General features: G+C 36.3%; 2 protein-coding genes across 3 annotated transcripts in view; one reads left to right on the forward strand and one right to left on the reverse strand.

The window, feature by feature from the left end:
• The window catches only part of LOC137388433 (uncharacterized), a 13254-nt gene extending 13205 nt beyond the window's left edge, over positions 1–49 (reverse strand). The window contains exon 1 of the mRNA XM_068074919.1: positions 1–49. This exon is cut by the window's left edge and continues 83 nt beyond it. The gene's annotated coding sequence lies outside the window, so the exon portion shown is untranslated.
• A 37709-nt stretch (positions 50–37758) lies between these two features.
• Positions 37759–60266, forward strand: LOC137387121 (membrane-spanning 4-domains subfamily A member 8-like). Of its 2 annotated transcripts, XM_068073429.1 has the most exons (8): positions 37759–37808; positions 49124–49298; positions 49813–49942; positions 51365–51421; positions 51885–52022; positions 52828–53003; positions 56999–57025; positions 60062–60266. In XM_068073429.1, the coding sequence occupies exons 2-7, from the start codon at positions 49132–49134 to the stop codon at positions 57021–57023; spliced, it is 693 nt and encodes a 230-aa protein (XP_067929530.1). In that variant the 5' UTR covers positions 37759–37808; positions 49124–49131; the 3' UTR covers positions 57024–57025; positions 60062–60266. The 2 variants fall into 2 exon arrangements, with proteins under 2 accessions (XP_067929530.1, XP_067929529.1); XM_068073428.1 differs by lacking the exon at positions 56999–57025.
• Positions 60267–69490: the final 9224 nt, after the last annotated feature.

Consider the following 69490-nt stretch of genomic DNA (forward strand, 5'->3'; position numbering starts at 1 on the left):
GAAATGTAAGTTTCCTTGAGAGCAGAAAATAAATGATGCTAGTACACGCAGTCACTATCACTTGAATTACTGTGACTAGTTATATTAGTGGCAGTATCACTGAATGGCGACTTCCTTCATAAGCACCCAGATTGTTTCCAGTTGTGGTTTCCCTCAACAGGTTTTTCAATTACTGTCACTTGTTACAATATTTCACAACAATTTTTAAACTGGAAATCTAAGCCATAGAGCTATACAAGAGCAGCTGAATGAATTAACTGCAGGTGACCTTTGGGTGACCAAAAAATAAGGAAGATGATATTATTTTCATGTACTTTCCTTGCTATTAAAAATTGTTTTTTATCTTATAGAAAGGCATGGCAGTGTTTTCTACTAAGCAATAGCGCGCAATCTTAACACCAACAGTTTTTTGTTTAGCAAATGCTGTTGCAGTAATAGAGTTAATCCTGTGCGAGTGAAGGTTACTAGCAGAAGACAACTCCGAATTTATAAACTCTTATTGCCTCAATTGCTTATTGTCTATCCACCACTAGTATTTAATATTGTTTTTATTCATAGTATTTCAATCATACTTTAGAGAATATACATATACGAACTATAATTATGCATTTGTAAACTGTTATTACCTTTATCTAATGTAGTTAGCTACATGTAGTTGGTTCATTTCTGCTCAATTTTATTTACACACAAAAAGTTTGAGCCTATCAGCTACTTGTCCCAATAAGATGCTTTTGGAGAAGTACTGTAACTGATTTAGTCTAAACTTAGACAGTTGAGGCACGTGTTACCAAGTTAAGAAGTATTGCATTCAAGTGATGACACTTTATTTTGGCCCAGTTTAAATTATTGGATAACCTTTAAAACATATATTGCATTTTAAAATGTTATTGTGTTACTTTTTTAACCTAATTTTAAACTAGCCTGAACTAGATAGTGTTAGCCCTGATGAAAAAACTTGACGTTAAGACGGAATGTCAGCCTTTATGTCTAGTACAGCAGGAAAAATCACTGCATGCTTTAAACTTACAAAAAGCAAACTTCAAGTAAGAAGCATTCCACAACCCTCACCTCTAACTTTTTAACTCTTTTTTTGAGATTTTTACATTTGAAAACATATTTATTTTTTGGCAAAATAGCTAAGGAAACTCCACATTTTTTTTGGCCTTTTATCTATTTTAACGTCAAAGAAATGAACAACTACACTTTATATAAGCCGGCCTATAACTAGCTAGTATATACAGCTCTATTAGTAAGATGGTATCAACTTGACAGATCACTCACTTCTCAGTAGAAAAGAAATGCAAAGATGGTTTGTGAATCACGCAATACTAAACGCATGATCTAATCCTAATGAGCCCTGCGTTTGTACTGTTTTTTATGCTTGACTGCACAAGTTAAATATCATTATGAAAAAAAAACAAGTTGTTTTGTTAGAGTTATGCTCATACTCAAAATTACAGCTGATATTTTATCGAATGGATAGCCTTGCTAGAATCAACCAAATGGGGATGTTTTAGTAAGCCCTAAAATTGTTTTGGTAAAAAGAGCCACAACTCCAGAAAATATAGTTTCTTAGCTGCTTATTATGATAACCTACTCTAATGTCCAAAATTGTCATCTGTAGCTCTACCTATAGAAAATATTTTGCATTTAGTAAACTCAAAAGTGGTAGTCAATTTTTACATAAAATATAAATTGTAATAATTAACTACAAGTTACTGAATTATATTACAAAAGAAAACTTTTTTTTGGTCGAGATAAAGCTTTTCCAAAAGCCGATCTTTCCCAAAGCTTAGGTTTATTAATTGTTAAAACTATCAGTATATACAGACAGATAGTTTATCAATGATCACATATCTTGCTACGAGGAATTAAATACAGAAATTAAAAGGTACAAGTTATTGGTAAATCTAATTATTTTGTTTCACATAAAGTCTTCCTTCCCAAAGTCATAAAATTAGATACAAATTTATCTGTGCAAACATTTGATCGCGCTTTACAAACCTGCTTGTTCTGTTTTGTAACCAATATTTATGTTAAAACATAATCATTCAGCTGCTTGATTCTGAGTGTACAACTAACAGATAAGATTAAACTTTTGGTTGCTTAGAGATTCAACTATGATTTATTGAACTAAAAAAGTTACCCATGATGCTTTTCAGTGTTTTGTTACTAGTTGAATGTTTGTGGAAATCAAAAATTCTAATATGACAAATTCATTGCGAACACTTAGCCCTGATTTTAAGAAATGGTAATAACCAGGCACAATTTTAGGTCAACAATCATATTGGAATATAATGCTTTTAAATTTTTGCAGTAATAAAGCACCAACTTTAATAATTATCAGTCAAAGCATTTAAGTTTATGACAATAACCATACAATAACATGGAATGTTTACTTAAAGATTGTCGTGTTTTAAATTGAAACCAAAGGGCACATTATTTTTGTATGTGTTACGACTTTTCATGGCCTAACACAAAATTAATACTTAGTGGTTTTAGTTTTTACTACTTACCTACTACAATTTACAGTTTAACACTTAGAGAGAAATTTACATGCAATAGATCAATGGAGTTGCTTTTAAAGCAGCTCACAGCAAATGCAAGAGAATAGCTGTGTATTTATAATTTGTAGCATATCCAGTAGGCCGTTATGAGAAAGAGTCATCAAAATACTTAACTATTGAATAAATCAGTCTGTCACTGAATCAGAAACTATGCTGATCACTACATTTTGCTAAAAGTTTTATGATCTCTTGAAAGTTGGTTTGACAAGCATTGTGTTTCTCTCCGTTTTCATCTTATACGCACCTTGACATGGCTGTAATTACTAAAGTGACACCTCATTTTAGTTTAGCACAACCATATTTCCTTATTGGTTGGAGTGTGTTTTATCGGGTGTACTTGTGACTGCTCCTTCTTTATCCTTTAAAAAAGTTCAGATCTGTCTTAAGGGTGTTTATTGATACTTACTGAATCTCATGCTCAAAAAAAGCATACTTGTCAGAGGGGGACATCATTAAAAACAAGGATTATAAATAATTAACACACAACTTCATGCGTAGTTAGAGCTACATGTAAATATCCTACCGGAGGTTTACAGTGCTATTTTAAAATTATCCACAATAAATCCAACATGCGATGTTTGGTATTTCGGTCATTATATTCACTTACGGTTTTTTGTTTTACTTACACCGTACCTAGTACTGCAAATGTTAGAGAACTCAGTTTTTATTAACAGGAGTTGTCAAGGTAATTTCAGATTGTACATGTACAATGCTTTTAACAAAACAATGAAGGTGGACTTGCAACAAAATTCACATTACAGTTATTTGGTATCAAAAGGTTCACCATGTCTTACTCTGTTGTGTTGTAGGCGCAAAATACGCAGAAATGTTATTAAAAGCTCTTAAATCCTCAAAAACAAACAGTTAATTGCAGCCATCACAAACACGCCGTAAGTTAGAATCCCTTATTTTGATGACGTATTCAACTCGACGAGGTTATTGTTTTGACATGTGATGTTATCACGTTAAATGAAAGGCCAATAAAAAGCTCAATATAAAACATTTTGTAGCACTAGTTTATGACAAATACTTTCAGTTCTGCCAAAATGTCGTTATCAAATATAGATGCTTGCAACTTTACAATTCTGGTGCACCTTGGTCTAATCATCTAGTCGTAATCCGATCATGTGACCCATACTTCCTGTCAATTAGGGTGAACAACTTCTGCAGCATTTTTTGACTATTAAAGGTGATCAACAGGCTACTCATTTGTACCAGAAGATGTTATGCACTCCTTCAGGCTAAGGTTAAGAAAGAAACTCATTTTTAGGCTAAGTTATGATATATCAGTGTTCAAAGTGACAACATTACAATGATGATGAAATAGACCCATAAGGACAATATACATGGTATTTTTGAATCTGTGAGGTATATTTGTGAAAGTGTTTTAACTAATGAGGTTGCATGAAAGTTTAAAAAGAATCACATCATGTGGAACTCTGTCCCATTTGAGCCATTTTGGGGAGGGATTCCAACCTACAGCGTTTTCGTGATGGCTGCAATTAACTGTTCAATTTTTAGCTTTTAAGAGCTTATAATTACATTTCCACATATTTTGCTCCTACAACACAACAGAGTAAGACATGGTAAATCTTGTGATATCAAATAATTGTGCTGTGAGCTTTGTTGTGAGTCAAACTTTAAAAATATATATACATATATATATATATATATATATATATATATATATATATATATATTGTAGCATATATATTTTTCATATTGTAGCATATATTCACTTACCCTACATTATATAGAAAATATTTAACATATATTTTAACAAAGTGGTTTAAAAGAAAACAAGCCAACAGTAATATTTTAATGCAAATGCCTTATGCATTGGTTGGATATTGCCTAGTTATGCTAAATGAGTAAGCAACTACTATACCATTTATAAAGCTTTTGGCATTAGGAAACAGTAAGAAGTTGTGTGTTCATTGAAATTTAGCAAACATTGATATCAGGGTAACCCTAAATGTCATCTATTTGTAATCATTGGCCAATTCTAAAAAAGAATCGAGAAAAGATGTTTTTATTTAGCTGAGAATGATTATATAAGAGAGATTATAATATATGCATAACAATAAGGATTTCTTACAAGTAAACAAAATCATGTACGCACAGATTGAGATTCAGTGACAATGTTTCTTATTATGGTTAGTATTTGACTATATGGGAATTGAACATGGCTCTATCTTGCTAAACCAATTATTTGGGCTTGCTAGGGTAGGTTGCAGGTTGGAAATTTGGATGAGGATTTGTCTGTCCAATATTATGATACGCCGAGGGGGTTGCTGCTACTGAGCGCTATAACCAACAGATGGCTGCTGATGGACCAGTGTAGGAGCTAAAACAAAATAATAGTCTGAAATTATTAAAGATATATTTTAAATGATTTTATTTTCTATATTACATGTGTTTTATATAGATCAATATATTTTTATACTACAGACAGTTCTTGCAAGAAACAGGTTACTGTTGCAGCAGAAGCCATTAAAACTTTGAATACAACCATACTTGTACAAATGCAAAAGTGAGATAGCGAACAGTCTTTGCCTATTACTTTGTGTTACTGAACGGAGAGAGAATTTAGAGGCTCTTCCTAATCCTAATAATACAATTGTGCTCTTAAAAAGTATGTAGTTTTTACAGATTTCCTAATCGAAATTTAGGAAAAATCTAAAATAGAAGTCTAAGCGTACATTTAAAGTTAAAATAACACATTTGAACATAACAAAAACAAAATTGGATATGGTAGCATAAAAAATAGGTTTTAAAAATAATCTCAAATAAACAAAAAATGCAAAAGGTAATGTTAATTATTAATAGTAAGCGCATATTTATGGTGTGCAATCGTAAAAAGGATACAGAAATGTATATAGTAAGAGCAAATAGAATGATAAAAGTGGTTTAGCCGTGTGGTTAGATGCGTTCTTTTACAAACATACCGTTGCGGTTTTTGAGAGTTCTAAACCAATACGAAGCATATTTTCAAAATTATAGATATTAATCCCTATAGCTGAACACACACCAAAGTACAACAAACAACATCAAAATTTTAAATATAATTATATATATTTATATATTTTACATTCTAACTGTTTAGTTGCAAAGCTTGCCCAAACCTTCATTTAAAACATTTACCTGTTGGAACCGAACCAGCTGCAGTGAATTGGGAGCCACCCAAGTTGATACGCTGCGTTGGCACAGTTCTAGGATAAACCACATCCTGCTGTTGAGTTTGGAAAGCAGTAGCAGTATACTGCATTTCATGGTTTGGGTGGATTGGGAGGCAGCAACTACAGATAGCTTCACAGCAGAGCACAGCACTCCATATCGTGATCACCAACTCAGCAACAGCGATCAGAACCAGCACGATGTTCAAGTACAAAGCAGCGTTCATTGCCTGCATACAAGTTGAGAGTGTTGTACGTTTTAGAGACTGTCATCTATATTGCTAACACATTGGTGCAAATACCAGCCAACATTTTATGGTTCATCTAAAAAGCATCGAACTATTTTTATTAGAGCTGCACAACGATTATAAAAATTAATCGCCATTAATAACTGGTCTTAACCAGTTAATCTTCGATTAATCTTAGAATTAATCTAGCAATAGCCTGTCTATTTGAAAACAGGTAATACAGCTATATATAAATTAATTATATTTGAGACAATTATTGTTAACAAGATTACATGTTATGTAATGTAGCAAAATCTATACGTGTAATTAATCTAGCACAAAACCTGCTTATTCAAAAACAAATAATACAGCTATATACAAATTAATTATATTTGAGACAATTATTGTTAACATAATTACAGGCCATTACATGTTATGCACAATGTACCTAAGTTACAATGTAATAACTATTGTGAGTATGAAAATAGTCTATGAAAGTCTATAATTAGGCCAGCCAAGAGTTGAGGCAGCACAATTTAGCCTATTTACATTATCCGAATGAAGAGATGCCCTCTGCGTACATACAGTAGTAGTAGTTATTGTCTGCAACAGCTGGTAATTGTTTCTGAGTGGTAGGATGAGAATTAGTTAAATGATATCTTAATGATGATGTGCTGTGATGGTAGGCAAATTCTTTCTGGCATATATTGCACTTCCCTTTCTTGTTATGCTTCCAACGACATATGAAAATGCTCTACCTAGTACGGAAGACACTTTTCTGCTTTCATATTCCTTTAAAGTGTCAATTTTATATTACTATCATTCTAAAGCTGAAATTGGGATTTTTTTTTAAATGAAGATACATATATAAATAATTTTGAAAAGTTTTTAAATATAAAGAAAAAATAGGCTGTAAAACATTAAATAATACTGAAATCACTTTTGTTGCTATTACCTAGAAACGTGTGCAAACCACTAACAACATGGCCGCTTATAACTAGACCGACACGGCGCTCGCGTTTTTGTATTGTATAAACAAGTTTTATGTTAGTGACTCACTTCATATTTTCATAGCTGAGTCCAAAATAATTATGGTTGTCTCTAATTGGTACAAAAGTGTTGCTTGTCATAGTATTTATTTGTTAGTAAATTTGATGGTAGTAACCTGCTATGTTAATATTATATTGTGGCGGATGCTGGGCCACAAATTTATTTCTTATATTTTATATACACGCATATAATTACTTTTATATATTGCATGTTGTGTCTGTTTTTATTATGTGTTTTACTTGCATATAATTACTCTTATATATATTTTGCATATTGTGGTTGTCTTTATTATGTGTCTTATCGCTAATACTACGTTAGTTTGGCCATAATTAAGCCAACGTGTTAGCGAGTCTATTAATCATTTATTCTTTTACGGTTTCTTACCTGGTTCCATTAGACAGTTCGGGGAAAATATATGTACATAGACGAGACAGAGAGACAGAGAGACAGAGAGACAGAGAGACAGAGAGACAGAGAGACAGAGAGACAGAGAGACAGAGAGACAGAGAGACAGAGAGACAGAGAGACAGAGAGACAGAGAGACAGAGAGACAGAGAGACAGAGAGACAGAGAGACAGAGAGACAGAGAGACAGAGAGACAGAGAGACAGAGAGACAGAGAGACAGAGAGACAGAGAGACAGAGAGACAGAGAGACAGAGAGACAGAGAGACAGAGAGACAGAGAGACAGAGAGACAGAGAGACAGAGAGACAGAGAGAGAGACAGAGACAGAGAGAGAGAGAGAGAGATCTTGCAAAGAGAGCAGAGTAGTCACAGCTCCACAACTAATAGAAATTGCTTCGGAATAAAACGAAAAGAAAACCATACTAACTTTGCTTACAATTCATGCAATATTATTGCAATCTAGATCATGCCTGAGTGAAGGCCGGCAATTTCCTTTACAATATATTAAACAATACAAATGAATCACATCATGGTCATCACCTCGGTAGCATTTTATTTGAAGATTAATTGGCTCAACTCTTTTATGCAGATATAATATATCTGCATAAATATTTCCTATATATAATTTATATTATAAATAATGTATAGGTCACCATGCTTAATTGATAAAAAATGTGTAGTCGGCATAGCAAATTGCGCTGTCTTAAAAGTCAGAGTTTGTTCTTGTATGGGTGCTGACCTCAGCTAGTTGTATTTTAATGATTCATAGATAAACATGGTTTAGATTTTACTGTTATTTATTTAATCAAGAAGTGAACGGCAAACACTGGATAAGAAAAATAACTACTCTCTGAAAGAGTCTGCATTTACATTTATGTGTTTGATTCTTTATCTTAGCCTACTAGAGCATGCGCAAACACTCTAATGTCTGCTGCAGCGATAACTTTAGATTGTGTAATTTTTACTGTTTTTCACTTTTGTTGTCAATTTTTGTAAGTTACAAATTATGTCAGTAACTCACATTACCATATATATTTTTAGTCAATACAGTTGTTTTTTGTGTAAATAATACAAGCAAAGTCACTCAAAAGGAATTTATAACAATTGCAAATACAATGGGTTCAATAAAGTCAACCTTTACAATGTCGCAGCGCTTTGGTTGTTTATCTTGAACTTTTAGATCACGTAATTGTTATGAGTTTTAAAAAAGAATTTCACTATATATATCTGGTAGTACCACAATTAAATGCTTACAATGCACATTGTGTTGACCACAGAAGTTTATTATTGTTGGCAACACCCTGCTGTTTTGTGTAAGTTTTAAATATTGCTTGACTGAGTCTGGAGAATGAATAGTAGCGTTCATCAAACACTTATCACCGCAATATACATTGCAGACATTTTAGAACACCTCAAATTGTTGGTTATGGATACATAGTGCTCAATAATATCGATTGGCTTATTTAAAAAAAAGCATATGAATCGTACTTTTAGTGGAAAAATAAACACTTACTGAACAAGAACCGTAGTAGCCCGGAAAGTCTCCACATATGCCAGACGCATTGTTAGCCAGACCTATGGAGGCCAATGAAACCAATGGCAAAAAGAATAGAGTTGAGATGAAGATGTTAAGAATCATAGTAGCTGTGATCTACAACAATAATTTTATTTATATGTAAAAACACTAAATATTATTACTATGTTTAATTACCGTTAATGTAGAGTGTCAAAAAAAACTAAAATAGCAAATGCTCCAAACCAAATAGACAAACTGTATAATTGCTGTTTGATTTTGCTGTCTACAGTCCTAGAGAGAAAGAGAGAGAAAGAAAATGTAGCTAGCATAATTAGACTTAAAAAATCTTATGTGAGTAGTTTGCTCAAGCTTTCACTGAAATCATACCATACCTTCAGTATAATGTATGATATTGATTTTTTTTCTCTAGTTGAGCCTAGGTCAGATTCTATATAAAAATAATGTAGCCTATCTGTATCAACTATCACAGTCTGAAATTTCTATCTGAATGATATTAGACAGGTGCCATATAGGTTCACATGGCTCAATCCTATTGAACATAATAATTGTTATAAAGTGACATTATATCCACATTACTATTAATGTACCCTACTTACCCAACCACCAGTATTATGCTTGACAGCACCAAGTCCAATTCCTCCAACAATAACAAACTGTAAATAAAGAAAAGTTTAGAAAATGCGTTTTTTCTGTTTTTAACTTACAGCTTCAAAACTTTGCAAAACTTAAAAGCCCTACTGCTAGTTAAAGTTTTGCATAGTAGATAAATGTTTTCAGCCTTGAAACCGAAATATAACTTTGTGGAATTACTTGTTAGAACATTTGTAAAAATTAAATTTAAAAATAAACCTCTATGCAATGATTAGTTTTTGCCACAATAATTTGGTAGAAATTAACACAGCAGTAGAACAAAGAGACCAGAACAGATACTTACCGTATTACATCACCAACAGGCTGGTGTGTCACATATGTAAAAATTCTAAAGGACAGTCATGTGTAGTACATGGCTAAAGAAAAACTATTTTAACACAAGTTCATACCGCTACAAAAGTCACTGCTATATTTTTGGTAAACACCAAGTCACATGGAGACTATGCAACATGGTAGACTGTGTGACATGGTAGTTCTTGTGATATTGTGGACTATGTGATATGTTAGTCTATGTGATATGGTAAACTATGTGATATGGTAGACTATGTAATATGGTAGACTATGTGACATGGTAGACTATGTGACATGATAGACTAAGTGACATGGTAGACTATGTGACATGGTAGACTATGTGATACGGTAGACTATGTGATACGGTAGACTAAGTGATATGGTAGACTGTGTAATATGGTAGACTGTGTGATAAGGTAGACTATGTAATATGGTGGACTATGTGATAGGGTAAACTATGTGATATGGTAGACTATGTAATATGGTAGACTATGTGATATGGTAGTCTATGTGATATGGTAAACTATGTGATATGATGAACTATGTGATATGGTAGACTATGTGATATGGTAGACTATGTGATATGGTGGACTATGTGATAGGGTAAACTATGTGATATGGTAGACTATGTAATATGGTAGACTATGTGATATGGTAGTCTATGTGATATGGTAAACTATGTGATATGATGAACTATGTGATATGGTAGACTATGTGATATGGTAGACTATGTGATATGGTGGACTATGTGATAGGGTAAACTATGTGATATGGTAGACTATGTAATATGGTAGACTATGTGATATGGTAGTCTATGTGATATGGTAAACTATGTGATATGATGAACTATGTGATATGGTAGACTATGTGATATGGTAGACTATGTGATATGGTAGACTATGTGACATGGTAGACTGTGTGACATGGTAGTTCTTGTGATATTGTGGACTATGTGATATGTTAGTCTATGTGATATGGTAAACTATGTGATATGGTAGACTATGTAATATGGTAGACTATGTGACATGGTAGACTATGTGACATGATAGACTAAGTGACATGGTAGACTATGTGACATGGTAGACTATGTGATACGGTAGACTATGTGATACGGTAGACTAAGTGATATGGTAGACTGTGTAATATGGTAGACTGTGTGATAAGGTAGACTATGTGATATGGTGGACTATGTGATAGGGTAAACTATGTGATATGGTAGACTATGTAATATGGTAGACTATGTGATATGGTGGTCTATGTGATATGGTAAACTATGTGATATGATGAACTATGTGATATGGTAGACTATGTGATATGGTAGACTATGTGATATGGTGGACTATGTGATAGGGTAAACTATGTGATATGGTAGACTATGTAATATGGTAGACTATGTGATATGGTAGTCTATGTGATATGGTAAACTATGTGATATGATGAACTATGTGATATGGTAGACTATGTGATATGGTAGACTATGTGATATGGTAGACTATGTGATAAGGTAGACTATGTGATATGGTGGGCAATGTGATAAGGTAAACTATGTGAAATGTTAGTCTATGTGACATGTTAGACTATGTGATGTGGTAGACTAAGTGACATTGTAGACTATGTGATATAGTAAACTATGTGATATGGTAGACTATACGCTGTGGTAGACTATGTGACATGGTGAACTACATGTATGTGATATCGCTAATTTTGTGACATTAATTGCTGACTAGGCTTAAAATGACATCATATTAGACTATGAGGCATGATCTTATTGATAGCATTGACTACCTATCTTTGTTTGTGCTGTTCATGCTGTCTTTGATTTATGTTGCCCTTTTTGTACCTACAGACTCATAAATGTTTACAGTAACTAAACTTTAGCCTTAAGCCAGCCAGCTCGTTCAAAAAAGATTTGCTTTGCAAAATTCAAATGATGAAATTTATAGCAAACATAAAAGACTGCTATGACTAATAACAGTAAACGTAATAATAATAATAATAACAGTAAGCATAATAATAATAATAACCGTAAACGTAATAATAATAATAACCGTAAACGTAATAATAATAAATGTAAAATATCATTATGTCACGTTTTCATTATTTCATTATTAATGCAGATCACTTTTATTATAACACATTACTAGCTGTACTAACTGGCATTGCCCGAGTAATAAAAAAGTATTTGCATAGAAAATTGCTTTGTGTTTAACATATAACAACATTTGCGATTCTAACTTTTAAACTACATATCATGAGAAAAGTTTATTGTGCAGTTAAAATAATTTAAAAGAAACTAAAAACAATTGTAAGAGTTTTCAAACTTTGTCAAACAATTGTAACCTTCTAACTTCATACTAAGTCAAATAAGTTTTAAAAAATAAAACAATTACAAAAGAGGTTAGATTTAGCTGTGAGATAATTAGCAAGTAATAGCTAAGTTGAGTCGGCTTTGCTACAAATGCAATAAAACGATTCGGTTATGATACAATTAATAAAAAGTGAGCAAACTAAATAAAAATCCTTAATATATTGAATTAATAATAACAATTCTTGCATAGAAATGTGTGTGTATAAAAAAGGTTACTGTTCCATAAGTGGCTATCTATCAAAACTTTAAATACAACGATACTGGTACCTCTCGATACTGGTGTATAATCGTGTTTTGAGGTCTTATGTAGCCTGACAATGTCTAAGGCAATGGTGAGAGGCTAGTACTAGAAGTCAAGGTAAGGGATGCTTTCACCATGGTATTAAAGCTATCAAAGCTAACAGTATAGGATTCACGGCTTTATTGGCTTCTCGTGCTATGACATATAAGCTATACGACAACTCATGGAGGAGCTCATTCTACAGTGTTGTTTCAAGGTATGTACCTGCACGTTATTCAACAGATACTGTTACAAATGTAAAAATTAGATATCTTACTGTGTTTGTCCAACTGAATGGAAAAAAATTGTCAAAGCTTTTCCTATAGTTGTCTGTGTGAGAAGAATTGGCCTTGACTTAAGATATAGTAATGGAACCTTACAAAAGCAGTTCTTAACAGGGGCATCAAAACGTGTGAGCACAATGTCAATCATTAGCATGTACATACATTAATGCTATACAACGTAAATTATATACGGGCTTAGATCATTACGTCTTGCGCGGCTCATTAGTAGAGCGTCTGGATTTTAAACTTTTGGTAGCAGTCTCCATCAGTTCAAATCCATCAAATTGCGCATTCTTTGTGCCAATATTTAATAGCTTTAGCTAGACATATACAACGATGACAAGCTTTGAGAAATATATACAAGTATATAGATTAGGCGTTTGCCCATACATACACATACAATTGTATATGTAAAATACTGCAGATTGTTATGTAGAATGTTGTGTTAGCTACAAGTTCTCTAGGCTGCTATTTTAGGAAGGAAATGCATACCATTTCAAATATTTGATTTTTTCATGTTAACAGAAAGCGAACCAATACAGATAGCAATCACTACATTTTGGTTCGCATTCCTAGCAAAAATTACACATAAAATACTACAAACTGAAGATTTTGCTTTAAATAGAAGAAGGAAATGCATTTGGATAGTTTCGAAAGATATGGTAAGAGTAACATTTAGTTCAGGTCTATTTTGCTAACATAACATATAAACATTTTCTATATATGAAGTTCTGGCAAACATAGAAAGGTGTTTTTAACTTATTTTTAATAGATGCTATTGAGTGCCAGCATGAACTGATATAATCCTCTAATCAGATATCAAAGTTAGTCAGGTTCTAACTTCGGTTGTTTGATAAAACGTTTAGGATTAATTATTCTCATAAAACTCAATCTAAGAAGTTTTGGAATTGCACATGGTAAAATGGGAAAAATATTTAATTTTTTCTGAAAACTTTGGTTTTCTGTAAAGGTATGTGAAAGCTCAGAAAATAGCTCGGAACTGTTTATAAAGTGACTCGGATACTTTTGCACTACTATTACACTAATAAAATTCACCAGTGTAACAACAAGAAATATTTCAGACAATTTTTTTATTTCGCCATTTTGTCGGATGTATAAATACACTAGCGGAATGCATGGCGCTTTATGGGTAATAAAAGTCTCTGCACAGTAATTTTATCTTTATTTAACATATAACAACAGTTATGACTCTAGCTTTCTAACTTATATAAAAAAGGGTTTTGTGTCGTTTAAATAAATTAGCACGAAATAAAACAATTGTATAGGTTTTCACACTTTATCAAACAACCAACTTCTAAACTTCATATCAAGAAAAAAATGTTTTGTGCAGGTCAAATGAATTAAAAAACAAAATTATAAAAAATAATAGTGTATAAATGTGGAATAATTACGTGTAGCAAGTAATAGCTGAATCAAGTCGGTTTTGCTACAATTACAAAACAAGCCGATTTGGTAAGGATTTGGTAAGGATACGATTAATACGAACTGAGAAAATAAAGTTTAAAATTCTGAATATTTTGTGTTACTAATAACAATTTTTGCATAGAAGCTTTGGTATAAAAAAGTTACTGTTCCATCAAAAGCTATTCATCAAAACTTTGAATATGGCAATACTGGTACCTCTTGACAGCGGTGCAAACGTAAACATGTGATATCGGACTGTCTTTGTCTAATCGAACAGAGAGAGAATGTAAAAGCCATTTTTACTGAAGATAATACAATTGTTTACATGAAAAGTATTGATCTTGATTGCGATGTAGCGATTGACCTTCACAAAAAACTGGACATACAAGTTCATGAAAACATGAAAAGCATCACTTTTCATAAAGTTCATAGATTTATTAGAATTTCAATGAATACGTCATTTAGCACATTCAATCGCGAAAAATATGTATAGAGTCAAAGTTATGAACAGTAGGCTTTCCTAGTCTCATGGTTAGAGAATTGCACTGCAAATCTGTAGTTTCAATCTTCCTGAGTTAAAATTCAGCAGATTGCAAAATTTTAATATCTAAAGCTTTATTATCCAAGATTTTAATAGTCATAGCCGGACAGACAAACGGATATCCAAACAGACAAATGAACAAACTTAGAAAAATAGATATATAGATGTGCAGCAAATGCTCCTATATTGTAAATTCCGGATAGCGTAAGAAAAATTGTATGAAATTTTAGTTTCTTGCTGTGTAAAAAATTCTATACAACGTCAAGTGGCAAGTTGGGCAAGTTTTCAAATTCTATTTGAATGTTAATCTATTTTGTCTCCCTTGCAAGAAAAAAAAATGAATGCATTATGGCGTTGTATTTATTATATAATGTATAATAAATATGTAAATATAAACACTTGTATATGATACAAGTGTTGAGGCAGAGCGCTATGACCAGGGTCAAAGGGACTGACTTCCTGGTCACTGTGGTCACCAGACCAAGCTTTCCTTCCTTCAGAGAAGACTCGGTTACCGATGAGAAAACTTGGATGCCGAGTAACAAAAAACCAATCATAAATAAAAAGGAAAGTGGACCGAGCCTAATAAAAAAGATTTAATAAGAAAATAATAATAATAGAAAATAAAAAATAATAATAAAAAAGCAAGACGCTATTGTTTTATGGTTTATGGCTTGACATTCATGTATATTTATAGACATTATAGAAATATACATATATATTGGTGGCTAACACTCGGTGTGTTTATTGCTTGACTGCCTTGTCTCCAAAGAGAACTGACAGTTTTTTTACATATCTCTATGACAATCTAGTTTGTGGTGATAGATTGTCAGATGTGTTGACAAAACAAAGTTTTATAATTGTTTACAAATACTTTAAGGCAATTGATTGGTACAGGCATTACAGTTCAGTCCACCAATTTGAATATCACGAATTTGAGTATTGTCGAAAGTTTGCTTTTTTCTTAACTTTGACTCCTAGATAGATGGCGGTCCGTTAGTACCACTTTTTATTGTGAAAATATTTTGTTTTTTATTATAGATATATAACGTATTTGTTATTAGTTTTACTTTGCAGAGTAGACTTTGCTGTTTAAAAACATAGACAAATTGCTGCAAATGAATGGCAAAGATGTGGACTCTTTATTAAATTATTGTAAAAATACCACAATCATGGTCTATAAAACCAGTGTGAAGTTGATCAGAAAGAGGAGAAAAGTTGTCAAAGCAAACCGATGATACTGCAGTTACGGTACACCACCAAAAGCTAAAAAAGTTATGTCAAGTTTTTTTTGCATGGCCCAAGGGATGAGTTTAAAAAGATCTTGGAACGAATCAGGCAATTTGCATGTTTTTTACTGTTCTTATAATATAAATTCCTTACACTGTAAACATTACTGGAACGAATTATTTACATTGTAGGAGCGGCTATTGTAGCCTACATGTTTATATATATGAAAAAAATATATTTTCTTTTTAAATTTTCAAATTTTTATTACTGGTATCAGTTGTTTCATCTTTAACATGCAGAGAAAAGAGACGGTTAAAGTGGAAATGTTAAGGTCTGGATGCAAAATCATAATAATATTGCCAGGGTAAAGGTATACGTGTTTTCACATTTTGTTGTCTTCTTTTGCAAAGTAACTCACTTTCGATATGTATACCAGACATAATTGTGTTGCTTTTATATTTGGTGTTATGAGAAAACAAATTATGCAAAAATAAAACTTTGAATCATTATTATAGTTCATAATGACTCACATAAACTCCACTTCAAACTCCATAGCCAGTGATGGAGATCCAGGAATAATACGTGCTGAGTTCGACAGGTATGAGAGTAACTCCAAGCAGAATGCAAAGTACTCCCATTACTATTTGAGTGACCGAAAACCTTTAACAGAACCACCTCTCTTTAGATTTTCAACATATAACCATCTGAAATTTTTGACCATTTCAAGGTGTCTATCATCTATAGTTTTTTAAGTATGAACAAAACTAACATTTTCTAAAGCCATTTAAAATTTTCTTGAAAAGACAAATTTTTTTAGAAAATGTATAAAATATGTGATAGAAAAATACCAATTAAAAAGTTTGATGAACATTTTGGAGTATAGTTATTAGGTGTATGACTCCAAACTAAAAATTTTGCTCGTGTGCAAGGCAAATGTCTCTATTTGATCATCAACATGTTCCTTTTTTACTATTTTTGCGCATTTTTCTAAGTTATTTTGTGTACCTTCCTTCATTTTTTTATGTTTAAACATAAAATAAGTGAAGGAGCAGTTCATACTATCTGCATTGTGATGCCATTGTCCTGCAAAACAATATATAACACTTTGTAAATGTTTGGTTGAGGATATGGTGTTTACTTTCAACTTATTTTTTGAATGGCTAAAAAGTGAACAGCCAGTGTCTAAATGAAGACGATTTATCTTTTTGATAATTTAGTGATGAGTTGATAAACAATTTTATTACTAAATAAATGTGTAGCCGCTTGAGTAGAACAGCTTGTTTTGTTGCGTTTGAATGTTTAAGGCTTTACCAGTCGTCTGTTAACCCAGTTAGTCTGCAAGTTTGTATCATTCACAAGATTGAACCGGCAGAAACCATCGAGTCAAGCAAATTTGGCCAAATGTTTTCATCTTACAAAAAACAGACACGGCACCTTAAAACGATGTGCGATAAAAGGCAAAGCAAGCTATTCCATTTTAAACATTTTTTGTGCTTTAGTTGTTTATATTTCAAAAGCATGCTGCCAGTGATCCGAAAATGGGTCGCTATTACATCTGTTATAGAAGTCCTCATCAGTTGTAACAAATTACCTGTGGTAATCTGCAAAACGCTATTTCCATTCACCTTTTATCGCATGGTAGCAATTAACATGCACACAATTTTAAATGTACATCATCCGCCCAGTAGAAACAAAGTGTATAGCAAATCTGAGAGCCGATATGATAATATTGTAAATTCCAAACACAACAATAACCCTTTTTAGTGACTTTCACATTAGGAGCCCAGAAAATATTGTTAATTCCACAGAGGATTTGTGTGCCTGTCTACTATAGCAGTAAATGTGTTCAAGATAATTTACTTATAACATTAAAACTCTGTGTAATTAAGTCAGCTAAATGATCTACTCACCTTTTCATTTGGGTCAGGGCTGTTGCCTTTAGTTTATAACCTTGTCCTGGAGGATTCTGTGTTACAACTGTAACACCAGGCTGTGTAGCGGACTGTTGCTGTGGTGGTTGGTGTAGCAGTTGCTGTAGTAGTTGTTGTGATGGATGCTGTGGTGGCTGTTGTGGTGGTTGCTGTGGTGGTTGTTGTGGTGGTTGTTGTGACTGCAGCATTTGCGGTTGATATTCCATCGTGATGTTAGAGACTCAGAAGTAAAACTCGCTCTAAAAATCGAATAAACTTGATATCATGCTTTCCAGTTTAATACTATAATGGTATGCAACAAAATTTGATTTGTCTTTTTCGTAGTGCAGTAAGATAAAGTTTTAGTAAGTTGAATGACATGGTGTAGATAAGAAGTTTATTTGAACTGAATTGCTAGAAGGCAACTATCTCCATTCTGCCTAAAGTTTAGAAAAGCAGACTAGTAATTTGCTAATGGAAGGTCAGGTCAAACTCATTCTAAGTAAGATGATTAAGCTATTTTGGTATTTGAATAAGATTTTAATGAATGGTAAATCACAAATGTCTGGCTCTGTGTATTCATAAATGTAAATTTGTAAACACATAAAAAAATGTTTCCTCATTCCTGTTAACCCAAGTTATTGTAATATCTACTGAACCTCGGGTTTCTAGCCAGAGACCTTGAAGCTTTAGCATCAACCTCAAGATATTAGTCGTTCTTAATAATATTTTTTGTGAATCAGTTGTGTTGTTTCCTGCCGGTATTTTCGCAAGGCACATTTAACATGACATGGTATTGCGCTCAATGTTTCATTGCCTACTAGAATTGCATTTGTTGTTATACGCTAGCACTTTTCAATCATGTCTACGATCAGGAGATATTGGTCGTTAGAAGGAGATCTGTGCTGAAATATACATCACCACTTACTTGGGTTGAAAAAGGTGAGAAAGCAATTATTTATATATAATTTGTTATTCTAATGTAACAGACAAAGTATAACAATTAACTTTTGATAACAATTTAGATACGCTATCAAAATTGTTATGTCATCTTGTATGAGGAAACACCATCTTAAATTGTTACCCTATTTTGGTATTTAAATACGCTATATTGTATGTTACAGCATTTTGCATTTAGATACACTATCTTGTCTTAATGCATTTATTTTGAAAGTAAAACACTACTTTGTCTTGCTACCTCATCTTGCATTTGAATAATTTATCTTGACTTGTTCACGTGTTTTGTTTTAAAAAACACCATTTTCAAAGCATTGAAGCAAAGAGCTTGATTAGTCATATTCACTAACACCCAGTTTATTTAGTGTCAGTAATTGATTCTATAATTGTTACCTCATTTTGTATATGGGTACACTATCATGTTTTGTTTACTAGTCTTCTATTGGGATACACTATCCTCTAAGTATTGATGACTTTTTAATGCAAGAAACAGGGTTGTATCTGAACACATGTCTCAAGATGGCCCATTTTCTTTTCATTCGGTGCAATGCAAGGGAAGGGCTATTTCATCATGAAACAGCCAATGAATCAAAACAACTCAAATATCTATACTTGTTGTTTGCAGCTTTACAAGTTGAGCTGTTTAAGCGTTGGAGAGCTAGTAAATATATAATGATTGTACAGTAAATACCTTTTCACCTCGCCTAGATTACTTGTTTGTCGGCTATCTTGTACATTTAGTGTAATACCGAAGCCTGGGCAAAGAATGAGAGGCTTTGTTTCATGAGCCATTTACATATCTGGCAAATTTATAGATTTTTTTCAAAAGCCAATAATCGCCAGATAAATTATCAAAATAAGGATTTAGCCTAGGTAACTGATGTTGTACAAAAAAAAAATTAATGATATGATATAGCAATAATATAGTATAGCAAGAACTTACTAGACCAAAGGTAGACTTGACTACAGTTTATTTAGCTGTAAATCACTTTTTACTCTCAGAACTTAATCATAGCATATTGTATTGGCAGTAAATCAAACCATTAATGTATAAGCACTGTTTGTAAGTAATCAATAATCAAAACTCTTCTGTGAGCATTGCTAAATATCTTATTATTTATCTGCCCTTTATTGTAATATAATAACTTTGGTATTGTGCTATGTTCAATAGGTTTACATTCTCTAGAGCACACTGTGCTAGGAGTAAGTCGGTATTCAGCAAGCCTAATAGTTTTTACTGAACTAACTTTCTATCACTGCTTTTACTTGTAACATATATATTTTAACCTACCTGTCTCACTGCTTATACTTGTAACATATATATTGTAACCTACCTGTCTCACTGCTTATACTTGTAACAGATATATTGTAACCTCCGTACTTGTATTATCTTATCAACTTGCCATCTCGATGTTTAGCTTTACATATCACGAGCTGTACTCTGACAGCTAAACCCGTTGCTTTTAATCTTCTGCTAGGTAATGTAGTAACATGGCAAAATTAATTTTTGACCTGAAACAAACAGAAAATTGCAAAGACTTAATGATTAAACCTATTCAATTCTCACCTATCACTTCAACGTACACTACCTCATCTTTAAACAACCATTACTTGCTAATATTAATTCTACATATTTGCCTCTATGATTAGTTTAAAACATGTATTTGTTTTTCTAAATGTGTTCAAAATTCCGTCAAAATATGTCTGACTGTTTTGTTATCACTAAAATATTATTATTCACACTAGTGTTTATTATATCTTTAGCATTAGTTTTTAATAGTTGCACCCATTCTTCCCTCTCGGCAAAGAAAACACTGAAATGCCAATCTAAGCTCATTGTCCGTTAGATAATGAACCAAAAAAATCATTTGAACGTTGAGTAGATGCAACAGCCACTCTACTTCGGCTGCTGTCAGCCAAAGATTTATAAAAAAGAGCTCATGACTTATTAAGTCAACTTTAAATAAATCCAGAAATTCAACTTTCATTTTTATCCGCTAAGGTGAACTTACAGTTTTTAAAATGAATTTTGAAATTATGCAACAGAATAATCTTTAAACTCTAAGAGCTCAGTTAAAATAAATGCTTTTTAACTTATAGAATTTTGTCATATTTAATCTTTGCTTTATGCCAATTAAAACTGTCATATTGAGACCAGTTTTATCAGTAGAACTCATGTATTTTTTTCTAACTAAAAAAATGGGTGTGAGTTTCCTTGAGAGCAGGAGTCAAGTGAGACTTGTACCAACAATCAACATCACCTAAAGTAATTATTATTAGTTATAATAGCATGAGAATGATTGATTGGCTACTTGCTAAACAATACTCATAGTACTTCAAGTTTCCTTTTCCCTTAATAAGCTTTCAATTGCTGGCACTTGATAAAAAAGGTTTACAACAACTTATGAACCTTAAAACAGAGTATTGAGCTGTACGATGTCATATAAACAAATTAACAAGAGACAAAAAGACAAAGAGAACTGAAATTTCTGAGGGCACGTATTGATAAACGTTTGACAATTCTTCTATTTTTAAGTTTATTGTGAATGTCCGAGCATTACATGCATAGGTGGCATGACAAACCTATTCAAAGTCATTATTCATGCAAAAAGTAATATTACCGTTATATAATGGAACAAGCTACATGTGGTAGGTTTATTTCCGCTTAATTTGATCAACCATGCAAAAAGGTTTAAACTAACGTCTGTCAGCTATTTGACCAGTTAGGATGCTTTTAGAATGCTATTTGGTTTAGCTTGAGTGCAGGGGATAGTGACTCTTGTTAGCTTGTTAAGGTGAGTTTTATGCAGGTGATGATACTGATTAGGGACCAGTCTAAACTACTGGATGATCTGTTAAACATATATTGGATTTCAAAAGACTACAACTGTACCTTTTTAACCTAATTTTGAACTAGCGTAAACTAGTTAGTGTTAGCTGTGATGAAAAAATCTGGACATTAAGATAGAAAGTCAGCCTTTATGTCTAGTACAGCCAGTAAAATCAATTGATGTTTTAGATTTATAAGAAGCAAACTTTAAGTATAGAAGCAACACCTAATCTTCACTTGCTACTTTTCAACTCACTTTTCAAGAGTGCCACAATTAAAATTATTTCATGTTATGTAAAATGGCTGAGAAAACTCCACACCCTCTTTGGCTTTTGATATATTTTACCATCAGAAAAATGTACATCTTAACTTTACATAGGTCAGCTTATAACTAACTAGTATATACAGCCCTATTAGTAAGCTGGTATCGAGTTGACAGGCAACTCACCTCTCTTGGCTGTACTTGTATTTTGCTATGGCTGAGTATTAACAAATGCAAGGATGGGTTTTGAATTAATCAATACTCAACCAGTGATCTAATCCTCATGAGCTCTGCATACGAACTGTTTTTCATGCTTGACTCCACGAGTTGTAAAGCATTATGGAAAAACAACTTGATTTGTTGGAGCCTTATTTGTACTAGCGCTTTGACAAGTGTTATTACTGGTGGTGATATAAATTAGAGATGACCTTTTATGGAATAGAGAACCTTGCTAGTTATATGGAGATGTTTTAGTGAATTCTAAAAGTGTTTTGGTGAAAAGAGCCAAAACTTCTGAAAATATAGTTTGTCAGCAGCTTATTATGGTAACTTGTTCTAATTTTTACCATTGTCATCTGTAGCTCTACCTATAGAAAATATTTTTTATTTAGTAAACTCAAATGTAGTAGTCAACTTTTACATAAATTATATACCGTTATAATTTACATCGAGTTTCAGTACAAAGAAAAACTTTGAAGTGGTCGCATTTAAGCTTTAACAAAAGTAGATGTAGCCCAGGCTCACATTTCCTAATTGATCAAAATATCATTATGTACACAGACGGATAGTTTATCAATAGTCAGATATTCTGATATGAAGAATTAAATACAGTTATTAAAGAGTACCAGTCATTGCTAAGTCTAATTGTTTTTGAACATAAATTCATTTCCTACAAACTCATAAGATTAGATAAAAACTCACAAACATTCGATCATTCTTTACAAAAATGCTTGTTCTGTTTTGTAATATAATAGTATTCATGCTAAAGTATTATCATTCAGCTGCATGATGCTGAGTGTACAATTAACAGGTAAGATTAAATTTTTTGTGGTTTAGAAACTTAGCTAGAATTCATTAAAACAATTAATTATTCATGATACTCTTGGGTTTTTTCTACTAGTTGAATTTTCCTGGAAACGGAACATTTTAATATGAAAAAACTCATTGCGACGACTCCGCCCTGGTTTGAAGAAATGGCAATAGCCAAACAGAAGTTTAGGTCAAGCAACATATTGTAATATGCCGGCTTTAAATTGTTGCAGTCACGAAGCACAAACTTTAATAATTTTTTAGTCAAAGCATTCAAGTTTATGACAATAGCCACACACTAACTTAAGATATTCACTTAAAATTGTTGTTTCCTAAATTAAAACCAAAGGGCACATTAATTTTGTATGTGTTACCACATTTCATGGTCTAACACAAAATTAATACTTAGTGGTTTTAATTTTTATTACTTACCTACTACAGTTCATATTCTATAACTTTGAGAAATACTTACGTTTAGTATGTTAATATGTTTGTTTTTAAAGCAGCTTACAGCAAATGGAAATGAATGGCAGCGTATATATCATTTGTAGCATATCCAATAAGACGTCATGAGAAAGAGTCATCGATATGCAATTATAGGTTTTACATGTAGTTAAAATTGAGCTGTTACCTTTTGCTACAAACCAAACAATTAGGAATTGTTTTCTCTTAAACTTCAGAAATAAACTTCAGAAAAAAGCAGACAATTTACATTTAGCAAAGCTTAAACTGGTTCATACCACAATTGCTTGCCGAGGCTAATAATTATTAACTTATGTTGATTTGCTTTACCAATTGTTCTGCTTTCCTGAAAGTATTTTCAATAGTTTTGCTAAAAACTTTCAACAGTGATCTAGTAATAGCAAAAAAATTTTATTATTGAAATACATGTATTCCCTAATAAATTTGAAGGTTTTATTATGTATTTGTATAAAAGAGAATAAGAATTTATAGAAAACTGTCTGAAAGTGCCTCCTAGTCAAAGATTAAGAAGTATCTTTGCTATAGCTTTCTTTTGCTATAGCTTTCTTTTGCTATAGCTTTCTTTTGCTATAGCTTTCTTTTGCTAAACTCATTATGCTTTGTTAACAGAGCAATTATTGTCTCAATCACGTTTTGATATTGTGTATGGAAAGCAACTCCAAGTTTATGCGTTCGCTTAAACACTGGCTAGAAAAGAGTACACAGTTTGTACACTCTTTTACTATAAAAGACTTCAAAATCAAGGGCCAGTATGCCTAATCACTCATTGATTCAGAGACTGCACATTTTAACATAATTACATAAATAATTGTTATTACATATTATATCATTTATATATTATAGTAATAGTAACTTGAAATTTTAAACCTGATTAGTTATTGGCATAATATATAATTATAATAATATATTATATATAATAATTATTATAATATTCTTATAAAAAGTAATATCAGATCATTTGTGGAGTGAGTAGTATCAAATTACAGAGCACAAAGTCAGTACTTCAAAATCGAATAAATAAGTATGTCACATGATCAAAGACCATTGTTGATAAGTAAATTTTGTTAAAGGTTTTGTGATCTCATGAAAGTTGTTTGACATTCATTGGGCTTCCCTCCATTGTCACCTCAATTTCACCTTGACATGTCTGTAATTACTAACTGTAATGACTAAATACTGTATTTCAGCTCGGCATAAATGTGTTTCCTTGTTTGTTGAGTGCGCGCCTTCCTTCTCTTTTCAAAACAATGTCAAGATCAGTCTTTTAGTGTTGCTTATTGTGACTTATGCATTAAATACGGCATTCATTTTTTCAGAAGTGAACATCGTTAAAAACAAAGTTTAAAATTAACCTACATTTTCAGGAATAATTAGAGCTACATGTAAATTTTCTATTTGAGGTCTAAAGTGTTATTTTGAAAATAACCACGATTACTTCAACTCGCAATGTTGTCAGCTCCTGTCATTAAAATATTTTAAAAATTTGATCTTGGTTTTAATTGCATTGATTCTAGTGTATCACAGATTTTGAAACTCATTTTTATTAATAAGAGTTTTTAGAGGGATTTCAGGTTGTACATGTATTTTTTATTAAACATTAAAAATAATATATATCATGAAATCCGAGTATGTTACACAGTAAGCATTCACATACTTTAAACAATGCTGTTTTCTCTAAAATGTGACACTTTGTGTGCTTCTCTCAGAGTCACCATAAAAAATTAATACAAATAGAACGATTTTTTAAAAGAGCAACAGCCTGCCAGCATAATTTTCTCTGTAGATGACCATAACATGTGTAGACTTTAATCCAGAGTTATAAATTTTTGTTCGGTATTTTGATGCAAAATTTAAGTTTCTGTATTTAATAGCATTATAATTAGTATTATGAAATTATGAGCTAATCAAAGCAACATATTACATTCAAGGCTTTTAACTCCCTAAAAAGCTTTTGAAATTTTTGAAAGAAAATACAGCATAGGGGGTCCTCCCATGTTTTGTGACGATTCTGACGACCCGACGACAGGGATACTTAAAAAGTGACAGACGAGACGACTATTTATCAATGTAGGTGACGATGATCGTGTAAGTAGGATTACTAAAGGTACGGTTACACGTAACGAATTTTTCGTTGGTTCGAAGTTCTGGCCGAAATCACGAAAAACGCAGAATTAATCGGTCGAAGTTCACAAAATTATTTGAGCTGTGCATGCCCACCGAGTTCGTCGACGAAACGCTTTCAGCAGATTAAACAAATTATTAGCGAGCAGGATTCTAGCAGCTTTAGCAATTAGTCTAGGCCAAGACATGTATCGCGACACACAATAAAAGTACGAAACCAATTTAACATAAAACACACAATGTAACTGTTTAAGTTGAGCTATTGTTGGTGGGCGAGCATGACTCTAGCAAATTTTAAGATATATGTAGTCCGAGAACATAATGCGACACGCAAAATATATTAAAAAAATTTACCATAGTAAATACGATGCAACCACCTTGATTGCGCTAAAGATTTTTTACCACAAAACTTTTGCTGCTTAGAAGGAAGTACAATTAAAAAATAAACAATTTGCAGCTATAGCGTTTAAACAATAAATACAGACAATAACGCAATCTAAGCAGTTGCATCATGCGTACTATGTTGAATTGCACTTATACTTTTGTGTGTCATTATACGTCTCTTGGACTATACTAATTGCAAAAACTGCTAGAATCGTTCTCGCTAGCACGATTCTAGCAGCGCAGAATAATTCTGTGTGTTTCAATCATTTCGTGATTTCGGTTTTGAACCAACGAAAAAATTTGTTACGTGTAGCCGTACCTTTACTAACTTATTATTTGTCCATAAATCAACATGTTCAACCGAAACTTCACTAGTTTTGGTTTGAAGCATCTGGCCCAGCATTTATAGACTGCCAAATAATTAAAGTAAACAGCAATGTAATGCCACGACATTGACAGCAAATCTGTTTCCAAGTCTGTGACTGACAGTGATTATTAAAGACAATCTCGGTCTATTTTCAGCACAAGAAATGTAGCCCTAAAACCCTAAGACGGCTGTCACTCTTCGCGGAGTAATCAGCAACGCTCCCAAACATCACTAATAAGTTTGTGAAGGTCGCTGGTTGAGCCATGCTTTTGGTTAGCAGAAGTTCAAACTGAGCAAGTTTCAGGTTTTAACGCAACCCAGTGCCACCAGAATGGATATTTGTATTAAAGTAACAAATGTGAAGGAAGAGGTTGTTTTGGTTACCAACTTGAAAAAGGTGACAGTGATTTTAAAAGTGATGACAGTGATTTTAAAAGTGACGACAGCGATTTTAAAAGTGACTATTCTGACAACAACTTTGTGTGGTAGGACCCCCAACATAAACACATTGTAACTATTATGTGGGATAGTAAGAGATGTTTGCATTTAAAATTTTGATGATTCTTTATATAACCAATTATGAAAACGAGGGTTTTATTTCAAAATATTTTTGCTGATTTGTGATAGTTATCATAGCTGAATAAGACCTTCAACATGCAACTAACTGTATAAAGTGTAATTATTCAAAAAGTTGTAACTAATATTGTGTAACTGTTTGATCATCATTGACACACTTTGAAACTTGAATAAGGGCGAGACAACTACTACTTTCATCATTTGTTTTCATTAAAATATCCTATTCTTTTGTTTTAGCTTTAAAGCTAGTGCACCAACAGCCACTGGTTGGTTATAGTGCACATTCGCAGCAACAATTTTCGTACTGTGATATTGAACAAATAGCTCTTAACACATGTTTGCAACCTGCTACTTAAGTAAATTTTAATTAGCAGGCTAAGGGAAGTTGTCTGATCCCTAAACCGTTGTTCGCAAAGATCATAATTCTATACTTGCTACCGACTTTTGAACGAGAAATACCACTTCTTCTCGGTAGTAATAAGTAGAAATGGCCAGAGAGATCCAGTTGTTCTGCTGGTGCGCTGAGACGCTGGTGCAATTTAGGAGATTGCTAACCTAATTCCATACATGTATTGATGATGAAGTTTTTTGATGCACTGTGTTGCTACAGCACTGTAATGCAGGTGCAATTTGAGATGCTGGTAAAGTCTGAGAGATTGCCAGCCTAGTTGTTTATTGACGATGATGTTTGCTAGTGTACTGTAGTGCTGGTGTAATGTAGGAGATATCCAAACAAATTACTTACATGTATTGATGATGTGTTTGCTGGTGCACTGTGTTGCTGGTGTAAGTTCCAGCTAGTTCATGATTGTAGAAATATTTATCAAAAGTTGTAGTATGTCTTGTATTGTGCACAATAATTAATATAACCATACATGCAAAAGTACAGACAAACTCGGATAACTTGCCCTCGAATAGCTCGAACACATGGTCAGCTCGAATGGATTTGTTTGGTCCGTTCCCAGGAAATGATGAACTGCTTTAAATAACTCGACCTCAACATCATTAACTTGAACAGTTTTTTTGCCCAACGGTTACCGAAACGGTTGTTATCACTTTAGAATATCATTTTATTCCAAGCCACAGAAATAAACATCAACTTTTAGTATTTCTCAGGCGTTGTTATTACCATCATTCCACAACCAAACTTGAGTGAAGCGATTGTTTGGGAGATTTATGATAAAAGCATATGAGCACACAACTCACAAAAATTATTCATCAACACTATCGCAAACCCTTGTACTGAAATCTCATCAACAAATTTAATCTTTTTTCAATATAGTAGTCTAAGTATAATAACGATGCAAAACACATATAAACCTATTTAAATATGTTACCAAGTTTTCGAAAATTGTAGACATTATCTTTAACCTTACCCATCTAATCGAAAAATACATAACTGGACAGATTAATTTGGCCTTAAATCGCTAATCAAATCTGACGAGTTTTTTTAATCAAAATTAAGACCGGCCAATGAAAGGCCAATGAAGCCATCCGACAGAGAGTAAAATCATTAAGTCGTCTGAATTTCACGAGAAAAAGTGCACATTTCACCAGTCTATGGCATTGTCCAATTTTCGAAAGTTTCTAACACTTTTTTGCTTTAATATCTTGCAAAAATATTTAATTATAGGAATAATTATTTGATTTTATAAAATTATTATAAGATTTAATAATGAAAACAATTGTTCGAATTTATTTATCCGAAGGTTTCTGTAATAAACGTAGACCGTTTGAGGCGTAGACCGATTTACAAATACGAAATTGTGGTACACAGTTAATCAGCCTACATTTTTTTGTCCAATTTCCGAAAATTTAATTAAATTATTTAGAATGTTACCCAAACTTCTTTACATCTTATGTACAAGGTAGGGCCAAACTACAATGCCCCTTTATGACGAGAACATTTTTTTATTTTGCTCCAGTTTGAAGAAAACTTCCAGACGCATGAATGCTGATACTCGCTTTCTGTTACAGATCGCTATCAAAACCATTCTACATTCAACACAACCAACTTTCAAACTGTGTTTATTACACAGCAGCTGGACAAGAGTCAAGGTCTTACCATGGCTAAGGCTGTCATTGATATAGGACACCACAAAATGACCGCTGGAATATCATGTGTTGCTCTCTATCAAGTTCGAGACATTAATGACTTACTTGTTAACAATTTCGCTAGGGAGTGCATTACTCGATTAGCTATCAATGACCAAATCTTGCAACGTAAAAAAGAAGAGACTAGATTGCGCGACCTTTAACAGAACATGGCACTTATCTAACTTATCTATATTTGTTGAAAGTGTTAGTTGCACCTTTTAGAAGTCGTGCTCCTCAAATTTATTATAGTTATATCATCTCGAACAACTTTCATTTACGCCATACTCTGTCAATTCCTGCTGACAACTACTTTTTCAACAACTAGCAGTACCCTTTCTTTTTTCCATTATCACTTTTGTCGTGGGCTGTATGACAGGGGAATTTCTATCGACAAAATATTTTTGTTAACGACATTTCTAAAGTTTACAAAAATAAAATTTCACCAAACATTCGCCTTGCAATGGCAATTCGAAATCAAGGAAAAGCGAGGAAACCTTAGATAAACTTGAAGTAAAATTTGCAAATTGATATCGGTTAAAGCGCTTAGGATAAAAATATGTCATTTTTATGAGCTTTTTAACAGCAATCAAGTTTTGCCAATTTCAATCTGAAAACGTCCTGGCAGTCACATCACTTAAAGCAGGAAACAAATTTCAAGTGATAGAAAAATATTTATACTTTTTGATAACATTTTTTGAAACTTCACATGAGAGGCTCTTTAACTTGCAACAGGCAATCTATGCTTTTGACTTTTACGTAGTTTGTATATGTCCATGTATCTACTGATAAATACATGTACTTGTGAGAGTGATTTAATAATTCGAACACTTTTGGTCGGTCCCGTGTAGTTTGAGTTATCCGAGTTTCACTGTCATTATATCTTAAAGGGCAGGCCTTAACAAGTTCAGTAGGGTAAAAAGAATGATTAGTTATTAAAACATCACAAGGAAAGCAAGTCTCACCCTCAGCACATGATTACATAATGACTACTCATAATATACACATATTATAATTACACACATCAAAAAAGAATAATTAGGGATATGTATAGTTTACTGTTTGTATCGGTTCACATCATGCTTACCCTAAAAACCTTAACTATACAAATAAGATATCGTTATTTTTATAGGCTATAGTAAACTTCATATTTCTAAATTTTAGCGATAACAAGATACGCTTTCGTTGAATCTTAACCAGTATTCTCATCACTTGTTCTTCTTGTATGGTATTTTTATTTGTACACATATTTTTAAACTAACCTTATATATAAGGTTAGTTTAAAAATATACAAGTATATATATATAAAAATTGTTGCCTCACACCGGTTAATCTGTTTGGGTAGTAATTTTTGCTCTAACTCGGATCTCTTATTAGAGACCTGGGAGTTCGAGCACTCAACCAGTTTGAACCAGTAGCCCATTTGTCACTGCCTTGCCCTGATTCAGCTACAGGCAGTGCAGGCCTTGTTTGGTCAGGCGACATCCAAGCCAGCATGGCTTTGGTTATTGCACTCTTCATAGAGGCTGTAGACAATATACAGGCAAGGGTCTTGTCTAAGGACCCACCAGAAGGATGCAGTTGTTGGGGTTTGAACCTAGGACCCAATGATCACTGTCCCAATACCTTACCAACGGCGCCATCTGTCCCGTAGATATATATATATATATATATATATACATACATATATATATACATATATATATATATATATATATATATATATATATATATATATATATATATATATATATATACTCATGCTACAGACAGTACTGTTTCGGCTATTGAAGCCTCATCAGTGCAGCTCAGAGCTTAGGCAAGGGACACAAATCCCATTACCAATGAGAGTTGACTTCCTGCCACGAAACAACTAAGTTGCCTCGCAGACTTTAAGAAAGTCAATGTGCTGGGACCAGAGTGCTCAAATCACAAAAGTGATGAGCTTTGCACAAAGGCTAATAGTGCCGCACCTCTCACAGAGTGCTCAACCAAACCGAAGTAAGGGAGCATATACTCATGCTACAGACAGTACTGTTTCGGCTATTGAAGCCTCATCAGTGCAGCTCAGAGCTTAGGCAAGGGACACAAATCCCATTACCAATGAGAGTTGACTTCCTGCCACGAAACAACTAAGTTGCCTCGCAGACTTTAAGAAAGTCAATGTGCTGGGACCAGAGTGCTCAAATCACAAAAGTGATGAGCTTTGCACAAAGGCTAATAGTGCCGCACCTCTCACAGAGTGCTCAACCAAACCGAAGTAAGGGAGCATATACTCATGCTACAGACAGTACTGTTTCGGCTATTGAAGCCTCATCAGTGCAGCTCAGAGCTTAGGCAAGGGACACAAATCCCATTACCAATGAGAGTTGACTTCCTGCCACGAAACAACTAAGTTGCCTCGCAGACTTTAAGAAAGTCAATGTGCTGGCACCAGAGTGCTCAAATCACAAAAGTGATGAGCTTTGCACAAAGGCTAATAGTGCCGCACCTCTCACAGAGTGCTCAACCAAACCGAAGTAAGGGAGCATATACTCATGCTACAGACAGTACTGTTTCGGCTATTGAAGCCTCATCAGTGCAGCTCAGAGCTTAGGCAAGGGACACAAATCCCATTACCAATGAGAGTTGACTTCCTGCCACGAAACAACTAAGTTGCCTCGCAGACTTTAAGAAAGTCAATGTGCTGGCACCAGAGTGCTCAAATCACAAAAGTGATGAGCTTTGCACATCACTTCACATCACATCACATCACATATATATATATATATATATATATATATATATGTATATGTACACTTCTTTCTCTTCCAAAAAATGTATGATTGTAAAAAAAATTTTGTATAGCATAGTCAATTGATTACAAATACATAACTTGTTACTGTATAATAAATGTTTGTTAACTTTTTCATGAACAGTTGATTTCAACTAACCTCTTACTCTAATACGAATGCAAACAAACTACAAAACTGTATAAGAGTTGCGTGCTCACTCTGCATGGTCAGACAACTTCTGACTATTATGTAATGTTTTTGTTTGAATGATCCATCATTCAAATTCATTCATGTTTTGTTTTCTCTCAAGACATTCAAATAGAAATGTTCTAAACCTTTTCTATAGAATGTGTTCAATGTGCTGCAGCCAAATATAATTATGATACAATTTAAAAAGATGAAGACTGTCGAAGAAGACAACAAACATTTGAGCATCTTTATTCTAGTTGATCTTGTATTCAGTGTTAGTAAGAGTTCTGCTCTACAACCAATATTGACAAAACGCTAACTTTTCTTGCTCCCAATTCCAGAAATATTGATTTTAGAATACATGTAGATGCTAAAGTAATAATTATTTGATTAAGTTACTGTTATTTGCTATATAACAGAGTCGGTGATGAGGTTTTATAGATGAAGTCAAACATAATTTCATTATATTATATAGTAATGTCTAGCAGATAATAAATTAGAAATTACAGTAAAACAGCAATTACAGTTCTACCAAAAATTGGAAAGTGTGGCAGTGTACACAATTACCATTTAATAGCCAAATATTAAATCTAGCAAGATAAATATGTTAGAAATCAGCTGAATTGTTTTTTGTATGTTGTTTCACATTTCCCCATCTTTAACTGTTTGAGCCCTGGCCATTCTTGTCAATGTGTGTCAGTAACTTTAGGCTATTTGTCCAGCGATTCAAAGTTTTCAAACTTTTGTTAAATACAATTAAATGTTTTCATATTAAAAAAATATTTGTAAACCACTAGTAAAAAGGTTCGGCAACCCACAGCAAATGACATCAAACAGAAAAACAATATTTTAAAATTATTCGGGATAAAACTATAAAGTTTCATACAATTATAAAATCAGTAAAAATATTTACGGTAGTATCATATCCATTGAGCACACGTTCATCATCATTTCATGACTCCAAATAATCTGGACAATTATAGTTAGTATCGTAAAAAATTTTATTTGCCTCACAATCATGCATGACCTACCAACAAACGAACTGTATCGATTTTTTTGCGATAATATTCTAATAAAATTGTTTTTATAGCAGAGGAAGTAGATAAAGATATTTGAAAACTGTTACAAATGGAAGTGCAAGTTTTGGTCTAACATCTTGTTCAAGAATTAAGCTGATTGGTTTATGCTGTTACTTAGAAACATGTTTTGTAAGCAGAGCCATGTGAATGTCGCTATTCCCGCCACTTGGGTTTTTGACACACCTTACGCAATGCCGGAATTATGGTCATTAGAGTTCCGAGGCTTAAAGTTCACCTACTGTTTTTTTCTGTCGTGTCATCTTTTCTCTCATCTGCTGTTTTTGCTCTTTGGTTGTACATGCCTTCTTCAGCCATTGCATCTATCCTTGCTAACACTCACTCTCTTGCTTGAGTTTTATGAAGTTACCTTTTTTCTCTCGCATGCCTTAGCTCTTTACTAAAATAAATAAATTTATTTGATTCTTCATTTTTTCCATTTGTCTTCTGTTGCTACTGCATTAGGCGTGTCTTTCATCTACTTCAAATCAATTCTGTCTTCTTCTTTGTTGTTCTCTGGCTGCCTTTCTTTGTTGCCATTTTCATTCGTTCATGTTAACGGTAAAACATTGACACATTGATCACCTCATCTCTCTGTGGTCACATCCATCTTTTTGCTTTGGTATTATAAAATACGTTTTTCTTTATTCATTCGCTTTATTCTTGCAGCCCTTAGTTCTCTACAATGATTCAACTCTGTTATGCAAATCTATCCTTTTTGTTCATTTGCTTCCTCATTCTTCTCATTTTTTATGATTCCAATAGGCTATGTTTAGTTTGTCTTTCATCAGCTCTGAGCTGTTCTTATCTCCTTCTTTGTTATTCTCTTGCTGACTCTTCACCATGGCTTCTTTTTCACCAATATAGGGGGTAAACCCCTGAGGGTGCGGTGCACCCCTGAGTTACGTCATCTCTGCTTTATTGTTTTTTCGCTTTACGATGTGAACAATTTCTTTCATTCGCTCCTCCTGGCGCTTTTTCCCAAGACGACTTCAACAAGAAATTCTCTCAAAATTCAAACTTGACAGTCCCTGTGCTAAAACCGTCAGAATAACCAACATCTCCCTATGCTATTCACCAAACTTCTATCCACAACACCTGAAAGAGATACAATGTTTGCTCTCTCTGTCAGTCTAGCCTTTGTCATGTTACCTACATATATAACTTTAATATGTTAGCCATGGGCCCTAAAATTGATAACGGCGTTCAAGGAAGAAATAAGAATCATAACCAAGATTATAAGCAGATCATAACCACTACATACACTAAAGTTGCTGTAGCTACCTATAGTTACTAATGTTAACATACTATTTTGTTACCCATTTTTAAAACGTGCGCTACAGACATGTATGTAATGTTTTGATATTATTTTACCGAGGGGTGTTTACCTTAAAGTATAACTATGGGTTGCCTTATACCCCTTTATACATAATTTTTGCTTCACAATGCCAACACTGAAACAAATTAATGTTTTATGGTGGAGCCCTACAGTATAATATTCTCGCAATAATGTGCTTTTTTGCGAATAATTTGCTAAGAATATTCTTCAAGTATTTTGAACAGCAAATATATTTTCATAATCCTTGTTTGCAAAAAGGTTAATTATATTTAAACAAAACAATATAGAGCCTTTGTGTCAGTTATACTGCAAGTTATTCTTATTTGATTACAAAAAAGCTTGGTACACAGTGAACTAAAACACATGCTAGTTTTCTGGCAGTCTAGTGTGTGATCATCAGTTGTGCTGATAAAGATCAAAGCCTAAATGCGTGTTTAGGTATTCTCATGGTGGTATTCATAGCTATACTCCACCACATGTGGAATAGCACTGCGATAGAGTATCAAGCTGTTAATCTTATGGTCTTGAGTTCAGATTCATCATGGTGTAAACCTTTATTTCAAACCCTAACCATGTACTGAAAAACGTGACATACAAAAATAAACTCTCGCTATTGAATTACTTTTATGTCTTGGTATATTTTCTGTTTCTCGTTGGTTGCAGAAGCGTTAGAAAATAATTCTATCTGTTTTATACAATCCACAGTATACACCATACTTTCATTTACTCAGTAATCAAGTAGAGCACCACTTTTATGCCTCCAAAGATTAAAGTTCATTTTCTAAACTTTTGGAGTTTAAAGTACGATGTGAACATGTTAAATTTGATAATCTTATAATTAAATAAGATTATATTGGATAGCCAATCTAATTCATATATATTTGTAATAAGCACAGGTGTTGGCTTAATTAAACTGGTGAACGATGTAATCACAGAGATTAAAAACTCAAAGCTTAAATATGTCAAAACAGCCATATTTTATTTATTAAAAGCTTTTAAACATTTAAAACCAGCACTGCTGGCCAGAAAATTTAACAGTTGTAGAATCATAAAAATGAACAATTATGGATTCAACTACAGTGTTTTTGAGTTGGCGAGATCTTTTAGAGAATTGTGTACAACACACCAGAATAAACAATGCTCGGCCTAAATATATCAAAATAAAAGTGAGTGTCCTAGAAATTATAAAAATAGGATCAGAACTATAGCCAGTTTATCAAAATGATCTCAAAACTGATGAATCTGGTAATGTAAATTACACAGATGAAGCCATATGACCTTTTGTTATACCACTGCCAGGGACCACTCAAAAACCTCAGCTATTGTTGATGTCTTTTTTCAAAATACATGTAAATCTTTAGTAAGAAAAAACAGTATGTCACTAAATGCTAAAAAACAGATTCATTATGCAATGGCCAAAGACCACTCGTATTCATCAGGTACTGCAGATTTCTATTTTCAAAATAGCTCATTCATTAGAAATAACAGCATATTATTGCGATATCTGTATAGCAGTGTAACTGATAGCTAAAAAAATCGAAATAAGGAGCACAAGCCTATATAACGCTAAAAACTACTTAAGGTCATTTAGTATTTGCAGACGTATTTATAATTACTAATAGTTTTACTGACCTTCTCAATAATTTTGTAAACAACAAATTACTTTTAAATATAATATTGATTTGATTGTAACCAAGGGTAATTGTAAAATGTTTCTAAACAAATTTTAATAGCTGGTTAAAAGTTTTTAAATTTTAAAAGGCTGGTTTGAACAAATTTAATATTATTAATTATGCAAGACAAAAGAGGAAAAAAAGTATGTAAAAAGAGAATTGAAAACTAGAAAGGAGAAAAAATAACAAGGTGGATAGAGAAAAGGGAAGCAATGGACAACTGTATTCTTGGGACTCTTTTACAAGAATATTAATGAGAGATACTGTAAAAAAGCTCAATAAATTTATGATAAACACAGAACTAATTCATCTAAAAAGACAATGATATTTGTTTATTAAATATAATTTAAAGTGTTATGCCATGATTTTTGGTAAAACCAAAAGTATTTAGCATACAGTCTTAATCGAAGACAACCATTACTTGATAATTTAATGATATTGAGTGTATATTACCACGCACTCCAATGCCAACATTATCTATTAATAAAGTAAGTGATTTGTTACTTTCATAGAGTTGTTTGCACAACATGAAACCTAGTTAATAAAATGTGTTTGTAGTCCTCAACCAGCCCTAAGGCTAGTTTAGGACTATATAGCTGTATGTTAGCGTTAATCACTGAATACTTAGGTGATCATTTGCAATAACAATGCTAGCTGTATCACAAACCTATCCCTGTTGACATCAGGAAATAGTCTACGGTAAATCGTCTTCATTACACAGTGTAGTCACAGAGACAGTGATATACTAGACCCGCAGGGATGGTCTGGAAAAATATATAGATTGAGCAATCTGTGACAATCAATCATCATTGCCAAAGTTGTGCGCATTGCGTAGGCTGTCATGGATGCTCAGAGAACTATTAGAAAAACTTGGCAGCTATTATCTTTTCCAAATTATACACAATGCTTTGACGAGGCCATTAGTTTATGATGCACCCAGTCAACAAATAATCGTGGTGACGCCAGGGCCTACATATGGCAATTTAGTGCCAACCAGGCTTTAGTAATTGACATTTGTTCGAGCCCTTAAGGAGTTGGTGTCAAAAGTTGATCATGTGTAAGCTCTTTGTTATACGTACAGTACAAGCTAACTCAGCTCATTAAAAGCATTAAGACACTAGCCTTTGGCAAGGATCAATGGTAATATGTTTATTCAAAAATATTCTGGTCAAGTCTCTAAACCACCAGAGCTTAATATCAGCTGCTCCTAGTTCACTAGACTTCATGCTGCTGAGTGATTATTTTGTCTACAGGATAACTAGTTCTAAAATGTGACAGGCATTTGTGTAAAGCAGGGTACAATATTTTAGGTTGTCTCCCTAATTTGATGAGTGTAGTCATTTCTGAGTAGGTGGTGCTACAAATGACAATGTTGAGCATTAGACTAATTCACCTAATAAGCAGGTGAGAAACAGTTTCTTAGAGTTGTTTTTTTTCACTCTAATGCTCTTAGGCCACACTCAAGCATCTTCGTACAACTATCAAGGCTCTTTATTCAATAACAGGTTGCCTGTAACTCATCTCAGCATCAGTAATAGCACTTAGCAGAGAGCGAATATAAACAAGCTCAAATAAATATAAACAAGGTACAATGAGCTTATAAGGAAAAGATGATGTTGAGTAATGACTATTTCCGGGTGGGTGAACCAAATCGTTACAATCATTTACATGTACTAGTCAGCCATAGCGAGATCTAAATACAGCCAAGAGAGGTGAGTGTATGCCAATTTTATTTTAGCTAACTAAAGCAGCTGTTTGTACCAGTCAGCTGGTGAATGTTTAATTACATTTGCATCAAGTTTACAAAGACTAAAAGCTATTAGTATATGTTTTGTAGGTTTCTTTTAATGCTTGTAAATTCAACACTGAATTAACATTAGTAACTCAGTGGGTCCTGAATGACATTTTCAATAAGATGTATGTGGACTCAATGTTGAAAGATTTACACAAAAATTCATAAAAATCTATTTACTTGCATATTTACTTGCATCTGTGCAGTCACCAGCACCACCACCTGTAATACTGGGAAACATTATCTCAACATCGACTATGTTGTTTCCGGTCAGCAACTAAATTGGAATTATAGTACAATACACGCAAACTAGGTGTCAGACGGTACTACAAAATGGCTATTGGAGGGTAATCAGTTCCAAGCTCTTTTGGAATTTACTCTCGTTCAATAACAATCTATCACTTCTCTTTCATCCCCCGATCTAGTTTGGATGATGAAAACCAAAGTGATAGTACCACCCTTTAGGCTTCGATACATCTTAGATTATGTTTACGTGAATATTACAATCTAATAATTGCAAAAGATAATTACAAATTGCAATTGTTCAGATTAGAAGCTGTTTTACGCAAGCAGTGCTACAGTTGATGCACGCTTCCTTACTCTTTTTACCAAAATATTGTCGTAAACAACTTGGGATCAATAAGTAATAATTAGATCTCAAGTCAAGTGTTGATCATTTTAAAGCCACTAGTTAGCCTACATTCATTAGGTACTCAATCCAAGTGTCCAGGCAGAACCAACAGAGATCCAGGATCTGCAACTTTGATTGCACCCAAGTAAAGAAGCTTTATGCATTACCTAGCCAATTTAAGGTACATGTGTATAAAGTTAAAGTAAATCAAAAGCCAGATAGGGAGTAGTGATTTTCTTAGTAATTTCACAAAACACCAAAGTGACTTAAAATAGCATTCTTAAACAGTGAGTTAAAAAGCAGCTGGTGACCTGTAGTTGAAAGTTACTTACTCCAAATATACTTTATCTAAGTCAAAATATATGAAGTGATTTACCTGCTGTACTAGTCAGAGGCTAACTATTAGTCCAAATGTTAAGTGCCTTTCATCACAGACAACTCTAACTAGTTTGAGCTAGTCCTAGTATTAAGTTATCAGCGAAGCTGCTTGGTGCTTCAAACAGCAATAATTTTTTTGTAGAGATTCTAGTTATTTATTCTTCGCTGTGTTTAGAGCTCGCTTTAAGGTATTGGAGGCCCTACAAAGCATACCTTTCAGTTTAAATGCCATCACCTGCATGCAACTTATTTTAATAAGATAATGGAAGGCTCTACTGTTTAAGTTTAGGCTAAACCAGTTAGCTTTATAAAGGCCTTTTAGTTGGACAGAAATGAGCTTAAATTTTTTGCGTGTAGATTATATTGAGCAGAAATGAATCTATCACAAGCAGTGGTATGTCTATATACATATCAGATCAATCTCAAACTTAGTCTGTGCATGCTGTTAACGTTTAGGAAAGAAATATCCGTTTCATGCAGGATTTAATCTCGCAACCTCCCATTCGCCAGAAAAATATCTTACCAATTAAGCTAGCTGCACTGCTGGATTCATTGGGCGGTATATGTTGCTACGTGGGTAGAAATACGCATACCGCTATGCGTGCGGTGCAGCGTCAATTTATGCTTGCTCTTGTTAGTAACTTTAGCAGTAGGTTTTTAGCTTACTAAAAGTAGCCATTGGTAATGTGCCAGGCTAATGACAAGTTGCAAACAGCTACATTATCTGTCATTCACTGTTAACAGGATGATTTTGAGTACGCCTTCAACACAAAACATTTTGCTAGTATTAGATAAATGCCTTAGTAGTTTGCATGAGTACATCAGTTTTTATATGTAGCCTACACTTTCTCTAAAATAACTGAAATGTTTTTCAAACTACGAAAACAAAAATGATGTAATTAAGTTGAAGTAAGTTTGTTATTTGTAATTTTTTTATACTAAAGTTAAGCTTGTTGCAGACTTTTAGTGTTTTAAATACATTTGTAGCCAAATATGAAAGGCAACATTGCAAGCGATTGCTTAAAAGCGGAGAAAAGTCCAACTATTTTAAAATAGTGCTAACAATACTAGGCATGGAAAAATATATTTCCGACACTTACAATAAGTTTATTTAAATAAATTCTGGTAATCCTTTTTCTTAAGGTCAGAATAAATAGCTGAACTTTAGCCTTTGTTATTACCAATTAAAAATGCTATAAAAGCGATAACTACAGACTCTCAATTAGTACGCATTTCTACTGGCATGTGATATTTGATAGCCAACATCAGTGTTTGTCTAGTGACTTACTGCAAAAAGCCTGTTTGTATTCATTTAACTTCTGTAGCGTTGTCAATAACACTGAATCATTTTATGTGCTGTTTATTTATCTTGTCATCATATCTTTCCTATGCAAGTGAGTCATTGTTTACGACTCGATGATGTCACCATACTATTTATAAATACTTCCCGTTATACCACCATCGTTATATAAGTGCTAATCAGTGTCTGATAAATTATAATTATTGCTACCACCAGACTAACAATCTAAGCTCTCTGCAAATATAGTAATTAATACATATAACACGAGTATAACAATTGGTGAGAAGAATAGCAATGGCAGCTCAGAATCCGAGTCAACCTTTAGTATTTGAAGGGAGGATAGAAACATTTTTGGACAGTTTAGAGAGCTACTTCTTGTTTAGAAAAACAGCGAAAGATATGAAGGTACATATACTTATAGTTTGACTACTTGTGTCAAAATATAATACATTAATGGACCTTGTTTTCCCTAAGAAGTCAAAAGAATTAAACTACCAATATTAGTGGAGGTCTTACAGCATCATTATGGGGCACACATAACAGAATGGTAGGGCGTGCCAAGTTTAGAGAGCTAAGAAGGTCTGGACAGGAGTCTGCCAATGACTTCATGGTAAAGCTCAAGAGTGGAGCTAGGAACAGCCAGTTTGGTGATTGCTTGGAGGAAACCCTCCTAGAACAATTTAGAATTGGAGCCAATAGCAAGCGAATTCGAGACAGGAATGCTCTAATGCCAATGGACGAGCAGCAGAAGTTGAGGTCATTGCTAGGAGTTGCTACACAAGTGGAGTTGGATGAGAAATTTGAAATTATCTCATCAACGAGTAACCTGGTGCAGCAAGTGAGACAATACTACAATAAGAACTTCTAGCTCAATGGCAAAGGGAAACCTGTGACGGATAGAAAATGGCAGCAAGATACCGTATGCTACAGATGTTCTCAGTTTGGCCATATTGCGAGTAGTTAGGAATGTCCAGCTAGTACTAAGACATGTAACATGTGCCATGAGTTAGGGCCCTATGCCAGAGCAAAGTTCTGTAAAGGAAAGTTAAAGAAACAAAGTTAAAGAAACAAAGTTCTGTAAAGGCTTGTTACTGCTAAGCCCTCGATCCAGCGACGACGAGTGGACAGCGTCAACGATGCTGAAGTAGCTAGCAGCAACTCCGATGAAGGCAGATTGTATACTGTGAACCAGATTAGCAGACACAAGATGCCGTGATGTGTGGTGCTAATCGAGGGTGGGACAGTTTCAATTATTATCGACACTGGTGCTTGTGACAATATTATAAACATTTCTGCTTACAATCAAGTCAAGCATAAGGTAAAGCTGACACAAGATGATAAAGAATTGTTTGCATTTGGCTATAGTTCAAAATTAGATTTTTTAGGCAAATTTGCTGCCAGTATTTTACATGAAAAGTCTGAGGCAATGTCAACAATGTTTGTTTTCAATGGTCAAGCTAAATGCCTAATGAGCTATAACACTGCTGCGCAGTTGGGGTTGTTGTCTATCAGCAGTGATGTTTTGAACTCTGTGGTCACTGATGATGAGATCATATTTAGGTACCCTAATGTTTTCAAGGGTGTAGGTGAACTGAAAGGGGTTAAAGTCAAACTTCATGTAGATAGAAATTTAGAACCAGTTGCTCAACCAGTGCTTTGATTGCCATTTGGTTTGAGAGGTAAAGTAAAAGAAAAGTTAGACGAGCTGCCGGCTAACGACATGATTGAGCACGTTAAAGGGGTGGGCTTTTTCTGGGTGAGTCCTTTTAGTAGCCAGTGATGCTTTTGAGAAAAATCTAGCTAGCAATGTCTGATGCCCAGACACTTGTAGATTGTGATCCTAGAGCCGAAACAACAGTAGTTGCAGTTGCAAGCTTGTATGCAGTAGGTTGCGTTCTCTGGCAAAGTCCACAGTTTGCTCATAATGTTGTTGCGTTCGGTCATCGCTTCATTGCTTGCTTTGGTGAGGGAGTTGACGCCAACCAGTAGATGGAAGGAGCAACCCCAATGGACCGGATGGTCAGAAACCTGCCTTAAAAGCAGCAGGACCGACCCTTTTTCCGCCTTATGGATGGCAATTACAGGATCTGCAGGTCTACCCCAGACATGGTACAGCCCGAGGAACTGACCTCGCCCAACCGCAGAAAGGAAGTTGCCCAAGCCTCACGGAAGATGTCTTGGAAGACACCACTAATGCGCAAGCCCTCAGCCGACCTCACTCCACCAGCTACTTCCTCTCAGGAAAAGTGGAGGGAAGGCCCATCCAGTTTCTTTTAAACACAAGATGCACCACAAACCTGATCAATAAGCAGGTCTTTGACCAATTGCCAGAAGCCATATGGGACCAACTCGAGGACAGTGACAGCCACGGGTTATGGGCTGATGGAACACGGCTTCCTTTCTACAGGATAATCCAATTGACCATCCCCCTGAAAGATCTAAAGATGGAGGAAGTCTTTGTGGTCAGCCGTTTAAGAGAGGATGCCATACTGGGGATGCCATTCTTTGTTGCCCATCAGTACTCTCTTGAGTTTGAGCAACCGGTGGTCCAAGTGGACGGCAGGGGGCTAGTCTGCACAGATCGGCATTGATGGCTGCTCCAAGCAAGTTACAGATAATAAGGGGGTGGTGGTTCCCACCCGAACCAAAATGACGATACACTGTTGCATCACAACAAGGAATTACTGCCCCATTGGACTGATTGAAAGATTTCCTGATTGACCCCTGGTAGCAAGTAGCCTGAATTAGCCCGGACCCAAGGAACAGGTCACTACCCGCTGCATGAATGCTAAAAAGCGGCCATTGACCTTCCGGTCCAGAGCCACCATCGGCACTTACACGGGGGTAGAGACCCCACATGTCAAAGAAAACCACGCTTTATTGTATAAAGCTGGTCCAACTTATATTAATGGAGTGCCAGCTCACTTTGAGGAGTTGTTCCGGGGGCCCGGCCAAACATTGAGGGAACAGGCCAGATGGCGAGGCTGGCTTCATTCTGAGTCGATATGCCACCGTGTTCAGTACAGGTGACGACGATGTAGGAGGACCTTCACGGTAGAACATTTCATTCCACTTAAGGAGGGCACTCAGCCAATTTGGCAACCCCGATCTTGGGCTACCTGGACCCCGGGGGCAGTACATCCTGGACACGGACATCAGCGGATGTGGAGTAGAAGCCGTGCTGTCCTAAGTACATGAGGGCTGCGAGAGGGTCATTGCCTACTACAGCGACACCCTCACCCCCTTAGAACGCAATCGCTGCGTCACTCGACAGAAATTGCTTGCGGTAGTCAAGGCAGTTGAGCACTTTCGACTTTATCTGCATGGTCAGGAGTTCTTCCTATGGACGGACCACGTTTCACTTCGTTGACTATGTAAGATAAGGGAACCCTCAAACCAGGTAGCCCAGTGGCTCGAGATCCTGGCGGAGTTCCGCTACGTTCTGGAGCATTGGTCAGGGAATCGCCACGAGAACGCAGATGGGCTAAACAGGCAAACTCGCAAGGACTGCCGGCAATGTGTGATCCTTGATCAAAGGGGGCCTTCACGGAAAGGGTTGGCAAGAGAACAAGGGTCGTTAGCCATATAGGTACTGACCAGTTGCTTGGATGGGGCTCCCGCTCTCGATAGAGTGGGATCAATCATCGGCAATGTCGTATACCCCGGGAGGAGGGGCCTGTCGGCAACTCACATGTGACTCCCGTCCCGACACTAGCAGGATTGGACCTGGGTGCCAAAGGTTCCCTCGAGAGGCTATCGGCCACACCAGGGATAACAGGATCAAAGGGCGAGCTGGCGAGGACACAGGCCACCAAACAAGGACCAGTCGCCATCATGTATCGTGCCATTGTCACAGGAGAAGAGGTGTCAATAAAACATCTAGAACTCGGAAGCAGAGAGCTGGATATTCTGCATCACAAGCGAAGCTCTCTGCTCATATGACAGGACGGCTCGTTGGAAGCACGAGTGGCCCCATGGGGCCATGCCAGATAGTGCGCCATCTGCTCCCCGGTCATGTGGAAGACCACGGTGTGGCAAATGCATGCCCTGGCTCACTCTGGGGTGGGAAGAACGATAAGCTGCCTTCAACTGCCTTGATACTGGCCAGGAATTATGTCCACAGTCAGACGGCTCATCAAAAGTTGTGAGGTGTGCCAGGCCGCAAAGCTTGGAGGGACAAAGGCGGCCGGAGGGAAAATAAGGCTCTATGCTGGACGACCCTGGTAGAAAGTGGACATGGACCTCGTAGGGCCATTTCTGGTCCTGTCTAGGGAGAACCAGTGAGTGCTGGTCCTCATCGACCAATTCACTCGATGGCAGGACGCACTGGCACTGCCTGATGCCACGGCCTCGGTGGTCACAAACGCACTGAATAAGCAGGTTTTCTGCTTCTTGGAGTTACCTGAGCAGATCCACACAAACCAGGAGGCACAGTTTGAGAACTAACTGATGGCCAAACTGTGCCAACTTTGGAACATGGAGAAAACCCATACGACTTCTTATCACCCATAGACTAATGGAATTGTTAAACGGAACAACCGGGGACCCAGGGACTCTTTGAGGACACTACTCCTGGCCTGGAGACAAGACGAGTGGGACCTGCTACTTACCCTGCTGATGAAAGCATACCGAGGCACCCCCACCTCCGCAACCGGAGAGACAGCCAACATGTTCACGTTGGGACAGGAGCTGAAGTTTCCGAAGCAGCTAGAAAGCCACCCACCACCGACCGAGTTCTTTCCTGTCAACGAGCACGTCTTTATGGTGCAGCGGAGGCTGCAGGCTGTGCATGAGGTGCTCTGGCAAAGTCAGACAGGAAGACCAAAAAAAGCAACCGCTGTATACCCCAGGCAACTAGGTATGGCTCACGAACAAATGCCAGAGACGGGGAGAAATTCCTAAGCTGCAGGCGAAGTTTGTGGGACCATACCAGGTCCTGAAGGCCTGGGAGAGCCACACGTATTTAGTGGAACGGCAGGGCCAGTCTTCTATCTAGAGTAAAGGAAGGCTAAAGCCTTACCATGTTTGCCCGAAGAGTTTGGGACAATCCCCGGCCGCTCTGGAACCAAGGAGGGGCCCCAACATGAAACGAGCTTGACCCAGATGGCCGAAAAGAAAACCGGAGGAGGTCAGAATCGAACCTACCCATATTGCGGCGCCTTTAATAGGAAAAGTTGCTGCTAGAGACTGCAGAAAAGCAAAGGCAGGAGATGACTCTGAGAAAAAACCCGGCCGGACCGGAGGAGGGAGAACGCCAAAGACAATCTCCGAGTTCCAAAGAAATCAATTCCGTTCCACGGGAAAAATTTCGAAAGAGCTGGAATCATACCTGGCGGAGACTGGAGAGACCCCAAAGCTAGATCTTATTAACCCTGAAATCCCATCAGCTTTAGTCCGGCACAATCCGAGACCAGCCTGGACAACTAGGAAGCCGGAGCGGTACGGAGTTGCTGTATGTTATTCTATGGAGTTGCCAGAAAATGATACGGAGGTTGTGAGGGAAAGTTGCAAAAAAGCTCTCACGAGAACAACCAAAGCTTTTTTTAAAGCACTCCTTTTTCTTAGATGACATCAGAGCGCTCAAAAAAATGAATAGCGAAAGCAACACATCACTACAGCATTTACTGACTTCAGTCACAATTAGCTTGAAAGAAGCTGGAGAAGGGATGGACAGTCTAGCGTCGGCAAACATGGTGGCCTACAGGGGAAACGGCACAGAGTTTGACATGGCATCAGGACCAGACTCGGCCCTGGTCGAAATTACTGAAGAAGGAACAGAGGCGCTGTTGGATGCAACCCTAACAGAAGATGGAGGGGAGAACCTGCTCAAGGAGACCCTGCCGGAGGAAGTGGAGGAGGAGTGCCGGGTGGCTGCTGTGCGCACTAAGAGGAGACGAATCTGCCACCTCTCACCAAAATTGTCTTTTTTCTCCACCTGCTGTTGCCATAAGGGAAAGTACGCCCATAAGGGAGCTGGAGCCAGAGAAGAGCAGACCACGGAAGAAAACAGTGGTGAGGACCACCAAGTACCTGCTTTCTTGGACTGACACGCGAGCTTAGGAAATGGTGAAAGATGGGAGCTGCCGGATCTGCCAGTTTACAACCAGTACCTGGGGGACATTTTGCAACACTACGCCATGTTTGTATGACCCTGTGACTGGCAGCATGCACAACAGCATCAGATGCTACTACACCACTCTATTCAACAGCAGGTAGGAGTCGAGCCAGTGGTGCATCTGGTTGACCAGGACTCTTGTGAGCAGTTCTGCCAGAAGAACATGCAGGGCTCTCTGACGATGGCTGCCTGCACTCCAATACTTCAGGAAAAAGATGCTGAAGCCCATGAAGAAGAGCCCAGCAGGCTAGGACACAGTCATGCCTCCTAGCCTGGATTTGCCCAGCCTCAACCAGGAGGAGCCAGGCGGCTTTGGACCCAGCTGGACCACAACCGCTCACCGAGATAGTGGGACAGACCTGAGCTAGTCAGGTCCTCCTGCAGACTCAGCGCAGCCGGGACCGGTTGTTGGCTCCAGATGCCCAAAAATTAGACGAGGGTTGTCGGGACAATGCAGACGCTCCTGCGGCAAGGAAACCTGGAGGGCCAGGAGCGCCAGTTGCCGCTGGACGAGGTGGAGCACTTTTGCCACGAAGCCCATCAGCATGAAGCCCTGGCCCAAGTGGTGCTCCCTCAAGATATAAATTGGATACCCTAGCCGCCCATGAAGGGGAGTGTGTGGTGGATGGCGTCCATCTGAAGTTAGCTAAGCCGAGCCAAGCCAGAACTGAGTCAAGCTCAAGCCGAGCCAAACCGAGTTGAGCTGAGCCGAGTCCAAGCAGAGTCGAGCCAAGCCAGGCCGAGTAAAATTGGGTGCAGCCAAGTAGAACAGAGGCGGGGCTTACTAGCTATATAAGCACAAAAATTTTGCAGTAGAGAGCAGAGATTTTCTGGGCCTATTCATTGCTCATTACTTGAGCATTCCTGTACAACATATGAACTAAGCAGAATATATAATATGTATAAACTTATGCACCAAGTCTTGTACTAGTTATTGAGCAATGTTGGCAAAGGAGTCTTAGTTATTGATTAACAGCAAACAATGTTTTTGAGTTAGTGGTTTGTTGTACTTTTTCTGAACTTCATGCAAGTTGAAGGTAGTTCTGTCCGTTTAATAATTTAACTCAAAATCTTCTGTGGTCTTGAAAAAAGCACAATACCAACTGTGATTTCAAATTCAAAAAAAAATTCCCCTGTTTTACAGCCCACGACCTGATAATGAAATAAGTGGTAACGAAAAAAGGAAATGGCTGTGCTGGTTGTTGAAAAATTAGTTGTCAGCAGGAATTGGCTGAATATAGTGTAAATGAAAGTTGTTCGAGATGACATGAAGCAAATTTGAAGTAGCACCACTTCAGAAATGTGCAAATAACAATTTCAACAAATATAGAAAAGATAGATAAGTTCAGCGTTCTGTTAAAGGTCACGCAATCTAGTCTCCTCTCTTTTACGCTGTAGGATTTGTTCATTGATAGCTAATCGAGTGATGCAGATGGTTGTTGTGAGGACCTATTTATCCTCCTATTTATTCTATTTATCCTCCTATTGCGCTGTAATAATTGAGAGACATGTGGACGACCACTGCGTCAACCGCTACGTGATGTTCTGAGAAGTTGTATGTCCATGGTAGTTGTCAAGTTGTTTTGAAATTAAATTCAAAAAGTCAATTATGCAAAACAAAAGGTTTTTAAAAAAATCACACTTAATCTACTATTATCTGAAAACTATGTTTTATAACAATAAATCACGCCTAATCACACAAAAAATGACACCTTATCTACTACTATCTCAAACCTATGTTTTAAAACAATAAAATAAATATTGATTAAAGCTGTTGGCCTAACTTACTGTAATGTATGTAATTTAACAACAACAATAAGAAAATATGTTTATTATAACTCTGAAATGCAAAATTAGAAGTAAAATGGCAGACTACTATGTACTATACATACTTTGAAAGTTGGTTGTGTTGAATGTAGAATGGTTTTGATAGCGATATTTAACAGAAGACAAGTATGAACGTTCACGCGTCTGGAAGTTTTCTGCAAACTGCAGCAAAATACAAAAATGTTCTCGTCATAAAGGGGCGTTGTAGTTCGGCCTTAGCTTGTACATATGTTGTAAAGAATTTTGGCTAACGTTTTAAATAATTTGATGAAATCTTCGGTGATTGGACAAGAAAATATAGGCTAATAAACTGTATACCACAATTATTTCGTACCTGTAAATCGGTCTACACCTCAAACGGTCTACGTTTATTGCAGAAACCTTCGGATAAATTCGATTACAAGTAAACAATGCTATAGACTGGTGAAATGAGCACAGTTTTCTCATTAAATGCGCACTGCTAAATAGTTCTACTATCTGTCGCATGGCCAGTATCACAGGCCAGTCTTAACTTTGATTAAACCAAGCTTTTCGAGCGTTTTGTGGCGATTTTTGGCCAAATTAATCTGTCTATTTGTGTATAATCCTATCAGATGGGTAAGTTTTAAGATCCTGTCAACAATTTACAAAAACTTGGTAACATATTTAAATAGGCTTATATGTGTTTTGTACCGTGATTATACTTTAAAGATTCTACAAAACGATGGTTAAATTAGTTGATGAGATTTTGAAACAAGTGTTTGCGACGTTGTTGATAAATAGTTTTCGTAAGTTGTGTGCACATGCAGTTATCATAAAAACTCTCAAACTTCGCGGTCGTGGGAAAACTCAAATTTTATGGTGTGCTACTACTTGTATGCTCTCAAAATGCAAAAAAGGATAAAAGACAACAAGTAATAGAAAATAAAGGATTAGACGAAAACGCAAGTAAAGTATTGAGTTTAATGCTATTTTACTTTACTAGTGTTAATTCTGGGCTTTTAGCAATCACAATGGAGCATCCACCTCAAATGCAGCAGCCACAACAATCACTACAGCAACCACCACAACAGCCCCTGCAGCCACAGTATGCTGCACAACCTGGTGTTACGATTGTCACACAGAATCCTCCAGAAGAAGGTTATAGACTGAAAGCAACGGCCCTGAAACAGTTGAAAGGGTGAGCAAATTGTTTGGTTTACTAATTTAATACAAATTTATATCCTAGTAGGTGATTAGTAAAAGCATGAAATATAAGATATAACAAAAATAAGTGTTTTTTTAAATATCTTTCTGTCCATTTCGATAGAATAATTTTGGGGTTTAGGAAATCTAAAGTTAATAGCTATGCTTGCCAAAAATAATAAGAAACAAATAATATGAATTTGACCGAGCATCTATATAGTGTCATATATGGCTTTACAGAAGAATAGAGTCAAAATGTAGACAGTATGATTTACAGCTTTGGTAATTTTCTGTTTGAGCAAAATAAAAAAGAAAACATAAAACATAATGGAGACAAGCCAAAGGCAAAACAAGTGTAAAACTTGTAATAAAATAACTACGATTGTCTAAAATATTTGGTAGTTTAAAAATTTAATTCAAAAATATGTTACAGGATACATATAACTCAAAAATTATGGATCGCAGATGTTTCTGTTTTGACAATTTAAGAACGAATGTTTCTGTTACAGGTTGTCAGTCATTCAAGTAGTAATGGGAGCACTTTGTATTTTGTTTGGAATCATCATCATACCTTTTGAACTCAGCACGTATAATGCCTGGATATCTTTCCCTGGTTATGGCATTTGGAGTGGAGTCTACGTAAGTAGGCCTAATTATGAACCATGATCGTTTTTACAATATTCATATCTACAAGAGTTGTTTGCTCATGATGCTAACCATGAAAACAACACAAATATGTCGGGTATAAAAATGGAAAAGCTGTTACTTTGCAAACGACAAAAAAAGAACAAAAAAGTGGGATACACATATATGTAGACATATGCAGACAATGGTAATTATATTATAGCTTTAGTTAGTAAGCTAGTTAGTAGCAGTCAGTAATGGAACAGATTTTTAAGGGATTCTACTGTTAGCAGAAATCCTAAGTTTGCAGTTTGGCGTTACATTGGGCAAGCGCAATCTTTTCAATCAACCAATCTATGAGTCTACGAGTTATTAGTTAATATTAGCATATTATTTACTAGTCTAAAAGTACAAAAAGTCAGCAACAATCAGTGGCAGCCTGAGCAACAGAAATAAATATTGATAGCTGAAAACATGAGAAAGAACTGTTTCACATAGCTTACTGTGTCACATAATCTACCGTATCACATAGCTTACCATATCACATAGTCTACCATATTACATAGTCTACCATGTTACATAGTCTACCATATCACATATTCTACCATATCACATAGTATACCATGTCGCATATTCCACCATGTCACGTAGTCTACCGTGTCACATGGTTTACCATATCACATTGTCTACCATGTCACATAGTCTACTATGTTGTGTAGTCTACCAGATCATATTGTCTATCACATCGTCTACCATGTTACATAGTCTACCATCTCACATAGCCTACCATATCACACAGTCTACCGTATAACATTGTCTTCAAACTCACATAGTCTACCATATCACATAGTCTACCATCTCACATAGTATACCATATCACATTGTTCACCATGCCACTTTGATACCGTATTAGATAGTCTAACCAAGCCATATAACCTGCTTTGTCACAACAAGTTTAACAAAATAAAGCTGTAATTTTTGTCGCAATATGAACATTTGTTAAACATTGTTATCTTTTTGAAACAATCTATTGATATGTTATGACACACCAATATGTTTATGATGCAATAAGTATCGGTTCAGGTCACATTAGTCTACTGTCGTGTTAATTTCTGATTAGAGGTAGTGACAAAAGAGGAAATAGTTCGTAGTAGTAGCTTTCTTTTTTATATGAAATCAACTACTTTTAGAACGATTCCATGAAAGTTCTGATTACTGTTGGTTTCAATATTAAGGACAATGAAGTAGTGTGTGCATTTTTAGCCAAACATTAAATTAGGTTATATGCCAGATCTGACACCCTAAAAATAAACAAACTCTAATAAGCATTAAACAGGCTAACATTCGATTACGGTGTTCCCTCTTGCAGAACTTTGAAGCTGTAAATTAAAAAGGAACAGTAAGTAACACATTTTCTAATTTTGACTTTGTTTTCAGTTTGTTATTGCTGGAGGAATTGGACTCGGTGCTGTCAAGCATAATAATGGTAGCTGGGTAAGTGGTGTGTAGCAATAGTCATGAATATACATTAGATAGGATTTCATATTATAACAATCATTATAATCAATATGACTGAGCTAAATGAATATGTATGTTTCATCCAATACCAATCGGGTAGTAAAGTCAAACTGTGGTAGTTGATACTGATACATTATTTTAATATTAAACATGACATTTGCTTAACCAAAGCAACAAAACAATATAATATTAAACTGAAGGCGTTTTATGATTTCAGTGCAAACTAAATCAAAATACATGAGGTTTATTGCCCCAAAATACACTAGCTCCTTTTTCTCTTTCTCTTTAGTAGGTCCTACAGCAACAGCAGATGTAAGTTGTCAATTTAGCCAATTTGCTTCAAAGTATTTATTATTTCAGAATTGTTTAATGTGTTGCAATAGTGACCATTAGACAGTAATAATGTTTTTTTTGCGCATACAACTTTGTTCTGTTGTAGATCAGTGCTACTATGGTTCTTAACATCATCAGCTCACCTTTATTCTTTTTACCATTGATTTCGATGGCTTCCCTTGGTGTGGTTTATAATGCTTTGGTTCACTGTGGAGGTTACTACTACTACTACAGATCTTGCTCAGTAAGTGTTAATCTTTCAAGTAGTAATCAAATGTGTTTCTCACTAGTGATAGAGCCAAAGCTAACCCAGTATTAGTAAATACTGTACACAAGTAACCAACATTGTTAGGTGTTCAAGGAAGTCATCAGTTTATTTAGTATATGATGAAGCTTTTATCTATTATTCATAATCAGTCAAATTATACCTAAAAGCTATACAAACTCTTTTGTGCTATAAAAGCTCACATAGAAGTATTTTATGATGGTGCCATCACTGATGACCTGGTGGCGTGGAAAATAGACTGGAACAAATTATACCTAATGTTGTAGCCACAAATCCGAAACTATAAAGCAAGGTGGGACAAAGTTGTGATCATCAGTTGTATCAGACATAAAGCCTTTCAGGTTGTCATAGATTACTTATGACTGACTATTTTAAATGCTCAAAGTAACCATAACAATAGTCACTATTATATCAACTGCAGTGTGTATTACCGGTATATTTTGTAGCTTACAACGTTTTACAACCAAAACATAAAACTTGAAAAGCTGCATAACTTAGCTGCAGCAGGCATGTTTACTTTACTTTTTAGAATTTCACAGGCGCCAATAATTTGTATTGAAGTTTTGAAAAGGAAGTTTTCAAAATTGTTGCTATTAAATCACTTCCAAAATAAACCGTTACTTAATTTCTTTTGGACAGTTGATAAGAACAGCTAACACTCTTTGAATGAATTATTAAAGATTGGCTGGCTTTTGCGCTAATTTTTTAAAAAGAATTTTGGCAATTTCCTTTGAAAAGTAGAACACGATCAACTTATTTGCAGGGAATAAAAGCTGTTTTGGCCTTGGACATCTTTTTGGTTCTGATCTCTTTTGCGGAATTGGTGATCACGATATGGAGTGCTGTAATCTGCTGTAAAGCTGTCTGTACTTGCTGCCTCCCAACGCGCTCAAACAAGCAAGTGCATTACGCTGCCCCTGCTCTTCAAACACAACAGCAGTATGTGGTTTATCTTGGAACAGTTCCAGCTTATTAAGTCAACATGGGTGGCTAACAAGTCACAACAGCTGATCAATTCCCAGCAGTTGACGGTTTTAAATCTCAAATCAGTATGCATATGTAGCACGAAGTGTAAGTAGCATGGAGTATAAGATGTAATAAGCATGATATAAATCTATATATCATGCTATATATATTTATGTATATAAATATATATCATGCTATATATATATCATGCTATATGTATCATACTATATATATCACGCTATATATATAATGCTATATATATTATGCTATGTATATATGTATATATATCATGCTATATATATTATGCTATGTATATATGTATATATATATATATCATGCTATATATATATAAATATATATATATATATACATATATATATACAGCATGATATATATACATATATACATAGCATAATATATATAGCTTTGGTTATAATAGTTATAATAGTTTAGACTGGTTATATATATATATATATATATATATATATATATATATATCATGCTATATATATCATGCTATATATATCATGCTATATATATGTATATCATGCTATATATATTATATATACATATAAAATAATTAAAATTGTTTCCTCACCCCAGTTGACCCGTATATGTGGTAATTTCTGCTCTAACTCGGGTCTCCTACCAGAGACCTTGGGGTTTGAGCACTCGCCTCAAGATCTTAGCTGTTCCCAATAGCGCACTTTTCTGCAACTCACCTGAGTTGGTTGCTGTTGGTATTTGGGCAAGCCACATTTTATGCGCTGGTGTTTATGTGCTCAGTGCCCCAATGACTACTGGGATTACAGTTGTTCTTTTATCCCAGCATTTTTCAACCTCTTCTCCAAGAGGGATATATTTCTCTACATTTTCTTTTTCTTTGCTGGCTATATTGTAGTCATTGGGTACTGCGATATCTATTATAGTAGCTCTCTTGTTCTCCTTGTCCACCACCACTATATCTGGTTGGTTTGCTAGAACATGCTTGTCAGTCCAGATGTAGAAGTCCCAGAGGATCTTAGCGCGATCATTTTCATTTACCTTACCAGGAGCTTCCCACTAGTGTTGTGGTTTATTAAGGCCATATCATCACATAGACTTCTACACACAACACCTGCGACATGATTATGTCACTCAGTGTATGCGTTTCCTGCTAGCTGCTTGCATCCACTGATGATGTGTTGGATGGTCTCAGGTGCATCTTTGCACAGTCTGCATCTAGGATCGTCTCTAGTGTGATAGAATTGGGTTTGAAGTTACCTTGTTGGGAGAACTGGCTCCTGGTCTGCCATGATTAGCGCCTCTGTATTGGCCGTTAGGTTTCTTTTGTTCAGCCACATATATGTCTGGTGATGATCCCCAACCTTAGATATATATATCATGCTATAAAAGCCCATATCCTTTGGTAGGGAAAAGCCAAAATACCCCAAAATTTATTTTGTAGTCCCGCTGATAACATCCGTGACTAAAAGTATGTATTACAAATACCATTTTCAATGTTTTTAGAGTAAAAGTGCTTAATGTGACTATATACGTCCCACTAATTTCTTCAGTCCCAGTAAATGTGGATGTATAGTTATATATGCCCAACAAAGGAACATTACGTAACAATTTATGTAACAACATTATGTAACATTAGTAACAATTATATATATATTTCTATACTTATTTTCATATTTATGTATATTTATATATATATATAGACAAAGTGGATGCTGCACAGTCCGTTACAGAGTGCTCAATGATAAATCAGAGCTAAATTATAAAATATGTATAAGTGGAACTTCACTCTTTAAGTTAAACATTTTATTACTATTAGTTTCATGTGGTACAACAAGTATCACACTCTTCAGATTTTTATCTGAAGAGTGTGATACTTGTTGTACTACATGAAACTATTAGTAATAAAATGTTTAAGTTTTAGAGTGAAGTTCCACTTATACATATTTTATATATATGTATATATATATATATATATATATATATATATATACGAGAACTTGCCTTTTAGTGAAGATTTTGAAAAACACCGCTTATTGGGACTTTGTTAAGGGCTAGTAAATTACAATTGATATATATGTATAATATAATATCCAATAGTCCAAGTTCTCAAAACATAATTATATTGTACATCATATATACATGGGTAAGCAATATATATATGGGTAACTAACATTGACTATTTGGTATTTAATATACTTATACACATATGTATCAATTGTAATTTGCATAACCTTCAAAAAGTCCTAAAGAGAACCGTTTTCTAAAATCCTTAAGTAGGCAGATTTTGGAGTGTATATTTATATATGATCATTCTCTCGTATATTATTATATTATAATATTGATAGAATTTACTGCAGTTCAGTCCGATAGCTTTCTTTTTACTTTTTGCTCACATACCTAGTCTCTGGAATTTTGTGCTTGTTCCAACAGCATCACAACACACTAAACATTATACATATATGTTCCTTGTCACATGTTCCTTTTTCTAAAATAATTTTATGAATAGTTCAAGGGTAAGCAACAGTAAGGTCACACATGCAGTTTCTTGTCAAATTACAAGTAATTTCATTTTTACAATGGTTTCTAAGAAAAACCTTCAGAAACTGTTGAAGTTCCCAATCTGTGGAAGAGCACTAGATAAGTCACTATTGACCTCCTAAGATACTGCCAGGCCAATGAGTCTGGGTCACAATGATGTTCTAGTATCACTGCTACTCCATTTTCTTGTAAATTTGGGGATTTGCAGAAAAATTATTCGAAGGCGGTTGAACGGGCATTTTTCATTGACAACACATGAGTCGCACCAGCACAATGTTGAGCATATTTTAATACAATAGAAAACCTTAAGAGCTACAATGAAAAGCAAAAAACCTATGTTGATAGTTAATTAAGGCATGCCAGTAAAACAGAGCTTTAATAGAATTTCTAAATAGATGGTCAGTTTGAGACTGCTTAACGTTGAACAGAGAGGGTCCTGCTATACATTGAACAGAGATGGTCCTGCTATACATTGAACAGAGAGGGTCCTGCTAATTATTACGCAACATCAAAGAGTTACAAGTTTAACAAAATAAATTATGCAAAGCAGATGTTTGTCTGCGTTAATTGGATTATATTATCTGAAGAAAGTAAAATAGCAAACTAAAGCTGGTTTCATAAAATTTTCCACTTGCATCACAATCAACTTGATATATACAATGCATACATGGAATGCATGCATTGTATATATCAAGTTTTTCCACGCAGCATATAGTGGCAAAACTTGATATATACAATGCACGCATTGTATATATCAAGTTTTGCCAGCAGCCTATAGTGGCAGAAGTTGATATATACAATGCATGCATTGTATATATCAAGTTTTGCCAGCATTGTATAGTGGCAAAACATGATATATATAATGCATGCATTGTATATATCAAGTTTAGCCAATATACGCTGTGTGGCAAAACTTGATATGTACAATGCATGCATAGTAGGCATTGTGATGCAACTGGAAAATTTCATGATACCAGCTACATGTATCATTTGCTATTTTATTTTCACTCATGAAACGATGATGAATGTATGTTTACCAAAATTGACCATATGCCCAAAACGACAATTAACACACATTGACATGAACAGCCAGGGTTCAAAGGTTTAAGAACAAGATATCAGCCTGCATATCCTCTTACTTGAACCTTTAAATGGTACAGCCAGCATTAATCTCTGCAAGTGTCTATTATTCCCTACTTGTAATTTTGTCTTACTACCAATTCTTCAATAATGATTAACTAAGTCCAAGTTTTTTTCAGCCAATGACAGTTATTCATTCGCCTAATTCAGCCAGCTAAAAACAATCAGTTCCAAGAAACATTTCAACAGATGTGATTCCTTAGCGATGGCTCAACTACTTAGTCATAAAAAGCCCATATCCTTTGGTAGGGCAAAGCCAAAATACCCCAAAATTTATTTTGTAGTCCCGCTGATAACATCCGTGACTAAAAGTATGTATCACAAATACCATTTGCAATGTTTTTAGAGTAAAAGTGCTTAATGTGACTATATATGTCCCACTAGTTTCTTCAGTCCCACTAAATGTGGATGTATAGTTATATATGCCCAACAAAGGAACATTATGTAACAATTTATGTAACAACATTATGTAACATTAGCAACAATTATATATATATTTATATGTTTATTTATATATATATATAAATATATGCATATATATATATATACATGGCTCAAATCAGTATATATACACTGATATTTAACATTCCTATATGTACATATACATAGTATATACATACAGCATGTATAGAATATAGTACATGTATTTCTCAAAGTTGGTCTGCTAAACTGTAGCTATTTTATTATTTTGGAATAAAAGATCTGTAAAGCAGATTTGATCTTGGACCCTCCCGTTCACCAGTCCGATGCCTTACTAAGCCACAGAGCTTGATCGATTAGCGAGGCGATATATCTCAGTATATAGAAGCAAATAGGCTAGCATTTCTGGTAATGACCTAAAGTCATGCCGTAGTTCCATAGAGGCCGCAGCTCTTATTCGTAAGCTTAGTATATAGTTATTACATTATATATATTACTATATTACATATAGTTATTATAATTAGTTTTTAATATATAGTTATATATATATTTATATATATATATATATATATATATAAATTGTTTTCTCACCCGGGATACCCCGTATGGGTGGTAAATTCTGCTCTAACTCGGGTCTCCTACCAGAGACCTGGGAGTTTGAGCACTCGCCTCAAGATCTTAGCTGTTCCCAATAGCGCACTTTTCTGCGACTCACCTGAGTTGATTGTTGTTGGTATTTGGGCAAGCCACATTTTATGCGCCGGTGTTATTGCGCCCAGTGCCCCAATGACTATTGGGATTACAGTTGTTCTTACATTCCAGCATTTTTCAATTTCTTCTCCAAGAGGGATATATTTCTCTACCTTTTCTTTTTCTTTGCTGGCTATATTGTAGTCATTGGGTACTGCTACATCTATTATAGTAGCCCTGTTGTTCTCCTTGTCTACCACTACTATATCTGGTTGGTTTGCTAGGACATGCTTGTCAGTTTGAATGTAGAAGTCCCAAAGGATCTTAGCGCGGTCATTTTCATTCACCTTACCAGTAGCTTCTCACCAGTGTTGTGGTTTATTAAGGCCATACTCATCACATAGACTTCTATACACAATACCTGCTTCATGATTATGCCGCTCAGTGTATGCGTTTCCTGCTAGCTGCCTGCATCCACTGATGATGTGTTGGATGGTCTCAGGTGCATCTTTGCACAGTCTGCATCTAGGATCGTCTCTAGTGTGATAGATTTTCGTTTGGAGTTGCCTTGTTGGGAGCACTTGCTCCTGGGCTGCCATGATTAGCGACTCTGTATTGGCCGTTAGGTTTCCTTTGTTCAGCCACATATATGTCTGGTGAAGATCGCCAACCTTAGATATTTGTTGGTGGTAAGCACCATGAAGAGGTTTCGTGTGCCAGTCAATTTCCTCATCATCAGGGCGTAAGTCCGTTGTAAGAGCAGCCGATTGCAATTCAGCTAGCAACTTATCTGAGATGGCCATGGAGGCTGCATATGCTTTGATGCTTTGCTCCTCCTCTTTCACTGTCTGCTGTACACTTTTGAGTCCCCTACCGCCATCCTTCCTATCAAGATACAATCTAGTAGTATCAGCTTATAGTGTCATAGATAGTATAGTATTAGAATATATATATATATATATATATATATATATATATGTTATGCACATTGTTTCAAGCACATAAATTAAATAATTTTTTTCTTATATAGTTCAATACATCAGAGTCTTGGCTTTCAAATGAGCTTATTATCAATACACAAAGAATAATAGAATTATGAAAAACAGGGTGTCAAAAAGTATTTTCTCCAATAAAATAAACACTTGATTGCGGCTCCCACAATTGGATATCACAATTTTTATCTAGAATTAGGTAGCCGATCCTTTTTGCCGCCATTGAGGCTGCGCTTTTCTGCGACAATCGGTGCTGTTAAACTCAGAGAGCGCTAATTATAAATTAGGATTTTAGATAACAACACCCGAGATCGTGCTAACGCCCGACCAATACAAACACGCGGTTTGGGTTAATTAATTATGCTTCAATCAGTATCCTGTCATTGATAAGGGTAATGAAGTTATATTCATTAAATTGTGACCTTTGGTTGGGTGGCCTTAGGACTATGTCAATCGCACTTTTGCGAGATCACGCAATGCGTGAAATTAATTAGTCTCAGTCGTGACCCTCAACCTCACAATAAAAAGGGAAGGCTAGTGCACAATATTATGGGGAAAACATAGTATTGTGCTTGGAATCTGAGTTATTTATAATAGAAATAATCTGTACATGGAAAGCTAATGACATTGATTTCTTTGTCACCTTCATTGGTTCTCTGGAGTTTTCTTACATTTGCCTACCACTAGCGTCATTATCGTAGTTGATAAAGATAATCGGTAAGCAATATAATAAGCGGTAAGAGCACACAACACTGCATATGAAAATTGTGACGCCAATTGTGACGTCACAATTTTCGAGTCTATACCAATGAACATTTTTCTGTGGTGGAGCTTTCGAGAAATTCAATAAACACCAACTAATGGTTGTCTCACCATGTCAAACAATGGCTCATTAAAAAGCCAAGACTCTGATGTATCGAAATATATGATAAAAAATGTATGTAATTAATGTGCTCTGAGAGAAGATAACTGCATTAAAAAAAATTGGTTTCTGGCATATGATTAGCAAGCATAGAAAATGAGGGGTTGATTTTGACACTACTTTTATCCTGTTCAAGAACTACCATAGCTAAATTAAAACATAAACTTCTAGGTGTAGAGTGAACTGGTTAAAAAGTTGTAGTTATTAGGGTCTAACTGATTTTATTATTATTGACACATTATGAAACTCGTCTTTGATAAGGAGAGACAACCACTGATTTCATCATTACCTTCTCAGTATAATAAACCATTATTCTGTTTTAGCTCCAACACTGGCACATCAGCAGCCACCGGTTGGTTATAGTGCTCCGACACAGCAACCTCCTGCATACTATGATATTGGACAGACAACTCCTCACGAGAATTTCTAACATCCCAACTACCCTAACAATCCTAAATAATTGGTTTAGTGAGATATAGCTATTTTAAAGGCTATCAGAAAGGCCATATTCATATATTAGCAACAGTACGAAACATCATCACTGTATTAACCAGTGTGTACATCAATGTGTCTGCTAGTAAGAAATTCATATTTTTATACATATCTTTCGCCTTATTTCACTGTTTGTCTGCTAAATGCACTGTGTTTTTCTCTATTCACTAACATTGGGAAACAATCACAAATATAATATAACATGTTACTTTGTACGTTTGTTAAGGTTGTATGAGCAGGTAACTTCTTACTGTATTACTCACACAAGAAGTTTAAAAATGGTACGAGAGTTGTTTGTTCACTCCACATGATCAGGCAACTTCTAACCAAAACATTATTCATTTGTCTAAAATATTTATTTGCTCTGTTTCGTTTTGAAGCAAATTTGTCTGAATGTTCAAAATATTTTTGATGCAGAATAATTAATTAGCTGTAAACCAACATATATACAATTAAATCTAGGAGGTAGCTGGTTATCGCACTAAACTTGCAGTCTTTCACGCAAACATAAACAATCCTGTTTACATCCTTTTTTTCAGTTGCACTGTAATCAATGCTAAGTAGCTCAGACTAATATGAAATTTTGTTAATCTAATGATGTGGCAGTTTTACAATAAACTTAATATTAATGATACATGTATTCCGTAAATCTAATGAAGTAACAGTTCTGCAATACAGTCAATCTTAATAAAATACTCAATTTACCTGCTCCTAGCAACAGCTCCATGTACTCCCGAACTCAAAAAAGTCATCTTTAAAAAAGACTGAAAATTTAATGATTAAATTAATTAGTATAATCTTGAAACAATGTAGAGGATGCTAGCCAACTCTAACCTGGCCAAAGACTCAGCCAACCAGCCGGCTAAGAAACCTTCAGGCCAGCAAAAAGACTGCCCAGACAAGACAGGTCATAAAAGGAAACGACAGTATCCTACTGGGCGGAGAGAGAGGTTGACCAGTCCGGACAAGAACGCGGCTGGCTGGCAACTAGCCAGCACTAAGAGGATCAACCAGAATAAAACAGTTGGTCTGAGATGCTTACAGCAATCTGCTGGACCTCCCAAGCAAACATTTTAAAGAAGATATTTTGCAGCACTGTGAACAACTTCTGTCAGTAATGGTACCAACTGACTGCATCCACTCTCACGTTGACTGACACAATGCGAACTGTCACAACGTTTCTTAACATAAAATTTGAAGAATGGCAATAACCACTCATCAGGTACCCGAAAGAACAGCCAGCTAGCCAAATGTTGACGATTAACAGCCGATTCATTATCCATCTTGAACTTCTGGTGCAACTGCTAACAAAAGAAGTCTGACAGCTGCAGAACAACTGGCATGGAGACAATGAGACAATCTCAATGAAGTCCTTGCAATGCTGAAACTATGGAGGACAGAAAAAGTTTGACCTGACTGGCTAAGCAAGAAGTGCCTGACTGAAAATAATAATGAGGGACTGCAACATTTATTGTAGTAACAATTGTTGTTGCAGCCCTAATTTATAATGCTAATAACTTATTGCCCAAAGACCTTTATCCCTTTTAACAGGTGTACCGGCTAACTGGACCATTTCACTGAGCCAAAATGGATCTCGAATATAGAAAACAATAGCCACAGCCTTCTGGCAGATGAGACTTACTAACCAATTTACAAGGTAAACCAGCTCCCAGCACAGCTCAGTAATGTAAAGACTAAAGAGGTAATTGGGATGAGCCACATGAGCGAGGATGCCATTTTGATTGAAGATGTCATCTTGATTTTACACTTTGTTGAAGCGTTACACAAGATGACATCTTCAAAGACAAAAGACAAAAACAAAAGACACTTCGTCGAAGTGTTAAAGAGTGAAATACATGTATAATATAGCTACACGTAAATATCATGTAATTTAAGCAATGTAAAAATAATTATCATTCATGAGTTTTATAGCTGAAAAACTATTCACATTAAAAACAGCATTTGAGAATAATGCTGCGGTATAACTGGTTTGAGATATTTTTAAATTAAGTTAACAAGGTAACAATTTAGTCTATAGAAAAAGACAAAGGAGCCAAGCCAAAAAAAGCAAATGGAAGAATAGAAAATTAAATTATGAAAGGTTTAGTGCATTGTAACATTAAAATTGTTTTCAAGCGTACTATGTCAAATTATTTTTAATTAAAATTTGATGTTACATAATGTCGCAAAAGTGTAGTGTACTAAATGCGCGGTCAAGTCTCTCTCACAACACCGTTAGCCATTACCAATTGTCTCAAAGGTGAGGACTTCATAAGTATTTTATATAATATTTTATATGCATATATATTATGTTTATATATTAGTATCTTGTTGCAGATTTCACCACTATAAATGTATCTGTTACGTTACTCAGTGAGCAAAGTTTGTGAATAATAACAATTGAAATCAAGTTTTTCTAATTTAATATTCTGTTGTGAAGCGCTTTTTTCAGAGACTGGGAAACAACTGAATTCTTTTTGTTTATTTTATATAAAATAATTTGCTTCCAGATGCACATGAATTGGATCTCCTGGATTACATTAAGCCATAACTGAAACTAATACTGCATTTTGTTATTAAATAAGTACTTATACAACATTGATACAATAGAAAAGTAAAATATTTTAAAAAGTTCTGTAAAAAGCAAAAGAAAGCAGCTCAAAACAAAATCAAGACATAAAAATTTTCATGAATTTTGCTGCATAGATTAATCATAGGAGGAGAAAGCAGTGCTGGTAGCTACAACACAAAATAGTAGTGGTCAACCGTCGGTCATAATATACTTTTAGTGCAACCATGGCTAAAGGAAAACTATCAAATATTTATGATATAACTATGACAACAAAAATAATGTGAAAGAATTACTGATTTCTACCAAACTATATAATGGACACTCATACACGCATAATATGAATTTGAGGCAGCAGTCAATTCAATTTAAGTTCTAACTTTTTGGAAAATTAAGCAAATTACGTTACAACGGGAAGCCGAAACTGCTAGTGGGCGGAGCCAACAGGAGAGAAGAGCATAAAATGAGGAACGCATTAGAGAGGGAGGCAGAGCAGCGCAGCTCCCTGCATACAAAATACATTGTATACCATACTGTTTATTATTTATGTGTGCATGCTTGATCATTGTTATACTATTGCAACTGTATCTATCACATAAATATATGTTGTATGCTCTAATAACAAGTCAGTGTTTGTGATTTACTCGGCGTGTGGATAACAGTGAAGGTGGCATGGTGAAATCATTTCACACTGGTGGCAGCAGTGGGATACTTAGCCCGAATCCACAACAACCGAGTAAGCAACATGAGGAGGAAACTGGATCTCAGCTGCCAAACTTGCTTTTAAGCATCAATTGAGCACAGTTTGTTAGCACTCGGGCAAAAGAGCACGCCTGATCCAGCTGCCAACTTCGCTGTTGCATCGATCGAACACAACGAATTGGTGACGGCCTCATAATAGGAAGACCCTACCAAAACGTTATTCCTTGCTACTGGCCAACCGTGCTGATGCACACAGTCTATTCCTAATAACAATCATACTCTCAGTTAGAGAAGAACAACGAGACATCATTCCCTGCTACTGGCAGACCATGCTGGGGCATGCAGTCGATTCCCAGTAACAGGCATACTCTCTGCTAAAAATGCAAAGGAGAGCGCGAAGCGTGGAGCGCAGCACTGACCTGTTGGACGGAGTGCTAGAGCACCTAGCGATGGCCCCACAAACTGAGGTCCTGCGTGGCTTGCACTGGAGGACACTTTTGTCATACCTGGATGACATCATTGTCATCGCCCAGACTTTAATACTCACTTGCAACAGCTGGATTAGGTATATCAGCGCTTGAAGGGAGCTCAAGCCTTCTAAGCGCGAGCTCCTGCAGCCCCAAGCTCGGCACTTGGGACATATCGTCAGCAAGTAAGGAGTAGCCACCAACCCAGAAAAGACCTTGGCAGTTCAGCAATGGTCGAATCCCAGGGGTCTCCGTGAGGTACAGGGCTTTTTGGGTACGGTGGGGTACTACCAACATTACATACCTGGCTTTGTTGACACGGCCCGTTCTTTGAGCCGACCCACTAGCAAAGGGAGGCCGGGTCTTGGGGCCAGGAGGAGCAAGAAGTCTTTGACAAGCTGAAAGAGGCGCAGTCCTCAGCCTTCGTACTGAGCTATTCAGACCCGAATCAGCCATATATACTAGATACAGACGCTATTATTTGCAGAGTTGGTGCACTGTTGTCCCAGGTACAAGAGGCAGTTGAGCAAGTCATCGTGTACTTCAGCAAAACACTGAATCCGGTAGAGTGGAGTTACTGTGTGATTCAGAAGGAACTGCTCGTCGTGGTGAGGGCCATAAAACACTTCTGGCCTTACCTCTATAGGCGCCAATTCCTCCTCCGTGCAGATCACACATCCCTCCAATGGCTGTGTCGGAACAAGGAGCCTTCCAACCAGGTGGCCAGTTTGTTGGAGATCTGTGCCGAGTTCCAGTTTACCCTGGATCACAGGCCGGCCTCCAACACAGCAACGCAGATGAGCTCAGTCAACAGACATGCTAAAACTGTCGACAGTGCAAGCTAATTGATTTGTGGGACTGAAGACCAACCCACAGGAAATAGGCCCTCGAGACCAACAAAGGAATAACCCGAGTCTTGACCCGTGAGTAGCCAAGACCGGAAGCGCAAGTGCCAGTTGTTCGAGCCTGCCTCTGCCCCTAAAGGTATCGAGGTCCAGCTCAAGGTCAACCGATGCCATCCTAAGACTCTGTGGGACGGCTCGGGTAAAAAACAGAGAAACCGCCACCGGAGAGTTGGCATGCATGCAGACCGCTAGGCGTGGACCAGTGACCTCAATATATCTCTCTATGCAGCGAGCAACGGAGTTAGCTTGCAAGCAATTGGATTTGGGTGGGTTCGAGCTGAGGCAGCTACACCACATTTTCCCATTTTTCCGGCTGCAAAATGGGTACTGTAGGCACAATCTGTTTAACTTGGCCAGCTAAAGTGGTGCTCGATCTGCTCCCATCTGTTCAAAAAAAATCCATTTGGCAGACTCACGCCCTGGCCCAATCTAGGGTAGGAAGAACGATCAGCCGGTTTTGGCTGATCTGTTATTGGCCAGGTATGACAGCTATGGTAAGGAGAATGGTCAGGTGATGTGCGGTCTGCCAGGCGGTTAAGCACAGTGGCAACAAAGGAGCAAGTAGCCGGCAGAAGCTATACACAGGTAGCTCCTGGCAAAAGATGGCAGTGGACCTGGTTAGACCGATGCCGGAGAATCCAAGAGAGAACCAGTGGATCTTGGTGCTAACAAACCATTTCACTTGGCAGGATGTACTGGCCCTCTCGGATGCCGTGGCTTCTGTAGTTGCCAATGTGCTGGATGAGCGGGTGTTTTGCTACATGAGCTTGTCGGAGCAAACACATACAAAAAAGGGGCACAGTTCGAGAGCCAACAATTGATGGAAAAACTGTGCCTGCCACTGCAAGTGGAAAAACATGCAACACACCATACTACCCTCAGGTTAACTGCATTGTGGAAAGAAAGAACCAGCATTTTGGAGACTCGTTACGAGCGCTTCTGCTAACACAAGAACAGTAGGAGTGGGACAGGCTGATACCCTAGCTGATGTGGGCCTACATGAATACACATTTTTGTTATGAGCAAAACAGCAAACCTGCTAATGTTCAGCTGAGAGTTGTACGTCCCTGAGTTGTTGGAAATCAGCCCGCCTCCACTAGAGGACCGGCCTTCCCACCAGAACACACAAGAGACACAGAAGAGTTTAGAAGCGAGTCACGAGATACTGATGGAGGCCCAATGAGCTGTGAGACAGGAGGACCAGGAGACCACTGCTTGCATCGAAAGAGTGGGTGTAGCTTCTGAACAAGCGCCGACGAAAGGGAGAAAATCCCAAACTACAGACCAAATTCGTGGGCGCTTTTAAAATCATAAAGGTCTGGCATACCATACCTATTTGATAGAGAGACAGGGCCAATACTCTGTCTAAAATGAGTGCCCACTTAAGCCTTATTATGCCAGTGAGAAAAAGCTAAGCCAAGCACCAGCCACACTCCAGTCGCGACGCGGCCCAAACATGAAAGGGGCCTGCATCAAAAGACAAGAGAAGGACTGCCAGCTCAAGCTGGACTTTCCAGGAAACAAGCCAAGGACTGCCAGCTCAAGCTGGACTTTCCAGGAGACAAGCCAAGGACATCTCACAGCAAAGAACATTAAGTAGTGAGAAGGAAAGCTTGTTTGAGTTGGCTCGGATGCAGGCGGAGCAGCCACTCTAATCTAATTGGGGATAATAGCCGATGGTAACTCAGAACAAAGGGCGCTGACCACAGATGAGTCAGTTAGTGAGAAGCTAGCAGATCTTGCAACCGACCTAGCTCAGATAGAGAGCCCTCTCCTAGCTCAATATGAAAAGGAGTCTAGGGAGCCCATACGACATAACCCCAGCCAGCTCAAGCTATTAGGCCACCAAACAAGTATGGTGAGTGGACGTGGCTGAAACAATTGGTAGCCAATTTGAGCCTTCTTTTAGACAGCAAACAGGCGTGTAGATGAGCTGTGAGAGAAGTGATACGCGGATCGCTTACGTTTACGCCCTGAAGCTACACAGACCGTCCTCATGATCTCTGTGCAACTAATACTAAGATCGCTCTTATCGACATGGCTAGAACAGGTGAGCTCGCTAGTTTGTTATCTACTGAGCTTTGCCTGTTTAAACCTATGGAGAGCGACGAGGAAGCGAGGCTGGTGGACTTACTGGCCTCAGATGAGAAGTTTGCGCGTTCAAGCCAAACTGCCTCTGGCGAGCCAGTGGGTGCCACCAGCAACTGAGTGATGGAGAGCTCTGGCCAGGCTTCCTTCTCGAGCTTCGCTTGAATTGAATCACACCTGGTTGAAACTCTGTCAGTCGTCAGCCAGTCTTGACCCGCAAAGATGGTTGACTACAAGTCTATTTCTAACGGTCGAGAGGACACCAGCGACTCGGCTCTGGCTGACTCGGCCCCGGCCGATTCGGCAGCATCTACTACCAATGAGGTATTCGAAATACATGAGAAGCTGGATTGGGTGGCCGAGATTGAGGCAGCTGAGATGGCTGAGGCGGCTCCGGTCACTTAAATTTTTGAGACTGAGTCTAATCAGTTGCACTTTGGGGACAGGACCACTTGAGAGAGGATACCGGCCGCCATGTCAACACCTGGGACCTGCGACCTCTGGCAGGTCAAGACAAGCACACGGAGGATCTGACAGCATGTCGTGCGGCACTTCACTGACTTTGTGTGCCCCTGCCAATGTCAGCAGGTGTCACATGACCAGTTGATGTAGCGCAGAAAGACATGCGGAGGCGGCAAATTTAGGAGTGTCATTTAGCTGATGAACAGACTACGCCTGTAATCCTTGCGCCTCCAGGGATTGCCAGCTGACTTGCCCATGCGGTAGTGTTGACCCACACTCACACCAACTGAGAATCCGGCCAGGGCCTCGGCCGTTCAGGCAGAAGGCGACCACCTCTGGGAGGGGGCCACGGCGGGATTGGCCGGGCCAAGAGCAGCACGCACCTAGAGAAGAGAGAGTTGGAGCGAAAGGCCGACAGCCTTCTTGCCACTATATGAGAAAGGGGGCCTCCTAGCCTGTGCCTATCCTACCTACTAAAGCAGATTGTCTCCAGAGCCTATTGGGAAAGTGATTTGAGGAGGAAAAGCTCTGGCGACTATGAGAGGCCCACTGCAACCGGTTGTTAGAGGATAGCCGCCGGTGGCATCGGGTGGCCCTCCGAGCACAAAGGCTCTTTAGGGATGCTCGACATCGAAGCCATGATGCTCTGTTCCTGGAAGATACCATCTCCCAGTGGGAAGAAGGGCTTGATAGCACCTGCTATGGGCACAGATGCTCTCTTTCCAGCATCGGTCGGATAGTTCCCGTGGCCAGTCTTAGGAAGATAGTGTAATGAAAGAGCATTGCGAACAGAGCCAGTGCCGGCGTGAGGATTGATCAGCAGGCCGAGCCAAGCCTCCCCCTTTTGCTCGGAAGCCTGGCTGACAATAAAAAACAAAAATGACTTGAAGTACGCCAGTCACGTAGCAGCGAATGTTACGGCGGGAAACAGAAACCGCAAGTGGATGGAGCCCACGGGAGAGCCAAGGACAGAAGAGCATAAAAGGAAGAACGCGTTAGAGAGGTAAGCAGAGCAGCGCAGCTCCCTTCATACGATGTACATTGTATACCAATACTGATTATTATGTATGTATGCATGCTTGACCATTGTTATACTATTGCAAATGTATTTATCCCATAAGCATATTTTATATGCTCTGATAACAAGTCGGTCTTCGTGATTTACTCGGCTTGTGGATAACAGTGAAAGTGGCACGGTAAAATCATTCATACTTATTGCTATATTGATTTTTTGATAAATATAGAAGTAATGAACTATGAATTATTTAAAAACATGAGGTAGTTGGAGATGTACCGATAACCCCCAATGATAACTGTGAATTTCTCAATGATTTTGTAGACAACAAACTATCTTTAGGAGGAATATCAACTTGACAATGCACTTTGTTCAATCAAAGGAGAAAGGTGAAAAATTGTGTATTATTTATAATTCTTTTGTACTTGCTAGCTCTCCGATGTTTAAATAGCCCAAATTTTGGAGCTGAGAACAACAGGTTTAGACATTTGAACTGCCTTGATTCATTGGCTATTTGAACATGGATCGCCGTTTTTTGCCTCGAACAAAATGGAAAAATAAGGCCATCTTGGGTACATATTTTTATACTACATGAAGTTTCATACAGTTCAAGTTGGGCTGTAAATGCTCTGAACAAAGCAACCGAAATGATTTAAATGCAAGATGAGGTAGCAAGACCAAGTAAAGTTTTACATTAAAAAACGCATTAAGACAAAATATTCTAATCAAATACAAGTTGCAGTACCAGAAAAAATAGCGTATTTAAATACTAAAAAAAGGCAACAGGTTAAGATAGTGTTTCCTCATACAAGATGAGATGACAACTTAGATAGTGTATCTAAATACAAAATGTAGTAACAGACAAGATAGTGTATTTAAATACCAAATAAGGTAACAAGTTAAGATAGTGTTTCCTAATACAAGACAAGTGAACAAGACAAAATTACGTATTTCACTACAAATAAATGTTACAAGACAAGATAGTGCATCCAAACACAAGAAGGAATAACAACTTAAGACAGGCTATACAAACACAATATAAGGTAACATCA

Source organism: Watersipora subatra, chromosome 2 (genome assembly GCF_963576615.1).
Source record: "Watersipora subatra chromosome 2, tzWatSuba1.1, whole genome shotgun sequence".
NCBI lineage: Eukaryota > Metazoa > Bryozoa > Gymnolaemata > Cheilostomatida > Watersiporidae > Watersipora > Watersipora subatra.

What these genes read in the sequence shown, in the direction of transcription:
- LOC137387121 (XM_068073428.1), top strand. Translation starts at nt 49,132, where the DNA reads ATGGAGCATCCACCTCAAATGCAGCAGCCACAACAATCACTACAGCAA. An exon ending in AGCATAATAATGGTAGCTGG is followed by an intron (nt 51,422 to 51,884) that starts GTAAGTGGTGTG and finishes GTTCTGTTGTAG; the next exon opens with ATCAGTGCTACTATGGTTCT. An exon ending in GCTCTTCAAACACAACAGCA is followed by an intron (nt 53,004 to 60,061) that starts GTATGTGGTTTA and finishes ATTCTGTTTTAG; the next exon opens with CTCCAACACTGGCACATCAG.